Here is a 72,089-nt window from a genome sequence, read left to right on the forward strand (position 1 = left end):
ATAGTAGAGCAATGCTAGAATGTCAGTAGGGCCAATAGTAGAGCAATGCTAGAGTGTCAGCAGGGTCAATAGTAGAGCAATGCTAGAGTGTCAGTAAGGTCAATAGTCCAGCAATGCTAGAGTGTCAGTAGGGCCAATAGTAGAGTAATGCAGGCCCTATAGTAGAGCAATGCTACATTAGCACTAGGCCCAATAGTAGAGCAATGCTAGAGTGTCAGTAGGGCCAAAAGTAGAGCAATGCTAGCACTAGGCCCAATAGTAGAGCAATGCTAGAGTGTCAGTAGGGCCAATAGTAGAGCAATGCTGGAGTGTCAGTAAGGCCAATAGCCAAGCAACGCTAGAGTATCAGTGGGGCCAATAGTAGAGTAATGCAGGGCCAATAGTAAAGCAATGCTAGAGTGTCAGTAGGGCCAATAGTAGAGCAATGCTAGAGTGTCAGCAGGGCCAATAGTAGAGCAATGCTAGAGTATCAGTAGGGCCAATAGTAGAGTAATGCAGGCCCTATAGTAGAGCAATGCTACATTAGCACTAGGCCCAATAGTAGAGCAATGCTAGAGTGTCAGTAGGGCCAAAAGTAGAGCAATGCTAGCACTAGGCCCAATAGTAGAGCAATGCTAGAGTGTCAGTAGGGCCAATAGTAGAGCAATGCTGGAGTGTCAGTAAGGCCAATAGCCAAGCAATGGTAGAGTATCAGTGGGGCCAATAGTAGAGTAATGTTGGGCCAATAGTAAAGCAATGCTAGAGTGTCAGTAGGGCCAATAGTAGAGCAATGCTAGAGTGTCAGCAGGGCCAATAGTAGAGCAATGCTAGAGTGTTAGTAGGGCCAATAGTAGAGTAATGCAGGCCCTATAGTAGAGAAATGCTACATTAGCACTAGGGCCAATTGTACAGTAGAGCAATGCTAGAGTGTCAGTAGGGCCAATAATAGAGCAATGCTAGAGTGTCATTAGGCCAATAGTAGAATAATTAGCACTAATAATTAGAACATTAGCACTAGTACCAATAGTAGAGTAATGCTACATTATCACTAGTACCAGTAGTAGAGCAATGCTACATTAGCACTAGGCCCATCTAGCTATCCAATTGGCTGAATAGTTTGGAATAGTGGACTACAGCTCCCAGCATGCTTTAACACTTGATTATATATTGGAGTGTGCTTTGGCATAGGAGGAACACAGTCTTGTGTTGTAGCTTTTCTTGAAGATAATGTACAACAAAAAACCAATACAATGTAGGGCCCGACAATAAGAACTTTATTATAGAACAGAGGCCACTGTATCCAGATGTTTAGGTTACAGATACAGCAAAGCTGACCAGGAGTCATCGGCTACTGGAATGTCACTGGGTGTCCGAAATCAGACATAATGTTGTTTCATTTGTTTACACTGGATTTATTACACAATTCTGTACAAATTATACCACATTTTATACATGCACAAAACAGTTTCAATATAAAAAAATAGAAAAAAAAAATCAAGGATTTTCTGCGAGTTTCTGAACGTAAAGTGCAACGTTTATAAAAAAGGAGGGCAGCAGCACAAGGGTCAAACAATAAATACATAAGTCAACCAATAAATAAGAGATGGGGGAGGGGTCGTGCCGCCGAAATGCGACTGTGCAGTTTTACAAATGGCGGGAAGGGACAGCGCACGTGGATGATAATAAATACAACTCGTATGGCTCCAGAATATTCTCTGACGCACGTCTTTTTTTTTTTATTATTATTTCAGATTTTCTCCAAAATACAAGTATTCTCCAGTCAAATGTTCACTGTGTCCTGCAGAGAAAGAAGGAAAAGAAAGGCGTTATTTAAAGTCGATGCGCAAAACTTGCAAATTTCACACTTTCAAAATGTTTTTTATGATATTCATTGTGTCTTTTAATGTGACAATAATAATACTGCCAATGCATATATGTATTCTGTGATGTTCCAGCAGGTGGCGCTAAGTTATAAGCATCATTACAGAAGAATATCTCGATTTACTCTCTTTCTCGGTTTTGGAAATATTTGTCTAATGAATTTAAAGAGATATGCGTACAGTGTTTGTGGGCTGAACATTAAAATATTTTCACACTTGGGATAAAATCCTAGGTCAGATCACTAATGGGTCATATACCACTAAGTGTGCAAAGCTAATGACCATAATTATTTGGACGTTACTATACTGCCTGAGTCCCTGAGAACTTTGTGGGGGGCCAAGGTGCATACGCAAATTAGGATTCGGATTTGGTTCGGTATTCGGCCGAATCTTTTACGAAGGATTCGGGGATTCGGACGAATCCCAAATAATGGATTCGGTGCATCCCTACTTGCAAGTGCATTGTGTCTGAAAATGCTTGTTTGGAGCAGCAGCATGACCACGCCCATTTTTCTGGCCACACCTCCTAATTACCATGTTCATTTTACAAAATTTGGCAGGTTATGAACGTTTGAACAAATTTCTGTGCTTTTTATACCTGTATGTTATTACAGTTTTGCTAATGAAAGTGAATTGCCCTTTAAGCTGCAAGTTACAGTTTCCACAAGAGACTTGCTTATCTTAAATTGTTACAAAAGTATCGAAGTGCACCTGGCACATATTCTGGGCTCTCTGCCAAAAGCCAATTAAGTTAGAAACTTTGTATCTTTTTCTGGCTGTTCATTGCAGGGGATCAAAGAGAAAGTAGGGACATTTCAGTAACAAGCCGGGACTACGGGTTGAGCTGTCAAAATCGGGACTGTCCTGCGTAAAACAGGACAGTTGGGAGATATGTATAACATCTCCCGCCCACAGATGTCATGTGCTATAGAGAAAGCCAACCTCGTTCTCTGGGCCCCCCTGGGAGGGTTCTGCTTCCTTTATAGCAGGGGTCCCCAACCTTTTTTTTACCTGTGAGCAACATTCAGATGTAAAAAGATCTGGGGAGCAACACAAGCGTGATGGTGCAAAATAAGAGCTGTGATTGGCTATTTGGTAGCCCCTATGTGAATTAGCAGCCTACAGGAGGTTCTGTTTGGCAGTACACCTGGTTTTTATACAATCAAAACTTGCCTGCAAGCCAGGAATTAAAAAATAATCACCTGCTTTGAGGCCACTGGGAGCACCATCCAAGGGGTTGGGGAGCAACATGTGGGGGATCACTGCTCTATAGATACACAACTGATTTGGAGGGGAAAGGGGGTCCCAGGTGCACATCCTTCAACTGGGCCTGCCCAAGGATAGTTCAATTACTGTAGATATCACCCCACCACAACAGTCCCCAGAACATGGTTGGGGTGTTTTGGACAGATTGGGGCAGGTATAAAGACCAAGCTGATATCGCTACTGACCTGTAATCTAACTCTTCCAACCAAAAAGCTGATCCTGGTGGGTCTTGCAGACTTTCCAATGCGGAACGTTCCTGCCTCTTCCTCTTCTCCTGGTCTTTGCGCTTTCCAGGCTTCCCTTTTTTCTTCTTGCCGTGGATTTTTGGAGAGGGCTCCTTGTAGCTCAGTGATTTTTGTGTCTCTTGAGTCAGGTGTGTTGTGACGCCCTCTTCTTCTCCTCCCACCAAGCGCAGGGTGTTGTAGTTCTTCACACTGGTGGCTGGGAGTAAGGCCTCATCTGCCATATGCAGTCCCGCCGTGTTTACTCTGCCCATCAGGTTCTGGAGAAATATCCTGCGCCGCAGCTCTTGGATTGCCCGGCCTTTATCATGGAGATACTGGTGCTCAGACACTGCTCTCCGTCTGTGGGGAAAGGACATTACGTGATATTAGTAACAGGGCTGTTAGTAGGTTGCGGCAGAAAGGAGGATTTGCCCTGGGTAGTGATGAGCGAATCTGTCCCGTTCCAAAACGAATTGAAATAGTGAATGGGCATTTTTTCTCATGACAACTTTTTTTCTCCTAATGCATTAGGGCAGAGGCACATGGTCAGATTCGGGGAGATTAGTCGCCCGGGAACAAATCTCCTCTTTTCCGTGGCGACTAATTTCCCTGAACTGCCTTCCCCTGCCTCACGAGGAAACTTCGGGCGACTTCAGAAAATAAAGCGCCCCGAGTCCCATCCCACCAGCGATTTACATTCTAGCCGGCGAGAAGGCAGGAAAAGGCAGTTCGGGGAGATTAGTCGCCCCGAAAAAGAGGAGATTTGCAACTAATCTCCCCAAATCTGACCGTGTGTCTCTGCCCTTAAAGACAATGGGCGTTTTTTTCTTATAGCAATTTTTTTGTCCTAATGCATTAAAGTCAATGGGCGTTTTTTCTTATGGGCATATTTTAACGGCTGGCGAATAAAATCGCTCATCACTAGCCTTGGGACTTCATCATCAAAAGGGTTACTTGGTAGAGAACACTTCATTAAAAGTAACAAAGGACATATTATGTTTTGTCTCAGTTGGAAGTTTGCTGGTTAAACATCCCTAATAGGATGGGCCTTTGTCAGGTCCCCTCTATTTTATAATCATGGGAGAAGATGGAGGCAACTAGTAACTAAAAAGTCACAAGTACAGGCAACTTTGACTCTCTGTCGCAAAACTACAAATTCCTCTGCTGATGTTTGGCAGAGGATGCTGGGAGTTGTTCTTAAGGGTTGCAAGTCTGCTACGCTTGGTTGATACAGTTTAATAAATACAGGTCTGGCTGGAGGCCACATAAACCAAAGGACAGGAGGAGCTGCATTCTAGAATAGCAGCACAGCATGGGATGTGGTGTGTCATTTGTAAAACCCACTCATGAGTAAAACGTCTCCCCCGGGGCATGCGCCAGTCCCAAAGAATTAAGCTGCAATGTCTTAATGAGAATGGAGCAGACACAATAAATCTTCCTGACTTCACGGTTACATCTGCCCAGGAATCAGCATTCAATGGCTGTTAAAGGTCTGGGTGCTGAACGTGTTACATGGGATTAATACGGGCATGTAATGCACTTGTTGAGTTGACTTCAAGGGGGCTCCTAATTAGTTGACACATTGGGTTAATTTGCTGTGTGTTTTGAGTCAGCGCTGTCAGCACTCATTAACCGCTTGACTGCCAGAGAATGTAAATTGTGACTACTCTGTTGCCGTTGGGAAGACACCATACACAGCCAATAAGCTGTCCACCTTGGCCTTGAGAGGCAGAGTCAGTATATTATATTTGCCTATGTCTATGGGCTATAATTTTATAGAAATCCCAAAAATCAAAAAGCGATGCTTTGCTTTTCTTGGATGATCATGTCCCTTTAATCCCGCGGTTCAGTTGGCCTCAGGACACAACACACGTTAAAATCAGTGAAACGCTCTCTCCCGTGCAGATATAATTACATGTCTCCCGCATGGGCTGCGTGTGAGCACTTGAATCCTACCTTCAAACTTCCGCCCCCCTGTCTTATTTCCTCCTATATTTAATGTAAGTGTCTCCTAAGAAACAGATTAATCCTCCAATGTGGGTGGAAACTTGACTCTTCAAAGAACTATGTCTAATATTTCGTCTCCAAGAATGAATATTTGAGATGGATCAAGTACAGGATTTGTACTTACATAGCCATCTCCATTCACCCACACATACACACACAACGTTTGGAAAATGCAATTAAAAGATCTGAAAACACATACAAAGTGGGCAGAAATATCCAAGGAACTGCTACTCATGACAGGCACACGTACACATGTATATGTTTATCTTCACACCCATGTAAACACAAAAGTGCACACATATCTATATACACCGTATATACTTATATATTAGTGAGGATAGAGCAACTCTTACACTCTGCCGTTGATCCCCTGTGCTGGTCTCCCATGGACTGGCAGGGAACAGCTAAGGATGAACATAGCCAAACTGCAATGTGGAAATAGCGTCCAAAACATCTTGGGAAGATACCTGCTGATAAATAAAAGAAAGATCCGTTAGTCCCCCCAAGTGCCTAAACTAAAACAATGGGACTAATTTAAAAGTCTAATTGAAGCTGAATATAAGACTTTAAAGGACAAGGTAGAGCTAAGTCACTATTGGGGTGCCAATTTATTCTGCAACCCCTATTAAGTAGACACACTTACTTTCTTTCCTGGGCCTTTGCTACTGCCAAGAAGCCTTCAGGCAGGCTTGGGCTGGATGCATGACCAGTATGGAAACCAGAAGGAAAGTCTTCTTCCACTTGGGGGTGCCAAATTTTAGGCAAACCCAAGTGATTGTATATACTTTCCTGAAACCCCGGGCGGTGCTCCTAAAACTGCACCAGTCCGGGGGTTCTTCTAGCGAGCACCACAAAGCGATTCCTATTCCTGCTTCTTCTTCTTTCTTCTCGTGGTTGTGCAGTAGAGCGAAAAGCCAAAACTTTAACTAAAAAGTCGTCTATTTCTTTCTACTGCACATGCTTCTCACCCAGGAAATTTGAAGAAAGAAGAAGCCGGTAGAGGATCGTCCGTGGTGCTCACTGGAAGAACCCCCAGGCCGGTGCTTCTATCAGGAGAAAACTGCACTGGCCCCGGGGTTCTTCCAGAGAGCACCACAGAGCAGGTAAGCAAATACAATCACTTGGGGTGCCTAACATTTGGCACCCCCAAGTTGAAGACAACTTTCCTTCTCCCTTAAGGTAAGTAACTTATGTAAGGAGAGGGGGCTAAAATGGTCCTTCCAAACAGATTCCACTGGGCAGTGTTTTTAATGGAAGGGGTGCACCATCCCATAGTTTGTGCTTCAGCTCACTGGGGGTGCCTAACAAATCTATACTCCCCAGTAAAGCTAAGCTAACCTTGTCCTTTAATGATCATATGTAGACAATGTACATTTAGGACAGAGACACACGTGGAGATCCAGAGAGATTTAGTCGCCCGGTGACAAATCACCTCTTCGGGTGACTAATATTCTCCGAACTGCCTTCCCGCCGGCTAGTGTCTAAATCGCTGGTGGGATGGCACTCGGAGTGCTTCATTTTCCGAAGTCGCCGAAGTTTCATTGTGAGGCTACTTCAGACGACTTCAGAAAACTAAGCACTCCAAGTGCCAAGTGAAGGCAGTTTGGGGAGATTAGTCGCCCAAAGAAGAGGCGATTTGTCGCTGGGCGATTTATGTCCCCGAATCTCCACATGTGTCTTTGCCCTTAGAACCCAGAGTTAATTCAAGGGCCATCAGCCCTGGCTTTGGAACTGTAATACCAAGGTTTATCAGAAGCAAAACAGAATGAAAGAGAAAGAAAAATTACATCTCTACCAGGACCACTGGCACACCAGATTAACAGAGTGAAAATAGCACTGAATGCGGGGTCACATAAAATTTACAACAACAGATTGTAACCACTTGAAAGAGAAAAAATGGAATTTAGTAATCTCCATCAGAGCCAGAGAAAACACAAGAGGAGGGAGTATATGCAAGAGGAACCCAAGGACCAGATGCAGAAAGAGTGATTGAGAGTCTCTTTGTCTTAAATCGGGGCCAAGCAGCCTACAGCCATTTATATATAGCTGCACTACAAGTTGTAGGGAAACTGTAGAATATAGTTTAGCAATCGTTTAAGTGCTGAAGGTTACTCGTTCATCGTATAAAAGAGAGTCAGAGGTCTTCATTAGCAGATACACATGAACCTAAGTCGAAAGAAACAAAATTGATCTCTTATGCCAACATGGACGAGGACAGTTAAGAAAAGATCTCGATACAAAAAGAAGGGATACCTGCTTCTGAAATCAACCTTTTAGAGGTCCATTACAACAACATTTAGTGGTGCAAGAAAGTTGCCCGGAAACATCAGCAATAAAATACTGTCTAATAGCTACAAGTTCTTTTGAACAAGCTCTAGGTATAACCATTGTATGTCCAAAGAATTATTTAGTTAGGAGAACCTTCAGAGGGTAAGAGTTGGAGAGACCAAAGACCAATAAGGAACTGTTATCCGACAGTCAAGGCTACAGTTACAAGATTGAGGTGCTTATAGAAAATTCAGTTTTAATCAATTGTTTATTAGAAATGTCCCTGAATTTTTTAAGCGTTTTTTTGTGACTTATATAGAAAGTGTAAATCATATCAGCTGATTTATATGGTTGTAACTGTTGTCCAATTGCATGAAATGGATAGAGCATACAATGAATTACAACCCACATCAAAAAATCGAATACCCTACTAATACCCTACTATACCATATATACCAGAGGTCTTCAGACTTTTAGCTTCTGGTTTTTCCGTGAAACATTTGACCATTGATCACTGAAAACCTAATGTTTGGTCAAGACCACCCTTAGCCCTCACCTTCACCCCAAAATCTTATCCTAACTGACCTTCAAGCAAGGAAAATGACCATCTTCCCTACTTCTCACCCTAATGGCCTTCAGGCTGACCCCTTTGTGCCAGGGCTCCACTGCCCTAGGTGTGTAGTGTCAACAGATACCCAAGAACCTAAGCAAATGAATGTTTGTATAATTAGGGGAAAATCAATAATCAAATCAGAGTCTTATCTTAATCCACTGGCATCAAATCAAACCAGAAAATAAAGTTCAAAGTTTGAGGGCCACCAGAAAAAACAAACGGCTGAACCGAATCATATTACAACCAACATTAGAAAACATCATTCTCGCCCCAGACAGAGTTATAACACATTATGGCAAGATCGAGAGAGAATTTAGGAATCTATCAAACACTGAAAAGTATTTTAACCAGAAACAGAATTCCATTAGAACCACCGACACAGAGACCCATCCAATTCAGCCGCTGGAGCCAGAAGAGTAAACGGAGGAGGGAAAGTCTAGGAGCAGGAATTAGATGTCTTTGGGCGTATAAAGGAAAAGATACTTGCCTTCTGTATTTTCCTCAGCAAATCCGATCGGTGCGATTTCTTTCTTCTGTCTTTTTAAGCAATGAATATGGTGACCCTGGAAGAGACAGAGTTAAAGAAAAAAAGAGATTTTTAATGTCGTTGTCCCAGTTGTGCAAGTTATAGTTTTGTGAAATATGACAGTTCTAGAGAAAATAATTGATATCTGCGGTGCTAAAACGTGAGCTTATTTTTAGAAATTAATCAGCACAGGGGATACTGGGAAATGTAGTCCAACAGCACCTAAATGATACTAAACTGTATTATTTTATCTAAATGTGTTTATCCATTTATGCCTAATTCTCTCTTTCTCAAGGCAAATGGAGTCACCACCCTTCAGTATATAGTTAGGTATACGGTCATTATATGGGCACTTAAACTATATGGCATGTTCAAAAATGTACCCACAGGGGGCGCCCTTGCAGCATGGTTGTGCCACCCACAGACAGCACTGGGAACAAAGACAGCTTCATTCCCACAGTCTACTCCGGTGGAATCTCTCTTGATGCCTTCACATGCCATCCATGTCCTATCCTGCCTATATTGGTACAGTTCTTTCTAGGTGTCTGCACCTGCCTGGCAGAATGCTTTGTCGTCTCTCGCTTCCATTAATCCGCTTAGTCTGCTGGCATCTCAAACTGCCCCTGGGATGCCAACGTGTTGCTCTACGGACATTCCTTCCTGTGTAGGGGGTCCCATGATTGCTCTGGACCACCAAGCGATTATTGCAGTTAGAAATACTCAAATTATTTTTTATACGCCTGAGGCAACATTATCCTATTACAGTATAAATAATCTCCAAATAAACCACCTAATTCCCAACCTTTACCCTTAAAGGGGCTGCTGGCCAGATCAGATGACACTGTGCAAAAGAAATGACTTTTCCATTCAGTAGTCAAAGTTTTGGAAGAACGAATAAACAAGCGTGTAAGTGACGCTACAATTAGCAGCGCTGTATAACTGTAGATGCACCCAATGTTCAACGTTATTATATCCCCCCCCACCTTCCAATTAGGATATAAAATTCCTGCTGCTTCCAATGTCTTTCAGAGGTGTAACTTTATACTGAGAAACATTGGGTTCCCCGGGGGGAGAGTAAAGCTGAATATTTCAGTAAGCTCTGCTTGTAAAACAAATGATTATTTTCACTTGGAAAACAGGAATATCTTGGATGAACTTATACATTTGGAATGGAGTCCGGTTGAGGTTTTGCGTATGTGTTTCATGGGAGGTGTGAGACTTCATTGTGTGACCCCAAAACAGATCACACATGGGGCCAAATAGCCCAACACCCATCGTATATGACACCTAAGTTGCCTCCTTGCGAGGCAACTTCGGGCGACTGCGGAAAACAAAGTGCTCCGAGTGCCATCCCGCCGGCGATTTTCATTCTAGCTGGTGGGGAGGCAGTTGGGGGAGATAAGTCGCCCGAAAAAGAGGAGATTTGTCACTGGGCGACTAACCTCCCCTAATTGCAGCGTGTGTCTCTGCCCTAAATGACCACTGTCTGTTTACCTAGCTTATGTATTAATACAGCAATATCTATTATTGTTGGCTATAAATAGGCACAAGTGATTTTATATATACATTAGATAGATAGATAGATAGATAGATAGATAGATAGATAGATAGATAGATAGATAGATAGATATTGGTATGGGATGTATTTAAAGACCTACCAACAAATCAGTTAAAACACTACAGAGAGACTGACAGAAGGACTAAAACACACACAGATAAACATATGACACATTCCCTGAACTGTATTACTGACTGCACACACACACACACACCCAAAATAAAGTTTCTAGTTGCATTACTTATGGGCATTATGCACCCCTTGCATACCCCCTCATCTATGAAAAGACACTTTTTATCTGATTGTGCATTATAAACCCCATATTTATAAATATTTTTTTTTCTTTAATAGAAATAAACGGTGCATTATTATTACACTTATTTATGTATGTGTATATGCATATATATATGTATATTAAAAAAAATAATAAAAAAAAAATATATATATATATATATATATATATATATGTATATATAAGTCTAAAGCCGCTGCACCATCAACTGAGGAAAATGCCTTGGTGCTGGTTGTATCCAAATATATAGGACTCCAAAAAGAAACCGCACTCATAGGGCTTTAGTGAAAAAGTTCTTGAATTTATTGTGACGTTTTGGCTCCTAAATTCGAGCCGTCATCTATATACGTCACATATATATATATATAAATGAAATATACATTTTCTTCTTTTGCGTGAGCATTTTCGTGCATTATTAGAAAAATCATTATAAACCTAAATGATGTACATAATATTCCCTTTCCAAATATATAGCTTAAACTTTCTTAATTCCCAATCAGAGTTCCAAAAAGCACTTTCTAGTTAAATGTACATTATAACCCCCACCTGGCAAAACTGTTGTTATAATAATAATAATAATAATAAAAAAGCTTTCTAGCGAAAAAAAAGTGCATTAAAATTTGCATTATAACCCCCACCTAATATGTTATATATTTATAAAAAACACTTTCTAGCTGAAGGTGCTTATTAAATGAAAGGCGGGTAAAGCGAGCACCTTCCAGTCCCCTCCAATCCAGGTAGGGAGAAGTCCCTGGGGTGAGTGTGTATCTTGCTGAGCACAATGGGCACCACAATAAAAGTTGCTCTTACTTGTAGTCAGGCTCCTGTTGCTGCTTCTGCTGCTCCCGGGGCTGTTGCAGTTCTGTCTGGAGTGTGTGTGTGTCTGTGTAATAATCCCAATGCTCCTGTGATGAAGCAGAGCAGGACTCCAGGAAGGAGATGTGTCCTTTGGCTCAATGTGAGGGGAACTGGATTCCTTCTGCCTGAGCTCTTAATAAAGACAAAACTGTCTGACATCATAAGCTACATTCCCTATTACATGTAGGTTCATTGATGACATGTGACCACCCCCCTACACTGTACATGTACACTGCACAGACACACACACACACACACACATATACTGGGAGTACTCACCTGTCACTTTCACACCCACCTTATTAACAGGGTGATAGGGGTGTTAAATGAGGTGAGGGATCAGCACCAGAGAAACAAGCTCTGCACCTTGTGGCACCGGGGTGGTCACACACAGTCTAAGTGGCTGAGGGTAAGGTTGGACCACAAACTTGTATTTTTAAGACCAATAATCTAACCACTCCACCACACTACTTCAAACAGCCTGAACCCTGTACTGGGAGAAATCCTTCCGACAGGAGCACTGCTGTCCATGGCAGAACATTTAACCTATGGGTCCCGTTACTCTTTAATGTCCTAAATATATTTGGGATTCATTCTCTGCCCACTCCAGGGTGCGCCCTAGATTTAATCCGGCTCCTCTGCCCTAAAGCTTTGCTTATAGGGATAAAGGAAAGTTGGTTAAAGGGTAAAACAAAGGGATTTTTTGCCATATAAGAGCACCAGGCAAATACTTATTTCCCACTCACATAAATCACTTGCCCCTGACGATTTTTTCCATTATATCACCCCCCCCAGGCTGCGTTTACTTGACTCCTCAGACAGGAATTTTCGGTGGCTAAATGAAAATGAAGTCGTTATGACGCAAAGCAGCTGCGTTTAATTGACAGCGTGTTTAAAAAAAAAAATGTCGTGGGGCTTATTAGTCATTTTTTTTTTTTGTCTGGACAAAATTCTTTCCGTGCCTATAGCTCTGCGGTGATGTTACACATTCTTTCCCATATATTGTTCATGGATACTTAAAGGATCATTTACTAATTTTGCACAAAATGCCACTAACTGTCCCCGAGTGCTCGGTAAGGAAAAGCAGACAGTGGGGCTCATTTATCAACATTGGACAAATTTGCCCAAGGGTAGTTACCTATAGCAACCAATCAGTGATTAGCTTTTTATGGCTGAGCCACACGGTACGTCTTCTTGAGATCCGACGCGCTGAGAGGAATCAAATGCGAGGAGACGGATTCAGGCAAATATAAGGTAAATAACTGAAATGTCGGACATTGTCGCTGCATGCATCCGGCGCGGCACAACTGTCGGATGAGGACACAATGTGCAACGTTCGCATCCGACAGCCGCGTCGTGTCGGATGCACGCAGCAATAAGGTCCGACATTTCTATTACTTACTTTACAGTATATTCGGCGCATCTGTCTCCTCGCATGTGCTTCCTCTCAGTGCGTCAGATCTCAAGAAGACGCACCGCGTGATTCAGCCCTTAAAGCCAGCTACAAGTAGAACAATGAATGCAGCAATTTGATTGGTTGCCATGGGTTACTGCACTTGGGCAAATTTGCTCAGTGCAGAGATGCAGGGCAGCCATTAGAAATCACAAACATTTTCGGAGGGCTCTATAGCCCCCAAGCCCCACCCCAGATCCCACCCACTCCACACCACAGTTAAAAGACCCCACAGACATAAGTGCCAAAAATGGTAAACCCCTCCCCACACACACAAGTTATAAGAAGCCATTGATGGGCAGGGCTCCCTTATAAGTTAAAAAAAACATTGGCGCTAGAGCCTCCCATAAAAGTTTTTTTAAAAAAAACATTGGCGCCAGGGCCCCCCTAACAAGTTAGAGAATATTTCAAAAATATTTTAAAAAACAAACAAAAAAAAAAGGGCAAGGGCCTATAGTATAGTATTAAAATAATACATTGGTGGCCAGGGGTTTAAAAAAATTAAAAAAACACTCATAGGTTTTCAGTAGAACTGAACTTGTGGCTTCAGGACTTTAACTTCAGCTCCTTTCGTGACTTTGGGTCTTTTCGCAGCTTCGGGACTTCAATTTCGGCTCTTTTCGTGACTTTGGGTCTTTTCTGGCTGCAAGACTTCAAGTTGGCTCTTTTCGTGACTTTGGGTCTTTTCGAGGCTTCGGGACTTCAAGTTCGGCTCTTTTCATGATTTCGAGTCTTTTCGCGGCTGCGAGGCTTCAAGTTGGCTGTTTTTGTGACTTTGGGTCTTTTTGTGGCTTTGGGACTTCGGCTTTTCAGCTCTTCTGGACTTTGGTGGTTCAGGACTTTGGAAGAGGTGGCACGGCTTTTTTGAAAATTGCAGGACATCCAGGTCCCCCTTTATGCCCAGGCCCAGTACAGGAGTTCTCCGTCTGCCCCCCTGATGTCGACCCTGCCGGTAGGTATGACCCACCACTGTATCCTAATAAAATCATCTGTGGAATGTGATTTGGACCTTAAATTGTAAGATCCTCAATGGCAGGGGTTGATGTATAATCTCTATAAAGCAAGGATTGATGTACAGTATAATCTCTATAAAGCACTTGTGAATATGTTGGTGCTATATAAATAAAGGATAAAAATGAGAGTTTTAGTTCATCATTTCTACACTGCTCTGTTGCCCTGTATCTTTATATGTAAGAAGCCTCTGCAGATGCAAACAATATGGCAGCTCCCACTCCAATGTAGAAGACAAATATGCAGAGTAGAAATGTCCTGTGCATTTGTTGTGCAAGGTCTCCTTGTCTTCCTCTCAAGCCTGTCCAGTAACAGGTTACTGGGCTTAGACAGAGTTGCAGATGGCATAGTCATATATGTTGTATGTATGTAGATTTTTATTTCATAGCATTGTACAGTAAAACAATAAATTAGTATTTAAATTAGCATTAATAAGTAACAATAAGTGTATTATTAAAAATACAATTCACATAAATATAAAATATAATTACACCATATCCACCAATCCCTGTTAATGCACCAGTGGTTCAGACTGGGAGCAGGGGGGCCACGCATGTAATGAGTGCCCCAGTATGATTGGAGGATCCATCGACCAATCGTATGTGTCTCACACATGTGCATAATGAGCAAACTGGGGCACTCATCCACTTGGTGGAAACAAGTTTGTAGGTCAAACGCCTCTATGTACTTTCTTCAAACTTTTTCAAATTGCGCCACAAGCCTATGAAGTACTTACCTTTACAATCAGTCTAAACATGCCCTTTACTTCTCTTCATGGACTGTTTTAAATAATTACATAAATGACTCAAAATTCATCCCTAATTGCTCCAGCTCCTCCTCTACTGATCACTAAAAATACCTCCTCCTGTAAAGGCACTTTGTTTGGCTTCCACATTATCCACCATAAAGGTTATGGAATACAGGGGGTCTGATTTACTAAGTGTCAGAGCAGATGCCGATGGGATCTAATTAGGTTTTTGCTTTCATTTTCTAAATGGTGGTAGACTAATTGCTGAGCTACCAACAGACCTTCCCACTAATGTTAATAGGAAGTGGTCCACTGGGAGTCTTCGCTTGTTGGTTGGTGCTGGAACATGTGCTTCTACACCGTCTACAGGGGCTATAGGTTGAGTCAGCTGAGTGGCAAAAAATTGTTGCTGTATTTTCTATTTATATATGTGGGAGTCCTGTTATGTTTCACTAGAGACAGCACTGCTCTTGGGGTCAAGATCAGAGCCAATAATTGGTTTGGATTAGGAGTACGGGAATTTTCAAAGTTGCTCAATAGATACCTGGTTGATTTTCAGCCAGATATCAGTTGGCCAGGCATTCATAGGAACCCAATATATGGGCCATTAAGTTGCTAATATTGCCAATGATCATATAAAACCAAGAAAAGACTTTAAACAGTACAGGCAGGACATTCAGTGGAGGATCATCTCGCATCAATTGGGCCACTGGCCTTGGAAGTTCAGATGTTCAATGTTGCTTTAGGAATTCACATGCAAAGGTTGCCATGCGACAGATCCTATCATCCTTTTTTATCCAAACTGTGGTGTTACTGTTCCTGTGTGTGGGGGTTTGGGGACTTGGAGCAGCAGCAACCTGAAGTCCATTAAGGGTGACAATTAGGGAGAATGCCCATTTAGATATACCTGAAAGTTCATTTTAAAGGAGAAGTAAACCCTAAAAATTAATATGGCAAAATATGCCATATTTTATATACTGAACTTATTGCAGCAGCCTAAAGTTTGAGCTTGTCAATAGCAGCAATGATCCAGGACTTCAAACTTGTCACAGGGGGCCACCATCTTGGAAAGTGTCTGTGACACTCACATGCTCAGTGGGCTCTGATTGGCTGTTGAGAAGCTAAGCTTAGGGCTCGTCACTAATTATCCAGCAGAAAATGAGCTTCCCCTGTAATATAAGCTGATGCTACAGGGCTGATTACTAAATTCTGATGCTAATTGCACTGGTTTCTGTGGTTCCATGTAGTAATTATCTGTATTAATTACTAATCAGCCTTATATTGTGACATTTCTATTCTATGTGTACTGTATATTGTGAGTGGCTCCCTAAGCTCAGTAAGTGACAGCAGCACAGAGCATGTGCAGTGAATCAGCAGAAAAGAAGATGGGGAGCTACTGGGGCATCTTTGGAGACACAGATCTTTACTGCTAATGGGCTGCGGTTGCCTTGGGCTGATACAGAAGCACAAAACATAATGTACAACATGTCTAGCCTAATTCTTTAGTTAAGATTTAGTTCTCTTTTAAAAGCCATTTAGGGCGATATATTAAGGTTAAATAAGTATAAGTAAATGCTGCCATATATATTCTTGAAACTATGACTGTACTCATTCCAATAGCTAAACGCTGCGATGGCCAAGGACTGGTCCTCCAAGATGAGTCCTGACCAAAGGAATAACTTTTATGTGAGGCTTTAACCACAGATAATGGTCTGAAGAGTACATGGACTACTCTACAGGTGAAGCTATGAAGGAAGTTTTATATCCCATTCTGCCCTTTCTCTATCCCCCGGCTGATATTTTCATCATCTCTCTGTGTGCCTCACTTCTTTGATTGCTAAAAACCGAAACTAATTTATCATTAGTCCTTCTTTCCTAAATGCTGTCCAAACCATAGCACAGGAGTCTTACCTAACTGCTTCTCGTAATTTCAGATGTAAGCACTTCCAGTAACTCCACCCTAACAATATGACACACGCCCTAACCGCACTGGTCTTTATTCCTTTGTCTGAAATTGTTAATTATATCACTAACCCACATTTTACATGCCTAATTTTATCTTAAGCTGATAGCAGGACATTGTTCCTCAGACACTGAATAAACGATGGGTGGGAGGTAAACATACCTTGCTTGTCATCTAGTACAAGCCAGGCAGGAGCACCAGAGGAACCAAGGCACCAGGGATCCCTGTACTTACCATCTAATGAAGGTATAAGGTGCAGAGGGCAGTTTTGGTGCCATTAGTCATCCATCACTTGAACATGTACCATTAGTAAATGAGTCATCTAACTCCCATCCAGGACATGAGCCTTCCATCTAGGGTTGTCACCCATCTGGTTTTGAACTGGACAGGCTGGTTTTTCAAGGGGGTGTCTGGTCCAAAACTTTCAACATTCTGAAAACTAGGCAGAAATCTACCCACTTGTGTCTGAGTGATGCAATAACTCCACCCAGTGTCATAATGACCACCCCAACATCACCATATCCACCCCCGACATCATCATGCCGACCCCCAACATCATTGCTAGTGATAGGCAAATAAATTCACGTGGAACATTATTACAATAATAAAAAATAAAAAATATGGACACGCGTCGGAATAGTTGCTCGCGTCTAAACTGCCACGCATCAACATTATTCGGGTGCCCATTGACTTTAATGCAGGGGTCAAAATTGATGCGGGCGTCAAAATAAATTTTTCGCTAATTTTGCAGGAAATTCTATAATTTTTCAGCAAAACATCCCAAATTCGTCCATCACTGATCATTGCTCTACCTTTTCTAGGGATGCACCGAATCCACTATTTTGGATTTGGCCGAACCCCTGAATCCTTTGCGAAAGATTCGGCCGAATACCGAACTGAATCCGAATACTAATTTGCATATGCAAATTAGGGGTGGGAAGGGGAAAATATTTTACTTCCTTGTTTAGTGACAAAAAGCAATTTCTCTCCCGCCTCTAATTTGCATATGCAAATTAGGATTCGGATTCAGTTCGGCCAGGCAGAAGGATTTGGCCGAATCCGATTCCTGCTGAAAAAGGCCAAATCCTGGCCGAATCCTAAACCGAATACTGGATTCGGTGCATCCCTAACCTTTTCCAATGTTTATCATGAGTAAATGGTGGCAGCCCCACTTCCATCAATCTATTCTATTGCAGCCCCACCAGATGTGTAATATGCATTGAAGCCAATGTTTACCTTACTTTGCTGCTGTATTCCTGGGCTTTCCATGCTTACACTTCTGTTAATCTGGGATCATTTGCATTCATTATTCAAGGACGTCCCCGATCCTGTGTGTTGTAAGACTTCTTTATTTTCTGACCTGTGTCTTGAACTTAGATGCCTAGATTTAGTGCAACCTGCCTTGTGTGTTTATGTCCTAATAAAGAGCCTGTTTGACCAGTGCTTTTACCAGTGGCTTTTACGTTAAATCGGCTGCAGAATCCCAACAAGAAAGGTACAATGTCCCCTTTCCTACTTGTGCAACACAGATGGCAGCAGTAACCCACTACTGGCTGCACTTGGCAGCAGCGCAGGACTGTAAGTGCATATGAAGCATGCATACAGCCTTAGAACCGGTTACCCTGCATGCATGCCCAATATAAAACAGTGACTACATGCAGAAACCTGTGGGCGGTGAGAGGCACTTTGTATTCTTACAACACCGACTAAAATAGGTCAAGTTTAATAACATAAATCAAATTGAACGTTGCCTTTAGTCATGCTGATTCCCAAGGAAAACAGTTGCTCTCTGCACACTTGGGATCATGCTGTACACGTGGGGCTGCAGGAAGATGGAACAATGTGATTTGCATAAAGAACTGCAAATGACTGCATCGAAGGTTGGGTGAAAATAAGGGATGATCAGGCAGAGATGGTAGAGGTGAAACTGGGTCAGTGGGGTTAGCATAGCTTCTTTGGACCCAAGCCAGGAAAAACAATACTCTTGCCCTGCAAATATAATAACTACACCTAAACTTGCAGACTCCGGGGCAAATTGTGAATGTTATGTACCTAGTAACAGGGGGTAGAGAGCAGTTTACATCAAATCTGGCAAGGGCTTCTTGTTTATTTACTTATTGCCCAAAGGCAAAAAGTATTTCTGCCCATGGCAACACTTGACATGCCACCCTATTTGCTCACCTCAACCCATCTTACTTGGGTCAGGGGCAGAACTAGGGGTGAGCAGCAAATACACATATCTGTGTTGCCTACTTCTAGGTCCGGCCCTGCCCCAAGGAGGTTTGCATGTAGCATCTATGGCTAGCGTCTTTGGTTTCCAAGAATAGAGACACATCTCACTATTGCTGTATTCTGCAGCATAGCATACAGAAGGGGCATAAGGTAGCTGGCAAATCGGTGACTCCTGGAACACCATGAATCTTAGGAAGCTTGGCAGACCCCGGGGGTGTCAGGTGCCGGAGAGCCTGTACTTGTGCCTTAGGTAGAGGATAAGTATAGGGCTCGCTTGTGGCCTGACCCCTAGTTAGACCATATAAATCAGGGGTGCCCAAAAAGTAGATTGGGATCTACCAGTAGACCTTTATCTGGAGATCAGTAGACCTCAAGACACTGTCAACAAACAGCTTGTCTATATCACCCTCCTATTTAAATCTTTTCATTCAGATATTTATTAAGGTTTATTTATTAAAGTGGACCTGTCACCTACACATAAAAAGCTGCATAATGAAAGTCCTTTGCAAATTAAATATGGAACACCAACTTTTTTTTCATTAAAACATCCATACCTGTTATAAAGTTGGTTAAATATCTGAACTGTCAATCAAATATTACCTGCACCGCCTCTATGCCCGTGGCATAGAAAAGGGGCAGTCAATTACTTTCACTTTCCATTCAGCACTTCCTACATTTCACTGCTCTCCTCACATCCCCCCTTCCCTCCTCAGGCTCTATATTTGTGTAGGGAACTGCACATGGACATTAGGTCCCCCATTCTGGTGCATACACAAGATTTTGGGTTCCCCTTAAAAACCGTGTAAACAAAATGGCAGCTGCCTGCTTGTTGTGATTGTATAATTCCAAGATATAAGGAAACAAAATTTAAATAATAAATATAGTGTCCCCTTTAAGGTTACATAATAAACTGTTTGTTAAAATACAACAATATACATTTGGTCAAAAATAATAATAATAATATAATATTTAAGTAATATTTCCATGGAACAGAAGGCTTACAATGCTTTTATGGGTGTAGATCATAATGGGACAACATCACTAATAGTAGACCTCACATTAGTAAAGTATGGGCACTCCTGATTTAAATGATCTAGAACAGGGATCCCCAACCTTTTGAACCCCTGAGCAACATTCAGAATTACAAGGAGTTGGGGAGCAACACAAGCACGAAAAATATTCTTGGGGTGCCAAAATAAGGGCTCTGATTGGTCATTTGGTAGCCCATATGTGGATTGTCAAGCTACACTGAGGCTCTGTTTGGCAGTACACCTGGTTTTTATACAACCAAAACTTGCCTCCAAGCCTCGAATTTAAAAAATAAGGTCCTGATTTGAGGCCACTGGGAGCAACATCCAAGGGGTTGGAGAGCAACATGTTGCTCACGAGCTATTGGTTGGGGATCACTGATCTAGAAAGAAGGACAGAGGCATACATAGAAGTTACAGGACTCTGCAGTAAATAGGGATGGCCGAATCCGCTATTTTGGATTCGGCCAAACCCCCGAAACCTTTTCGAAAGATTTGGCCGAATACTGAACCGAATCCTAATTTGCATATGCAAATTAGGGGTGGGAAGGGGGAAAACATTATGCTTCCTTGTTTTGTGACAAAAAGTCACGCGCTATCCCTCCCGCCTCTAATTAGGTATGCAAATTAGGATTTGGTTTCGGTTTAGCCGGGCAAAAGGATTCGGGCTGATCCAAATCCTGCTGAAACAGACAGAATCCTGGCCTGAATCCTGAACTGAATCCTGGATTCGGTGCATCCCTAAAAGCAAAATCATTTTAGGAACCCCCCCCAACATAGGGAAACAGACATTTGCTGAAATTCAATGTCCCATTGAGTCTGCAGTTGCAGGGTTGTTTCCTCTATAGAAGGGTTTCCAAGTAAATATATTTGAATCTCCTCATGTAAATATACTTGAATGTTGAACCAAATAAATCAAGCGACTTTTCATCAAACAAGGAAGTAGGTTTCGGAAATCAATATAGGGAATTTGGTGCATTCGTAAACTATTTAGAGCTTCTAAAGAGTTTCTATTTGTATGTATATATTTAAAGGGCATGTAAAGGCAAAAAATAAATAAATCCCATTTTTACTTTCTTTAATGAAAAAGAAACCTATCTCCAATATACTTTAATTAAAAAATGTGTAGCGTTTGTATAAAAAACCTGACTGTATGCAGTGAAATTCTCCCTTCATTTACTGCTGTGGATAGGAATTGTCAGACGGTCCCTAACTGCTCTGCAAGGAAACAATCATACATATGAACAGCAGGGGGAGCCCCCGCCTTACTTCCCAGCCATGCAGAACTCAAGCAGCTTTGTTTGTTTCCCTGTAGAGCAGTCGGCGACTGTGTAGAGATTTGTATTGGATTTTATTTTTGTCTTTACGATCCCTTTACTGTTTCCAACTCCAGTTGCAGGGACAAAGATCATGGAGCCAGATTTAAACAGATAAACTGGGATTCTCATTGAAGGATTACATTGCTTCAGCCACTGGTTCTGCAGAGTAGGGGAAAGTTTGTATTAAACAATACAAAAACTATAAAATCCACATTAGATTACATGACAACACAGGACCCAGTGCAGTCTGTATATTCTGATTATTAATCAGTCTTGCTGTATCCGCTTCTGACAGATATTATTTGACTTGTGCCGTTTTGATAATCTATCCCTAAGCAGCCCAGACCACACTGAGCATGTGCACAGTCTTGGTCTTGCAAAGATGTATAACAAAGTTACAAGATGGTGACCCCCTGTGGCCAACTTTGAAAACATAAATCATTTGTTTGATTAGGCTTGTGGTGCAGTAAGTTCATGTTTATGTTTAGTATACAAAATACAGCCTTTCTCGCCTTATTCTATTTTAGACTTTACTTCCCCTTTAAACAAACAATAGCTTAACAGTATTGAAACATATTAACAGATTCTGCCACTAGGTGACCATTGGAAAAGGACTGCCAGGCATCATGCAAATCCAGTCCCCTCAGCATTTTTGCCATGTATATAAACTAACAACAATACATTGAAGTAGATTGCCTCCAAAGATGTTCTAGGCACATGGCACAGCTCCCGACAATTAATCATGTCTCCCCAAATCTTTCCATTTTTAGACTTTCACCTCCCCCCCAACCACTGCTCTAGATTTCCCATGGAGGCTTACAATTTTGCAATCACTATTCGAGAGGATTAGCCTAAACCCCACCTTATTCAGTTTTTTGCACAACTGTCAGATAAAGCGTAAGTTATTCTTTTAGGGTGATGATAAAACGAGCTACTAGAAGCAGCTACTCGTCACGGCTACACAATAGGCATTAGTGATCATTGGCTTTGGCTTTTAGCAGAGGCAATTCTTAGTACTGTCTATGGCATTTTGTAGCAACATGTAGCTGCTTACTAGTAGCTCTTTGTGTCTTCACCCTTAGGGTAGCACCAGTGAGACTATGCTTTTGACGTCCTACCTCCTGTCAGTGGTGAGGATATCAGTAGCAATGGGCAATATTTCCCCTTTAATTTTTTTCTGACAGACGTCTGTGTTCATTTTGGGCTGCAGAGAACCTTGCTGACTCAACAGAACACACCCTGCCAGGGTGTCAATCAAAAATCTCCTTACAACGTACACGATGGGGCCCTTATAAAACTGCAGAGTAATAACTGTCCCAGATATTCTGCACCCCTGGTAATGTTGCTCTTCTCCCAGCCTGTGGTGTTGGATTCTCTGGGATGCTGCTTCCATACAGACTGGTGAGATATTCATTCCTGTTCAGGAACAGAGAAGCAATCCAGCCAGATTTGACCCCAACAATGCAGACGGTACCTCTTGTGCGCTTGTGTTTGTGTGTCCGAAAAGCCCCATCCACAATGAACAACAAATCCTTTTAATGCTTGAATCTAGTAATGACTCTTTGTGTTCTGGTAGCACCCAGTATGTACTTTACTCCTCAAATGTATGCAAGTAATTTATAGGGGATATACATTGTTTTGAAAACATTGTTGCTTCCCTCAGATATTCCTGACTGTCATGCCAGGGCAGTATTGCTCTGGCATCATAAGGGTAAGGGCACGCGCTAAGATCCGGCAGGATGGCACTCAGAGTGCTTCCTTTTCCGAAGTCGCCCAAAGTTTCCTCATGAGGCAACTTCGGGCGACTTCGGAAAACAAAGAGCTCCGAGTGCCATCCCGTCGGCGATTTAGATTTTAGCCGGCGGGAAGGCTTTTTGGGGGGATTAGTCGCCTGAAGAAGAGACGATTTGTCACCAGGCGACTAAATCTCCCCGAATTTTCACGTGTGCCCTAAGAGATATCACTGGAAATATTGGGTCTCAGGCTCACAGTGACCCTTGATTAGATATCCCACCTGGGGGCTGTGGAAAGGTGACATCCATTATCTGCCTTCTGAGACAATTTGGAGTCACACCATTTGGCCAGGGAAGCTGGGCCAGTCAGTTCTTTGGATAAGTTGATCAAAGAACAGACCTAGAGCAGCAGGAGGGGATAGTTACTAGAAAAATATGGATTATAGGAAAGGATCCATATCTCCTGTGTCATAGGATTCACATCCTCATAACTTATATATTGGTTATGAGGAGGTCACATGCTTCCTAAGGGTAAGGGCACACACTGCTATATCGGAAGATTAGTCGCCCAGCGACAAATCACTTCTTCTTCGGGTGTGAACTGCCTTCCCGCCTGCTAGATTCTAAATCACCAGCGGGATGGCACTCGGAGCACTTCGTTTTCCGAAGTCGCCCTAATAAGGAAACTTTGGGCGACTTTACAAGGCTGAAACTGCCATCCCGCTGGCGATTTACATTGTAGCCGGCCGGAAGGCAGTTCGGGGAGATTCGTCGCCCAAAGAAGAAGTGGTTTGTAGCTGGGCGACTAATGTCCCAAAATAGGAGTGTGTGCTCTGGCCCTAATGATACCAAACAGGATCAGCCTATACCCAACAGTTAGGAGGGATGCCTCCTCGGTGACTGTCATTCTGATCACCCACATATGGATTACAGCATGCCCATATTTTCATTATACTATTGGAAATTGGCAGGTACCAATATTATATTGGGGAATCTGGCCTGAAAATAGAAAGCCCCCTGCAGGGGGTCGTAAATGACCAGTTCCTGGGCACTCCTACCTCATGTATATGGTAATGAGGAGAATGTCCCAGCATGTAATAAAAAGGTAACAGATGCAATACCCCATGTCATACAAGGAGGCTCCATATCCGGGAATTATATGCCCAGTGTTTCCCAACTCTTGCCTCAGAGGACACAACAGGAAATGCCTAAACTTGGCTAAGATCCTAGGGTTTTCTTAGTGTTTTTATTTCCTTTTATATTATGTACTGTTTTGCAATTCTATGTTTAATGTTACTGCTGTAATATTAAATATAAGTTAATACGAATTGTCCTTGTGCTCTAACGAACTCATTGCCCACATGAAAGCTTGCGCCTAAGCGTATTAACTCTTTGTATGCGTGGAAAGGAAAAGTCGCCTATTTATTTTTTGAGTAACCAGTAGGGCCAGCAGGAAAGTGTGTTTGAATGTAAATAATAACATTTGAACTATTTCATTTGTTACTCTTTAGAACTAGGGATGAAGATGGTTGAGAGTTGAATTTAAGTTTTATTTCCCCTTTAACATGTCACTAGGAGGCGTGAATTTTGTTGAAGAGAAATCAATTATACATTTTATAGCAGAAAACCCGCCTAGAAAGTGGTTTATTTGAGAGAAAGACTCGGCTGGGTAAGATTTCAAGAGAAAGAATTAGGGATGCACCGAATCCACTATTTTGGATTTGGCCGGACCCCCGAATCCTTCACGAGAGATTCGGCCGAATACAGAACCGATTCCGAATTTGCATATGCAATTAGGGGTGGGAAGGGTAAACTATTTTTACTTCCTTGTTTTGTGACAAAAAGTCACGGAATTTCCCTCCCCGCCCCTAATTTGCATATGCAAATTAGGATTTGGTTGGGGTGGGGGAGGGGGAAACTATTTTTACTTTTTCCTTGTTTTGTGACAAAAAGTCACGTGATTTCCCTCGCCGCCCCTAATTTGAATATGCAAATTAGGATTCGGGTTCAGTTTGGCCAGGCAGAAGGATTCGGCCGAATCTGAATCCTACTGAAAAAAGGCCGAATCCTAGCCGAATCCCGAACCGAATCCTGGATTCTGTGAATCCCTAGAAAGAATTGAACATAAAGGAAACGCATTCATGGAGCCCATTAAATCAGTGATAAATGCGTGCAAACACTCGAGTGGCCAAATGTTAACTCGCTCACTATCTCCATATAAATATATATATACTCTATAAGGCCATGGTAAGTGAACCACACGCACGCGTCTCATTAACTTGACATGGTAGATATTATAACTGTGAAATACATTGGCGCGCAGGAGGGTCTAGCTGCCAGTCTACACACTGTTAATAGGAAATATTGCCTGTTAACATGTTGGGATAGATTTACATCAATTTCACATTAAAGGGGCAATAGAGGCCATGTGGGGTCTGAAGGTCTACTCCAAATATTTGGCTGAGAACGTGTGGGCACAGTTGAAAGATGTAAAACTCTTTTATACCTTTTCTGGCCTTGTGACTGTGTAAAATAAACGAGTATAGTTTATAGTTTAAAGGAGAACTAAACCCTAAAAATGAATAGGGCTAAAAATGGCATATTTTATATAGTGAACATATTGCACGAGGCTAAAGTTTCAGCTTGTCAATAGCAGCAATGATCCAGGACTTCACACTTGTCACAGGGGGTCACCATCTTGGAAAGTGTCTGTGACACTCACATGCTCAGTGGGCTCTGATTGGCTGTTGAGAAGCTAAGCTTAGGGCTCGTCACTAATTATCCAGAAGAAAATGAGGTTCCCCTGTAATATAAGCTGATGCTTCAGGTTTGCTGATTATTAAATTCTGATGCTAATTGCACTGGTTTCTGTGCTGCCATGTAGTAATTATCTGTATTAATTACTAATCAGCCTTATATTGTGACATTTCTATTCTATGTGTACTGTATATTGTGAGTGGGTCCCTAAGCTCAGTAAGTGACAGCAGCACAGAGCATGTGCAGTGAATCAGCAGAAAAGAAGATGGGGAGCTACTGGGGCATCTTTGGAGACACAGATCTTTACTGCTAAACGGCTGTGGTTGCCTTGGGCTGGTACAGAAGCTCAAAACATAATTTACAACATTTCTAGCTACTAACTTTTCTTATCCTTTAAAGGGGTGGTTTACCTTTAAGTTAACTTTTAGGGGGCCGATTTATCAAAAATCGAATGTGATTCAAATCTTTTTTGCACCCATACTCACACATTTGAGTTATATATTCGAACAGGGTCAGACTGGATGATTGGGAGCCCACCGGGTTCCAAACCTCTGGGGCTCCGCAGCATGCGTGACGCACATGCGCAAATTGCGACACACATCATGAATGTGCAAACGCCAGTGTGCATGGGTGAACAGCAGCGCTTATGCACACATGCGCGGGTGCCGCTGTGCTGGCCCGCTATCTGGTTTTTTTTTTGGGCCAGCTGAACAGGGAGCAGGCCCAGGCTGTGAGTTGAAAAAAAATCCAAATGTAAAAAATTCGATCAATTTCAAGGTTTCAGGACATAAATTCGATCGATTCAAGTTTTTTCGGGACATGAACTTGATCATTCGTCTTTTTTCCCGTCTTTTTTCATGCAAGTTTTTGACATTCAGATATTTCCGTAAACACGCAAACATTTGAAACTTGAGTTTATCCGAGGTAGAAAAACCCTCACACAACTCACAATTTCGATTCTTGATAAATATGTCCCTTAGTATGTTATAGAATGGCTAAATCTAAGCAGCTTTTCAACCAGCCTTCATTTTATCTTTTTTTTTTTTTTTTACAGCTTTTTAATTATTTGCCTTCTTCTTATGACTGTTTAGGGTCAGGGCACACAGTCAGATTCAGGGAGATTAGGAAACCCCGCCGTCAATTCACATTCTAGCCGGTGGGAGGCAGTTCAGGGAGATTCATCGGCCTGTAGAAAAGGAGATTTGTCATCGGGCGACTAATCTCCCCGAATTGAGCGTGTGCTCATCTCCGGATGGAGATGCAAGTATACATTTTTAACTTTGTAAAATAAAGATATATTTTTTAACTTAAAACTTTTCTGGTCCTGTGGATCCGTTTGAGTGCCGATCAGCCCTGTTCTTTCTTCGATTTTTCTGGGGCGCCGCTCCCTAAAGCTGAGGGTCTGTGGCTGGTGCACCCGGACCACATCGACTACTACTCATACTACTAATTATGCCATGTGTTCCTGGAGGTATTATATATAGAACTGACATGTCATGTATCTTATAATGTGTTCTGGGTTTCATATGTATTAAGTTACTGTATTTATACTATCATGTGTACTGGGGGCATTATACATGGAACTGACACAGCATTTATCCTGCCATGTGTTCTAATTGAAATATATGCTGTCAGGGCCGCCATTATAAATCATGGGGCCTGTACAACAAAATTTTCAGGGACCCCAGGGCCCTGCCACCCTAGCCTATTCCAGATCACCTCCACCCCACACTTAAAAGACCACACATAATCGCTAAAAATGGTAAACATTGGTGGCAGGGGCCTATAAAGTATTAAAATATTACATTGGTGGCCAGAGGCTTCATAAAATAAAAAAACACACATTGGTGTTCAGTAGAACTAAATATGTGGATTCAGGACTCTTTTCGTGACTTCGGATCTTTTTGTGGCTTCAGGACTTCGGCTGTTCCGGACTTCTTCAGTTCTTCGGGAGTTTGGTGGTTCATGACTTCGGAAAAGACGGCACTGCTTCGGCACTGTCAAGGGGGGCCCGGCTATTTCGAAAAATGCAGCACAGCCGGGCCCCCCTTGATAGTGCTGAAGCAGTGCTGTCTTTTCCGAAGTCCTGAAGAGCCGAACTCCCGAACAGGAGTACCCCCTGTTTCCCCCTGATAGAAGCCCTGGATGCTGTATCTGTCTTGTCATACGGTCTGGGGTATTTTACATTGAATTGGCCATAGAATAGGATATCTTTAAGTAGCAGCCCCCCAAAAACAAAAGTCTCCATCTGTCTATGGGTGTGCAATTACCCATTACCCATTATAGTCGCTACAGATATTCTGTGTTTGTGTAAGGTGAAACTGTTCATATTTAAAGAGAAAAACACAATCTCATTCTAGCCTTGTAACTGGTTACTAAGCCACCTGTCTAGTGAAACGAAATTCTTGGAAAGACTCTAAATCCAAGCTCTTTGTTGAAGCTAAGCTCTAACCAGGAATCCGATCTCTGCCTGCTCCGTAACAAAATAAACTCCTTCACAAGCCAAGCCCTAGTGAGACTGGTGTTTGTGTACATAACACGACTGTGCCATGCATTTTCCTAAATTCCACTTTTAAAGCAGGTTCAAAACAAAACAGAAATTGGCATTGCGGTCTATGTTAGCGGTTTCCCTTATTTAGTTTTCTAATGAAGCCCTAGCTGACAAATGCCCTTGTTTTATCCAAAGTAGGTAGGGGCTGTTGAAAGACAAACATGTTTATTGGCTCTTGGGAGTGTTTGTGCTCTCTAGACATGACATCAGTGTTGGATATGGGCAAGATAAAGAAGCCTACAAATTCTTAATGGTTGGCTTTAAGCAAATGCAGCGCCTTGCATTAACATGCTATACATGCATATAATAGGTTGTCTAGGTTGAACAATACAACTTAACTGAATGATGACTGGTACATGTGTGATCGCTCGAAGTTGGTGTTTTGGCCAATCACATTCCATAGCAACAGAACTAGACCTGAATGGCCAAAACATAAAACCAACTTGTCCTGCACTGACAATGCGTGAACTAGAAGGGGTCACAATCCAAGTGATTGTTCTGCATGATGATTTGTCAGATCAAAGCAATTTGGACATCCTTGTAGGTGGGAAAAGGCACAATATGCTATGATGTTACAGAGGAACTGCCTCCAAGCTAATGAATACAGAAAGAAACTGCTTGAGAAGACTGTGACCCAAAAAAACCCACTAACCCCCGTCTGTAATAAAAGGCACTAATTTTGACCAGGAGCAGTAACCCATAGCAATCAATAACATGTTTGTTTTTCAACAGGTGCCTAGAAAATTCTACCTGCTGAATGATGAGGTTGCTATGGATTACTGCTCCTGGGCAAACGTAGTGTGGACATTTGACTGTCCAGTATTGTATTCCAAAACCAAGGTTGTTAATTTGAAGGTTGTCCTCTGTTTGCTGTTGTAACAGCCTGTACTTCTTTAAGAAGGTTTTCCACTAGTCGCCAAGATCAAATTGTCACCAAGTCAAGCCTATTGACTTCCTATTGACTCCTATTGATTTTGAAAATTTTTCACCAATTCGCTTCAACTAAGAATTCTTGAAACTGTGAAAAAATTTGCGAATCACTAATCTTCCATATCCCTGTATTCCCTCACTTGCTTAAAAGCCATCCAACCCCTTCTTATACCTATCGAATGTATCAGCCTGTACCACTGATTCAATAAGAGAATTCCACATCTTCACAGCTCTCACTGTAACAAACCCCTTCCGAATATTTAGGCGGAACCTCTTTTCTTCTAATCGGAATGGGTGACCTTGTGTCAGCTGGAAGGACCTACTGGTAAATAAAGCATTAGAGAGATTATTATATGATCCCCTTATATATTTATACATAGTTGTCATATCCCCCCTTAAGTGCCTCTTCTCCAGCGTGAACATCCCCAATTTGGCCAGTCTTTCCTCATAGCTAAGATTTCCCATACCTTTTACCAGCTTAGTTGCCCTTCTCTGGACCCTCTCTAATACAATAATGTCCTGTTTGAGCCCTGGAAACCAAAACTGTACCACATATTCTAGATGGGGCCTTACCAATGTTCAGTACAGTGGAAGATTGACCCCTTCCTACCATGAATCTGTCCCTTTTAATACAGCTCAAGACCTTATTTGCCCTTGATGCTGCTGACTGGCATTGCTTGCTACAGCCAAGTTTAACATCTACAAGGACTCCAAGCTCCTTTTCCATAATGGATTTGCCTAGTGCAGTCCCATTAAGGGTATAAGTGGATATTTTTACATCCCAGGTGCATGACTTTACATTTATCAACATTGAATCTCATTTGCCACTTAGCTGCCCAGATTGCCAGTTTGTCAAGATCCTGTTGCAAGTGCCACATCCTGGATGGAATTAATTGGGCTGATAGTTTTGTGTCATCTGCAAACACTGATACATTACTTGCAATAAGTTAATGAACAAGTTAAATTAAAGTGGAGCCAATACCCAGCATTTTACTTACCTCATCTTACAAAGCAATTAAATTTGTCTGACATGACCTATGCTTCATATCTTTGCAAATCAATTCTTTAACATTGTGTGTTGGGTTGTTATTCAGAAGGGACACCCCCACCATTGAGTGTTGAGGGTCTGTCTGAGCCATAAGCATTAGAGGTGTGTTGCGTGAAATTATATTTTTGGGTTGCACAAAAAAGCAAAAGAAATTATATTTGGTGCTGTTTGTATGGTTTTTCCTTCTTTTGGAAGTACACTGTGCAGAACAAGTTCAACTCTGTACTGGGCCCCTATAAATCTGGGTTAAAGGGAACCAAAAGAGATTTAATTCTGGGCTCCAGTACAAGTGGTATTTGATGGTATAACAAAAAAGTATGTGGACACCTCTTATTATCATTTTAATTGGCTATTAAAGATACAGCCATCATTACTGACACAGGTGCCACTACATCATACAATTACATTCTTGACAATTCTGTGCTTCCTAATTGTTAGCAAGTTTGGGGAATGTCCTTTTCTCTTTCCATCACCATAATATACCAATGCACAAAGTATTTTGCAGAGATGGGTAGGGAAGAACTTTCCACCAATTCTATTATAACATTTAATGTGAACTTTCCCAGAAGAGTAGATGCTATTATAGCAGCAAGGGAGGACCACCTTCATAATATCCCATCATTATTGTGAAGCTTCCCAAAAGAGTAAAGGCTGTTAAAGCAGCAAGGGGAGGACCACCTTCATAATATTCCAACATTGAGTATAAATCTTCCCAGAAGACTAGAGGATGTTAAAGCAGCAAGGACAGGACCACCTTCATAATATTCCAACATCTAGTGTGAATCTTCCAAAAAGAGTAGAGGCTGTTATAGAAGCAAACGGAGGACCACCTTCATAATATTCCCCATTATTGTGAATCTTCCCAGAAGAGTAGAGGTTTTAATGGTAACAAGAGGCAGACCACTTGCATATTAATAGCCTTGGTTTGGAAATGGGTTTTTGGAAAGACAGGTTTTGTCAGGTATCCACCACAGTCCTCAGCTGAATATGGTTTGGTGGAAGCATTGGCATGGTTTGACATGTTTGTATTTACTGGTGACATAGTTCATGTGTTTTGACACCAGCATGCATACTACCATTAGATACTCAGGCCTCTTCTTCTTTCTGAAGGGGTCATTGCTACTAGTGAACTTTTCCTTCCGCAAGTTTTTGCAAGTTGTGTTTTGGACTATGGCCAGACTTTTTGAATTTTGAACCTCTGCTGCTTGTACTGACTCTCTGCACAAATTGACCATGGTTCTGCCTGCTGATTTGCTTTCAACAACTGGATTATTTTAAGCACTTCTAAAGGATATAGTCCTATTACCAGATCAGTGACTGTTTTCTCCTGTGGGTGGTGCAAGAGAGGCTTTACTATGGACACTTCAGTCAAGGTACTAATCAAGGTACTGAGATCAAGGGAGGAAGGAAAAATATGGGGTTTCTTGCACTTTGTGGCTTGCCTTCCTGGTGGTCAATGCATCTTAGTGAATTTTTATTTTTTGGTGGGGAGTTGTAGCTGTGTGGCATACACAGTGGCATAAATAATATGTGTGTTAGTGGTTAACTCATCTTGAACTTAACAGCGTTCTAGGGGCATGAATGCAAAAATAATCTGATGCAGGTGACAAGTCCCATCCAAGTGCAGCTTAGATCTAAGATTCAAATGATTATTTTCTCGTTCTGGGGCCAGAGAGTTATCTGGCAGAGAAATACCCACTCAGGAAATGTTGTTTCATCCAGCTTGCTTAAAAACAGCACAGATAATATCATGTATCTTAAATTGTGTTGAGTTATGGAAACTTTGCATATATACATGAGGTGTCCACAAAGCAATCCTTTCATATCAGAACAACGTGTTCTTAAGCTCTTTTCATAACCAAATAATTAACTACCATAGGAGGAGATTTCTGAAAGGCAGAACTGGCAAAATCGCCCGCCAGTTTGGTCCTCATTCAGTTTTCTCAGGGAAATCACTTGGAAGAAACCTCACGAATAATTCAGGCCAGCTTGGTTGGAATATATCACCATGATTAGCTCATATACGTGTAGCAAACTACCTTCAATTCTAAAGGGCCGTGTTGATGCCCTTAAGTAAATGAAGAAAACAGAGCTGGGATTTCCTATTAAGGCAATATACAACATTTTGATCTTAGCAGGAGGATCATGTAGGTATCTTCTTGGCAGCCTATAGTACAAGAGAACGGATATAGAATTCTAATAGGTGGTTCTTATAGACATCTTCTAGGCAGCCTATAATACAAGAACTCATAAGGGATCCCAAGAAGAGCTTCATGTAGGCATCTTCTAGGCAGCCTGTAATACAAGAGAACTCAAGCAGGATCCTTATTGGAGGATCATGTAGGCATCTTCTAGGCAGCCTGTAATACAAGAGAACTCAAGCAGGATCCTTATTGGAGGATCATGTAGGCATCTTCTTGACAGTCCATAGTACAAGAGGGCTGATACAAATACCCTGTGGAAGGTTTGTGTAGGCATCTTCTAGGTTGCCAGTAGTTCAAGAGAACACATGCAGAATCCCAATAGGAGGTTCATGTAGGCATCTTCTAGGCAGCTTGTAGTACAAGAGAACTAATGCAGGATAGAAGGATGATATAGGCATCTTGTAGGCAATCTGTAGCACAGGAGAATGGTGATACACTGGCTGGCCTTAATCCCCCAGTTTAAAAGGGTTCAGATTGACCAATAATTCACCCAGTGGGTTATGGGCAAGTGGTGGGCCTAATTGTATCCAATGCCCCCCATCGGTGACACCAGCCCCTCCACTGTCATACCCCCAGCTCAGTTATAGGAAATATTCCCCCAGCTCAGTTATGTCAGACTCTGGCCTGCTTCTTTCTTTTATGAACTGGCACCTGCTTTATCTGTTGACATCAGACATAGGCAATGTGAGTGCAGATTTATAATGTTGGGTTGGGTCTGGAAGGGGTTGAGCAAATTGTTGACCTGGAGCAGAGCATCACTATGGGATGGATATTCTGTATAGATTTCAATAAACATTACTGTAAGCAGGGACAAAGTTAAAGGGATTCTGTCATGATTTTTATGTATTTTTTATTTCTAAATTACACTGTTTACACAGTAAATAATTCACTCTACAATATAAAATTTCATTCCTGAACCAGCAACTGTATTTTTTGTTTTAATATTGGTGTGTAGGTGCATCTCAGGTTATTTTGCCTGGTCATGTGCTTTCAGAAAGAGCCAGCACTTTAGGGTGGAACTGCTTTCTGGCAGGCTGTTGTTTCTCCTGCGTAATGTAGCTGAATGTGTCTCAGTGGGACCTGGATTTTACTATTGAGTGATTAGATCTATCAGGGAGCTGTTACCTTTTGTGACGGAGCTGCTTTCTCGTTACCTTCCCATTGTACTGTTGTTAGGCTGCTAGGGGGGAAGGGAGGGGTCCCCTTTTTTCTCAGTCGGTGTATGTACAGTATATCCCCTTTAATAAGCTCTCTTGGATGATTATTTAGAGAAACTTGCTTTAATGGCTATTGCCAGACATCATTTAAAACACTTTCATTACTTGCTGTATTCAAGTATTTTATTGTAGGGTTTTATAGCTGCCAGTTGTGTCTAGATAACTAGGCACAATGTAATCCTAAACAACTTTCCAGAAGGGTTTGTAATTAAAAGCAGTGTATGCTTGCCTCTTTCTGCACTGCTGGTTCTGACTCTTCAAATTATAGCAATGCATTGTATTTCATAAGGGAGAAAAATTAAAAAAATAGGCAGAGTTGCCCTTTAAGTCCTGCAATAAGTCAGCTGTGTTTATCTGTGCGTCTCTGGAGTCTTACCCACTCCTGTGACAGAGACATTTCAAACTGCTAAACTGTCAGACACCACAAATATGCCTGTGTGCCGGAAACTGGATTTCTAGGCTTGAAATGATTCATCTCCATAGAACAGTTACAGTTCACCAACATATAAACGCCATGCCTAGGGCCATGCTTGACACATTCTCCTCCAGCAATAAAAGCAGAAGTCTTAGTGTCATGTCCTGCTAGAGGCCCGTGACAGAGGAAATGCAAACACAACTAATTAAAGACCTGCAGCCTGTAATAACACAACATGACACATTCAAAAACAACATTCCCCCAAAACCTCCCATCCTTGCATTTCCAACCACCAGCAAACCTCAGACAGGAGGCTTCCTTAGCATCCCAGACACAGGGAATGGCAAAAAATCAAAGTCAAATGAAACTTAGAAAAAAAACATGCCAATGTCAAGAGCTGCTTATAATAGCAATAGAGGGATGTTGACGTCTCTTTAAAAATAAAGCTGAAGCTGAACCCTGCAGATGTACAAAGGATAAAGGTCACAGCAAATTTGTTATTGCCTCTTGACTGCTGTAAAATGCCCACGTTTTTATAACTGACCAACTTTACACACATAGATAATTTGCTTTTAATAAAGGTTCAAGGTGGCTTTGGGGCAAATTCACTAAGGCGCGAAGCGCCGAACGCTAGCGTTAATTCGCTAGCGTTTGGCATTTTCGCTACTGCGCAAATTCACTAACGAACGCTGGCGTAGTTTCGCTAGTGTTACTTCGCACCCTTACGCCAGGCGAATCTTCGCTAGCGACGAAACTACGCAAATTCACTAACTTGCGCAGTGTAATGAACGCTACCTTTTACGCTAGACTTCCTTCGCCACCTCAGACCTGGCGAAGCGCAATAGAGTAGATAGGGATTGTTTCAAAAAAAGTCAAAATTTTTTCTAAGTCTTTTTCTGCATGATGGCTGACAGGCTGAAAAAGATCGAAAAATTTTTGGGGCTCCCCTTCCTCCCCCCTACATTTCCTGACTCATGGCAACTTACCTAGACAGTGGGCACATGTGTAGGGCAAAATAAAATTTTTATTTGCAGATTTGAAGGTTTTCTAGGCATTTGTAGTGCAGATACGTGTTCCTCCATTGAAATTTGAATTTCGCGCCATATGCAAATTAGCCTTCGCTAGCGCAACTTCGCTTTATATAGTGAAACAACGCTAGCGCAACTCCGCAACCTTACGCTACCCCTGTGCGCAACTTCGGATTTTAGTGAATTTGCGAAGCGCTGGCGAAACTACGCCTGGCGAAGTGCGGCGAAGTTGCGCCTGGCGCAACTTCGCATCTTAGTGAATTTGCCCCTAAGTCTCTCCAAACCAACACCAGTGAATTTTCTACAGAACACATGTTTTTATCCCAACGTGTTCTGGGTTTAATACATGGAACTGGCACTGTATTTATCCTGCTGTGTGTTCTGGGGTATTATACATGGAATTGGCACTGTATTTATTCTGCTGTGTGTTCTGGGGTATTATACAAGGAATTGGTACTGTATTTATCCTGCCATGTGTTCTGGGGTATTATACATGGAATTGGCACTGTATTTATCTGCTGTGTGTTCCGGGTATTATACATGGAATTGGCACTGTATTTATCCTGCCGTGTGTTCCGGGTATTATACATGGAATTGGCACTTTTTTTATCCTGCTGTGTGTTCCGGGTATTATACATGGAATTGGTACTTTATTTATCCTGCTGTGTGTTCTGGGTATTATACATGGAATTGGTACTTTATTTATCTTGCTGTGTGTCCCGGGTATTGTACATGGAATTGGCACTGTATTTATCCTGCTGTGTGTTCCGGGTATTACACATGGAATTGGCGCTGTATTTATCCTGCCGTGTGTTCCGGGTATTATACATGGAATTGGTACTGTATTTATCCTACTGTGTATTCTGGGTATTATACATGGAATTGGTACTGTATTTATCCTACTGTGTATTCTGGGTATTATACATGGAATTGGTACTTTATTTATCCTGCTGTGTGTTCCAGGTATTATACATGGAATTGGCACTTTATTTATCCTGCTGTGTGTTCCGGGTATTAAACATGGAATTGGTTCTGTGTTTATCCTGCTGTGTGTTCTGGGTATAATACATGGAATTGTCACTGTATTTTTCTTGCCGTGTGTTCCAGGTATTATACATGGAATTGGCACCATAGTTACCCTGTCATGTGTTTTGGGTATTATACACGGAATTGGCATTGTATTTTATTTCTGCTGTGTGTTCGCGGGTGTTATACATGGAATTGGCCCTGTATTTATCCTGCCGTGTGTTCCGGGGTCTGATATATGCAATGCTAAACTAATGCATGATGTATATTGCACGCCCTTTAATTCATGACATGTGTGATGTCCTGTGAAGCAAACATTTATAATGTAGGTTGCACCCCATTTTAGACTAGCCACATATTTATTCTGAATGAAGCACTAATTCATGAGGTTGATTGCATCCTATTTATCATGACTATGCTCGATGCAACACAAATTAATGATGTAGACCACATGTTGCCATGGACTCCATAACTGAGAACTCAAATCTCAGTTGCGAGTGCACAGAGGTCTGGGGCATGCAAAATTGCAATAAAGCTTGTTGGATCATGTCCCAACTTCACCAAGCTTATCTTAGTATTCGTCCAAGAGGAGTGGGTTACTGGTGACTGTTTCTTTCTAATTCTAGGTCAAAGTTAAGACTTCTATTAGCAAAAATGAGATACTAAAATGCAGTCCAATATGACACCTCTAATGTGCCCAGGCAACCCTGTTTTATATTGACACTGCAGTAATTGCTCTTTGCCATCTCAGCCTACACTGATCATGTAGCACAAAGTCATTTTAGTGAAACTACAACCAATGTACCAGCAAGGAATTAAAAGTATTTACAGGGCTGGACTTGGTTCATTTGGGCTGCAGTCGGGTCAAATGCTCCACGGGTAATGGCTAACACTTCATATTGTACCAAGTGACATATTTCTCTGTTTGTGCCAAAAGCTCATTTCCAGTCATAGTACGTCTGCGTTTGGCTAACTTTTATTGCGGTTTGAGGTCAGTCACTGAACGGGCACAAACTGTTAATCTTCTTTTTCTATTTAAAATGGATTTTTAATTAATGCAATTTGCGTGATGGTATTAGGTCTTTGGGTACAAATGAACCGAAAAAAATCCCCCAAAACACACAAACAAAAAATTAATGTGAAAGCATTAAATGTGTTTTCCGATGCATTGCCAATTACTCACTTGGCCTTTAACGAGGCTAAGTTGGAAATCTAGGAAAAGAGGCTTTGGCGGTGCCAACAGTACAAGCCAATTCTTTTATGCGTTAAATCCAAGGGCCAGCTTTATCAAATGGTGAAAAACCAGCGGATGGAAAACGCTCACGGTTTCTGGGGTTATTTAAAGAATACTAATTATCAGCAAATATTTTTTAACCTCTTATTCCTGCTCTACATAGTTATATTACATTGGAGATTACATCAGAGAAATGTTCCATTCATAGTCCAAACACTCATGTCTATGAATATTCTCATATATCCAAGTCATGATATACAGTATCTAGTAGAATTAAGTCAAAGAATAACTGAATATTTAGAGTTTTTCTTGAAAACATTTCACCACTCATCCGAGTGGCTTCTTCAGTTCAACTGAAGTGTCAACTGAAGTGGTAGGGAATTCCCCCGCATTTAAACCCTCGAGGGTAGTAAAGTCACAGACATCCAATCACAATGCTTCCATTGAACTTTAGTAAGGTGTTGGCTAAAACTCACAGATGTGTGAAAGTGTGATCCAGTCACAATGGTACCATGATTTTCATTGAGGCAGGTGTTAATCTTTCAATGTACATGACTAGAAGTGTGAATTGTTGTGAAGTTGCCGGGGTAAGGATGTCAAAGCGGTATTGTATGTTGATAACAAACGGAATCGCAAGCCCCCTCTTCTGTTCAGGGATGGTTTTTCCACTTTGGCATAATTGGCCTCGTTCACACCTCTTTCAAACCATCTCTATACAAATGTGCACATTGTCGTCCTCAAGGAATGGCCCTTTCCTTCAGATTTAAATAGTCCTGAGGAGTTAGCCCTTTTATGTTGGGCCATTCTCTTACAGATTGGTTGCTTTGTGTCCCCAATGTATAGATCGGAGCACTCCTCACTACACTGGACAACAAAGACCACATTGCTCTTCATGTACTTTGGTGTTGGGTCTTTAGGGTGCACCAACTTTTGTCTTAGGAGAATCTTCAAGAAACATCACATTCCTGAGTATTTCAAAGTCAGCAACACCCTAATTTTTTTCCGATTTTCCTGCCACTTAAGGGATGATTATGTTGCTTTGCCTGCTAAGCTCTCCCCTCTGTTACTTGGTTTGGTCTTTTTCCTTGGCTTAGATTTTATTTTGATAAAGGCCCAATCTGGGTAACCACAATTTTCAGAGCTCCTTTCAGATGTTGGTATTCTTTCTTTTTCACTTCTGCACTGGTTGTGACAGTTTCAGACGATGGTAAAGTTCTTATAACCCCCAGTTTGTGTTCCAGAGGTTGATGGGAATCAAACAACAAATACTGATCAGTGTGAGTGGGTTTCCTGTATACTTCAATATCCAGGTTTCCTCCCTCCTTAATAACTATTGCACAGTCGAAAAATGCCAATTTGCCATCTTTCACATCTTCCCTAGTGAACTTGATGTTTTTGTCCACTGAGTTTATATGTTGAGTGAAAGCTGGAACCTCATGTGCTTTAATTTTGACCCAGGTGTCATCCACATATCTGAGCCAATGACTTGGTGCTGTTCCCTTGGAGGTATTCAAGGCTTTCTTTGCCACTTCTTCAATTTAAAGGTTCACTGCTATTGGAGATACAGGTAAACCCATGGCACAGCCATGTTTTTATCTACAGTGTAAAAGACTTCCTTGTCCTTTAAACAAGTCTTATTAAACTAAACGCTAAAAGTAAAAAAACCCTACTCCCCTATCCTACATAGACCCCCTGCCTCCTCCCCCCCAGCCTAGCTGCTACCCCGGGCAAATGCCCCTATGTCTTTACTTACCCCTCCGTGCAGATTCTGTCCAGCGGAGTTCAGGGGAACCATCTTCTTCTCTTCTGTAATCTTGGGAATGAGACCGGTGTAGCGGCACATGTGCAGTTGGAGCAATTTTTTGTTTTGCGACAACTGCGCATGTGCTGAAACTCATGAAAATTGCCGGTCTCATTCCGAAGATAGTCATAGCAAACTTAGGTTGGAAGGTGGAGTTTTAGCATTAGCTAGGGTTGCCAATACTTTCAACTGGATGTTTTCAGCCTAATCAGAAGGTATCTTATTATTGTGGATAAAAGTTTCTGTGGCTGTAATAAAATCTACCACTGGGACATTCCATGGTGCCATAGCAAAGTTTAGTCCATTGGCTAAGATTTTGTGAGTTCCCTGTCTTTACACACAGACCCTTGATGTTCTCATGCCCGGATTTGTGGCTAGGCCACAAAGGCCCGGGCCTAGGGTAGAAGAATTTAAGGGGCGCCATGCCGCCCAGCCACCCATCTCTATTAGCACTGGAGACGCATGTCAGTCTCCAGTGCTCCGCCCAACTAGGAAGACTTGTCTGTGCGCATCTAAGCTTGCATGCACAGGAAGAGGAAGTCATCTGGAAGGGGGAAGGGACAGGATGGCACCTGGAAGAGGGGAGAGGATGACGCCTGGAAGGAAAGGGAACAGCGGGGGTGAAACCAGAAGGGGAAGGGAATACCAGAGGGGGGGGGGAAGAAACCGGATGGGGAGGGGTGAAGAGCAGAGCTGGCCTAGGGGTGGCAGGTATGTAAATCCAGGTTTGGATGTTCTAGGATATTCATATCTTCTTCCCTCCCTGATGATATTTCTGTTCTCTGGGTGTTGTTGGTACGTGACAATAAACTGGTAAATTTATCTGCCTTTCCTTTCCCTTGTTGTGCTAGCTGTACCCGCTCTGTGAATTCAACTACTCTTTGTAAAGTCATAGCCGGTAGTTGTGCTGCCAGCCTCTGCTTCACATACTCAAGCTTATGATTCAGGACCTCAATAGAGAAGTTGGTCTTTCTCACTTTTTCATTTAACATATGTTTCTGGGCTTTTTGTAGAATCAATTTGGCCCTGTGGCCTGTTACCAAAGAACCAAGGCATAGGCTGCATGGTGTAATTCCCTGATGTCGGCATCGAAGGTTAAAACATAGGTGGTTTTTATAAACTGGCCATCTTCTCGTATTCCCATACCACTTTCAGGGTAGTCTCCCCAAAATGAGAAGCAATATGTCTATGAAGATTCAGCTATCCAGGTCATGATCTATCTAGTAGAATTAAGTCAAAGGCAACTGAACATTTAGAGTTTTTCTTGAAAACATTTCACCACTCATCCGAGTGGTTTCTTCAGTTCAACTGAAGAAAATGTACAATTTTATAAAAAAAAATCATAATGGATCAACTACCTTTCGCCTTCATGCCCCAGGCCCCTCTAGAAAATAGGTGGGTGTTTTTAAGGTAAAAAGGAACATCAAACTCAAACTTAACTGTTCGTTGAACAAACAAATTTAGCCTGGACCTCCTGTGACCCATCATAGAACCCAATCAGATATAAATAGATGACATGGATGTTCATAAGTAGTTGAAGGACCTGCGGCAAGTTAGCCTAATGGAACCCCTTAATATAACCCACACCCTCAATTCTGAGATTCCATTATTGCAGGGTCTCCTCTTTTTTAAGTGTGGGTTTCAAGGCTGTGGATTTACATAGGAAGGTCTGCCAAATGTATTTTAAATTTATGTATTAACGCGGTAGAAGTAATGACAGGTTGGTGGGAGTTCTCCTAGGCTGGGGCCCAGCAACGAACAGTATCCTCTGAAATTTTGATAGGCCAGTCCAACCCTGGCTGTAAACCATAAATGTGTTACCCCCAGTGTACCCTACACATTGCACTAAACTCGGTTTTGCTTGGTTGTGTTGGTAACTTAGCAACATTTCGCCAAGTTACCCATAATAGTTTCAATAACATAATTATTCTCCCATACATAAATAATCAAAATGAAATGACTCACACAAGATGGCCTCCCCATGCCTTAATTGTTCCACTAACAAAATATGATCCAATATAGAATATAATTAGAGTTGATGATTCACACAAGATGGCCGCCCATGCCATAACAGTTCCACTAACAAATTGTGATCCGTATAAAGGCTTTCTTTGTCTTGCTTTAAGCCCTAACCCATTGAGATATAGGAAAAAGAGTGAAAGATGAATTATTAAACCATATTACTACTCAAGCCCCAGAATTATGCTCCTGTATTGGTTACAAGGAGTTTCCAAGAAGTGACCTCGCCTTGAATGTCAGCTTTGTGAACATCACAATACAGTTATAGGTGAAACAGCGGAAACACCCAAACTATGCAGAAAGAGCTCATTTTTAATGTATGAGTTATTCTTTCTTCAAAGATTCTCAAAATATAACACAATTATTGCCGCAACATATTATAATACTCAGTACTGACTGAATCACTTTGTTTTATACAATTAGTCATTTACGTATCCAAACCTTTGGGTTAAGGGAATAAGTGTATAAATGTCTAGTTTCAGGTGGTCTAAAAGACAAAAAACCTCTTTTAAACAAAAGAGAGGTTAGTTACTATAACACCGGCTGCTGAAACACTAATGGTCTGACTACTCTTTGTAACTAGAACATGATTGGAGTTCTGGATCTAGGGGTACAATTCAGCTCCAGTGGGCACAAGGCAACCCTGTTTTTCCTGCCTGCCATAGGACTCCATTGAAGCCTGCACCCATCTGAATGACACAAGGTAGGGGACAGAAGGGGGCGTATTTGCCTCTGCCTGACTGCCCCTCATAAATACAGAGCTGCTTATCACAGGCACAAACACATCTCTGCAATCAGTTCTGCCATGAATCAAAGGCTGAATGTTGCTTCAGGGGCAGTAAAAAGTTGCCCACAAGTACCTTTAGGGTAGAGGCACACAATGCTATTGGGGAGATTAGTCTCTCAGTGACAAATCACCTCTTCTTCGGGTGACTAATCTCCCCCCAATGCCTTGCCGATGACTAGAATCTAATTTGCCGGCGGAATGGCACTCTGAGCGATTCGTTTTCCGAAGTCGCCCGAAGTTTCTTCGTGAGGCAACTTCGGAAAACAAAACACTCCGAGTGCCACCCCACCGGCGATTTAGATTCTATCCATCGGGAAGGCATTGCGGGGAGATTAGTTGCCCAAAGAAGAGGCGATTTGTTGCTGGGCGATTAATCTCCCCCAAATAGCATTGTGTGCCTCTACCATAAAAAGACATATAACAGTGTTTGCTTAATCAGACTGTACACAAATATTGAAGTACTGCAATGAAGAACAGTTTATCAATTAAGTATTTGTGTTTATCAATTTCTCCATTTCTCCAGGGCCAGTGGCAAAGGAGTCCTCTAATGAGAATTCCACTTGATCTGCCCAACAACACCCACATTGGTAAAAAAAACACTGGGGATGCACAGGAGAGACAATAATTTTTAAAATTTTCTGTGCACCAATCCCCATTACTCCAGTCCCGATGATGAAAATTTACACAAATAATGGGAAGGAAACAGGGGCAACAAACGGTAGTGGGCCTAGTGGCGCCCACTATGTAAATTCGGCCCTGGCTGAAATATTTAAACACAATTTATGAATCACAGAACAACTAAGCAGCAGTATGGCCTCCCTCCTGATGTTTCACTGTAGTGTAATACCGTAATTACACAAACATCTCATGTTGAATAACGCAAAGAGACACTATGATAGTAAGCAGCATTTTAATTGGTGTATTCTCTTGAATCTATAATTTACTTTTTGGTCATCTACTTAGAATAACTAGTGGTCATAGTTGGACTTTTTTTTATAATGCCTTTAAAGGGGAAGTAAAGTCTAAAATAGAATAAGGCTAGAAATGCTGTATTTTGTATACTAAACATAAACATGAACTTAATGCACCACAAGCCTAATCAAAAAAATTATTTATGCTTTCAAAGTTGGTCACAGGGGGTCACCATCTTGTTTGTTAAACATCTTTGCAAGACTAAGACTGTGCACATGCTCAGTGTGGTCTGGGCTGCTTAGGGATCGTCATAAATTATCAAAACAGCACAAGTCAAATAATATCTGCCAGAATATACAGACTGCACTGGGTCCTGTGTTGTCATGTAATCTAATGTGGATTTTATAGTTTTTGTATTGTTTAATACAAACTTTCTCAGACTCTGCAGAACCAATGACTGTTGCAAAAAATCCTCCAAATAGAATCCCAGTTTATCTGTTTAAATCTGGCTCCATGATCTTTGTCCCTACAGCTGGAGTTGGAAACAGTAAAGGGGATGTAAAGGCAAAAATAAAATCCAATACAAATCTTTACAGTCGCCGACTGCACTACAGGGAAACAAACAAAGCGGCTTGAGTTCTGCATGGCTGGGAAGAAAGGTCAGAGGCTCCCCCTGCTGTTCATAAATATGATTGTTTCCCTGCAGAGCAGTTAGGGACCGTCTGACAATTCCTATCCACAGCAGTAAATGAAGGGAGAATTTCACTGCATACAGTCAGGTTTCTTATAAAAATTGTATACATTTCTAATTAAAGTATATTCGAGATAGGTTTCTTTTTCATTAAAGAAAGAAAAATGGGATTTAATTTTTTTGCCTTTCAAGCCCTTCAAAGTAGTTGAGGTTGATCATTTGTTATGCAGAAGACGTCTCCAATCAAAGATCATCAACAGAGTTCCCACTTTCCCAGCTGCACTAAACGGATAGTATTGTGACTCCCAAGGCCAATGCTTTTCACAATGTGCTGGTAGGTCTCTTGTAATTTAAGCTTTTAGTGCCTTTAAGAAAGATGTCGAGACTTGTGTAACATTTGAATAAGCCATTAGTAGGGGTTTGTGTCACTCTATATTACCATGCTTGGTTGGTCAGCAAGGGTGCGTGATGTTATGACCATCTTCTAATCAGTCTCAGAGATGTTTTTTAACACCACAAGCCCACGCTTATCTCACAAATACTGAGACATGGAGAATGATGTCAAATGATGAGTGATGTAACGAGTGGGGGGTGTAGTGAGGAAAGGATATATTTCAATTTCAATCACTTGGGTGTAAAATAATTAGTATTGCACTTTACACAGATCTGGAGATAGGGGCAATTCCTTACATTTTTCCGCTCTAGTGGTAAATCCCTATGAAAACACAACAAAGCCTTAACAAATCCCACCTGGTTTATGGGGACTGTATATGTCAGTCAATGGGCCTGGCTGGAAATGAGAGACACTAAATACATAAATGAAAAAAACACAGGTTTCCACTGTAAAGTAAGCCAGTAGGAGACAATGGAGTACCCGTTTCACACTAACTTTGTCTATAAGGGTGTATCTTTTATAAATTTATAATAAAAATATTGCACAGAAAAAGTTTGGATCAAAACGCAGGGCAGGTGGCAAAATGACACTTGGCTGGGCTGCTTTCTTAAAGGAGTTGTTCAGATTTGAGTTAACTTATGGTATGATATAGACAGGCCCGGATTTGCGGCAAGGCTGCATAGGCCCGGGCCTAGGGCGGCAAAAAAATAGGGGCGGCATGTCGCCCAGCCGCATTATGGGGACGTGTGCATCCCCATTCAATTACAGCAGCTGCGCCGGCGTTTTTTCGCCGGCGCGCTGGGAAGGGGAGGTGAGGTGGGCGCTAGGACCGCGCGGCCACCTGGTCGGACCGCGCGGCCTAGGGGCGCCCGTCATCGAAATCCGGCGCTGGATATAGAGCAGGGGTCCCCAACCTTTTTTACCCGTGAGCCACATTCAAATGTAAAAAAGAGTTGGGGAACAACACAAGCATGAAAAAGTCCCTTGGGGTGCCAAATAAGGGCTGTGATTGGCTATTTGGTAGCCCCTATGTGGACTGGCAGCCTACAGGAGGCTCTGTTCGACTCTACACTTCGTTTTTATGCAATTAAAACTTGCTCCCAAGCCTTGAATTCAAAAAATAAGCACCTGCTTCGAGCACACTGGGCGCAACATCCAAGGGGTTGGAGAGCAACATGTTACTCACGAGCTACTGGTTGAGGATCACTGATATAGAGAGTGAAATTCTGCGACAATTTGCAATGGATTTTTATTTTTTTCAGCAATCTGGTTTAAGTTATCCTAGCAACTATGCATTGATTTAAATAAGAGATATGAATAGGAGAGGCCTGAATAGAAAGATGAGTAATAAAAAGTGTCAATGACAGTAAATTTGTAGCCTTACAGAGCACTTATTAGATGGGGCCACAGACCCCCATGTGAAAACTGGAAAGTGTCAGAAGAAGAAGGCAAATAGTTAGTGATGGCTGAATATGTCCCATTTGCTTCATCGAAAAATTCGAGAATTTCCTGTGAAATTCGTGAAACAGCGAACAATTAACAAAACGCATTGAAGTCAATGGGCGTCAAAATTATTAGTATTATATTAAAATATTATTATTATTATAATAATAATTTTTATTATTATTTTGGCACCCGCCACAATTTTTATATGCTCGCCAATTTTGTCCAAATGCATTAAAGTCAGAGGGTGTCCGAATACTTTTGATGAGCGCAACTATTCTGACACGCGCCCGAATTTTTTGGATGAGGCAGATTTTTCTCCTCAGTTTCGCGGATTAAGGAGAAAATTCGCCGGGGGAAAAATCCACCGCGTCGAAAGAATTCGACAGACAATTTGAAAAGATTTTCTCCCTATGTAAGATAATAACAAGATGGCTGACATAATGCTGGCAGACATAATTCTTCCTTTCTTGGGGGGGGTGATCAGAGAAATGTATGGAAAGTCTTACATAGAGTTCTGTTTAAGAAAATGTTTCCTTCCACCCGATTACATACAATGCTTAAACTGTAAGAAACTGTTCTCCCAACCATGGAGATTTTATCCAGAATTCTTCCGACCAGTTGCTCCTCTTGTTTTTTTGTCGCGGCCGGATGAAGAACTTTGATCACACAGACTGCAGGTCTTTCTTTAGTTAATCCAGAGGGAAGATCTGCATCATAGGAATCTTTTGATGAGGGAATTTCCATCCCGTAGAGATGCTGAAGCAATACGGATTTTCAATGGGGTGGAGGGTAAATGTATTGGAATGGAAATGACTGGTGAAAAGTCTTGAAAGAGAATGGTATTAAAAGGGAGGTACTTACATGTGTATGTGTGTGTTGGGGGGTACAGAACCCCCTGCCCATATTTGCCACCCCCTAAGGCAGTGGTGCTTCTCTGTATTTTAAGGTAAAAGACCAAACGTCAAACCCAACCCAATCACCAAACCTCATGACAAAAGCACTTCTGTGCCAAACCAGCCATTTTTGGCATGACATGCACCATCAGCGTATACTGTATACTTCCATATATGTATATATAGTATTCATGTATACTATATAGATTCCAGGGGCATCTAATAACAGGGTACAAGGTGCAATATTCTTGTAGTTTAGTAGATAGGGCACCCATCCATCTAGCACCTCATTCACGTTCACGTTAGCTGCAAGAAAACTTTGGAATGTACATTTATGTCCACAAACACGGTGAGCCATATATTCCCATGAGCTTGCACTTTGCCTAAATTAGAGGTAATTTCGCTGATCGTTTTCCTAAGTCCGGTTGGTTTTAACCCCACGTGGCATGTGTGTTCTTAATATATGGTGATGAAAACCCCAAAATATCTCAACTTGCACACTTTAGATTTTTAATATGTAACAAATATATGCTTGGTAGTAAGACATTGTTTAACGTTGCAATATGCTAAAAAAAAAAAACAAAACAACAATTTTTTACCTGGTTGGAAAGAGCAAAATAAGTAAACAAATGTAACAGATTTTTGTGATAAATCTTCTATTATTTAGTCTGCAGTGCTTTGTATTAACAACTTGTATTTGGAAGTTCTCTCATTCGCAGAGACCTCAGCTGCCCCTTGTCGTCAGGGAGATAATGACCCTATTGCACAGTCCACCAAATGTTTAACACAAAATAAGTCTGTAAAACATCAGGACCGGATCGTTATCCCATCCTGCCCTTTATTCTATTCCCAAAGTCGTGTGTTGGATCCCAGCATCACTGTAATGCATTCAGGGAGCATTTTTTTTTGCCGAATTCTGGCCAAATCCGTGTCTGCTTCTCAGAATCTGGGAGACATTCTAAAGTAACTAATTTCTGTTGCAGGGTAAAGAAATCAGTTATTAATTCATAAACCTTCAGCTTCTATATATAGAAACTTGGTTTGTGCCACTGGCATCATTTACAGTGAGAGACTGAGGAATATGGCACTAATCCAAAGGGAGAGGAAGAGCGGTGGTAATAGAGGGAGGAAAGAGAAGGAGGAGGAGAGAGAAAATGGAACAAGAGCGAGGGAAAAGTGAACACTTAGAGTGGGTGGCAACAGACGGCAATGGGAAATATAAAGGACGGGGATAGAAAAAGGGAAACCGATAATTTTCTGAGATGAGAAAAATGAATACAGAACATTTGGAAATAAAATATTGGAGGAATAAATGTGGGGAGACAGGAGCAAGATCACTGCCAAGATAAAGGCTTTACAAACTCATTTATCTTAAAAGGAGCAGGTCTGACCACTTTTGGAGGCTTTATGTAATTTAGTCTTGTTCTTGCGGGCTGGAAAATGATTCCTGGTGAATTACAAGTAACTGGCTGACACTTATGGTTAGTCGCTATGGGTGCTAAAATGGGTGCTGGATGTAACGGGAGCAGGATGGATGAAGAGGGTTCAGCACAATGGAAAGTGAAAGGTTATAGGAGTTTGTAAGGTGATCTATGGATGAAACGTGATACAGCATAAAAAACAGAAGTGGAATTAAACAGTTTAAAGACAAAATAAATTCTCCATGGTGTTGTGCCACCCAGATGCTTCAGGACCAGTGACGGGCGTATTTGTCCCGTTTCGCAGAAACATTCGCGAATTTCCATTGAAATCAGCAAAAAGGCGAAAATTCACGAAGCAAGAATTTGGTCGCTGGTTAATTCCCTCCGGCAAGTTTCTGAAGCAGTTTCACAAATTTATTTGTGGCGTCAAAAAGCAGAAATTCGCTGCAAATTTGCACCTGCAGAATTAGCGCCTGCAGAATTAACCCGCCCATCACTATTCAAGACTATGGGTCTTAGCATAATCGCCCGATCGGCAACCGACAGAAATCTTTTAACTTGCCCGGTCGACCAAACTACCGATCTCCGTGGGACGAAAAAAGGCGGGACTCTCTACACGTGGTCCGGAAATCGTACGAATCAAGAATTCGTACGATCGGATCTTTGCGTCTATGGCCAGCTTAAGTCTGTAAATTACACAATGGGCAGATTTGAAACATTCCAAAGAGACTCATTTACTGTGTAAAAAAAAAAGTGTAATAATATAATAAACAGAAAAATATTAAAACAGTAGAAACAATAACTAAACATATGATTGATCAGTGGACCTCAGTTTACCATTAAAATAAGATAAGATAAGATAGACAGCAAAAAAGCAAAAAAGCACATTGGTCATAGGTTCAACCATTTCAAAAATATCTGTAGCAACTCAAATATTTGAGATTTATGGCTCAAATCAATTAAATCTAGTAAGAGGGACGATTATGGATAAAAGAGTGCTTTAAGTGGGGTTCAACTATTTTTATCCTTTAAGAGGTTGTTCATCTTTGGTTAACTTGTAATATGATGTGTAATGTGATTCTGAGAAAATTTGCAATTGGTTTTAATTTTTTTATTATTAGTTTTTTTATTAGTAATTTAGCTTTTTATTCAGCAGCTCTCCAGTTTACAATTTCAGTAATACAGTTGCTAGGGTCCAAATGACCCTAGAAACAATGTATTGCTTTGAATAAGAGACTGGAATAGGAGAGGCCTGAATAGAAATAAGAGTAATAGAAAGTAGCAATAAAAACAAATGTGTAGCCTTTTGTAGCATTTGTTTTTAGACGGGGCTGAAAGCTGGAAAGAGTCAGAAGAAAAAGGCAGTTAATTCAAAAACTATTATAAAAAATAATATAGACCAATTAAAAATGTGTTTAAAATTGGCCATTTTATAACATACTAAAAGTTAAATTAAAGGAATTGTTCAGTATAAAAATAAAAACTGGTTAAATAGGCTGTGCAAAATAAAAATGTATCTAATATAGTTAGTTAGCCTATAATGTAATGTATAAAGGCTGGAGTGACTGGATGTGTAACATAATAGCCAGAAAACTACTTCCTACTTTTCAGCTCTTTAACTCTGAGTCAGTGACTATAAGGGGGGCCACATGGGACATAACTGTTGCTTTTGAATCTGAGCTGAATGCTGAGGATCAATTGCAAACTCACTGAACAGTTATGTCCCATGTGGCCTGGGCCATTCCTGCCATGAGGCAAATGAACGGCCAGACGGCAGTGAACGGCCAGTTACAAGGGGCGGCAAAAAGCCGCCTCCTGTAACTTTAAGAGCCAAATTTCCAGTTTTTAAGCATGTGGCTCCCCTTATAGTCACTGACTAACACAGAGTTAGAGAGCTGAAAAGCAGGAAGTAGAGTTCTGGCTATTATGTTACACATCCAGTCACTCCAGCCTTTATACATAACTAACTGGCTAACTAACTATATTAGATACATTTTGCATAGCCTATCCATTTTACCCAGTTTGTATTTTTACACTGAACTGTTCCTTTAAATGTGAACCACCCCTTTAATGTTTCTTGCCAACAAAGGGGCGAATTCACTAACCGACGAAAATTTGCCAGCGCTGGCTTCGCGCACATCACAACACTTCGACAGGTGTAAATTCGCTTAGACACCGCTAATTCAAGAAGATCCGAAGTCACGCACATGGTTCCGAACGCTGCCGAAATTACACTCAGCAGTTCGAAGTTACGCTTGCGTTGGCTAAGTAGCATATGGCACAATGGACGTATATGCTGCAGCAAATACATTACACTACACAAGGCCAGGGAACCTTAATAAAAATACAGTATATAAAGTTGTTATAATGCCCTACACATGTGCCCATATGTTAGCAAATGTAGGGGGGAAGGAGGGTACCCAAAAAAAATAATTTACGATCTTTTTCAGTCTATCACCCTTTAAATAGAAAAAAATGTTTTTGGGACTTTTGAAAAATGTTCAACTTTTTTTCGAGGAACTCCTATCTACTCTATTGCACTTCGCCTGGTCTGCGGTGGCGAAGGCAAGTCTGGCGATAGAGGTAACGGTCAGCAAATTAAAAACTTAGTGAATTTGTGTAGTAACGCTCTTTCGCCAGACCGAAAATTCACCTGGCGTTAGAGTGCGAAGTTGCACCAGAGTCTGTCTCCTTGGCGGAATTACGCCAGCTACCATTGGTAAATCGGCGAAGTGCTTAAATGATGTCACGCTGGCGAATTTTAGCCAGTGTTAGTCACTTCGCCCTTTAGTAAATTTCCCACAAAGATGTTATTTGTGATAAAATATCTTTTTTAGAAGGGGTAACCTCCAATAATCAAAACCGGAACAACAATTTTTTTTGGTGTCAGCGGTAAACAGAGAAATTACATTGGAAATCTATAAAGACTAGAACTGTGTTGCCTCATTAAAATCCATGAATGAATTAAGAATGTTTGTGTAGATTCTTTTTGAACATCATTTGCATGAATTTGCATAGACACGTGTATGTGATTGTCAAATAGTCATTCCTGAACCAGCAAGTGTATTTAGTTGTAATATTGGTGTGTAGGTGCAGCTCAGGTCATTTTGCCTGGTCATGTGCTTTCAGAAAGAGCCAGCACTTTAGGATGGAACTGCTTTCTGGCAGGCTGTTGTTTCTCCTACTCAATGTAACTAAATGTGTTGCAGTGGGACTTGGATTTTACTATTGAGTGCTGTTCTTAGATCTACTAGGCCAGGGCCAGAACTAGGGGTAGGCAGAGTAGGCACGTGCCTAGGGCACAAAACTGGGGGGGCGCCAGGCATGTACCTGCTCTGTCGCCTACCCCATTGTCCGGTCCCTTCTCTCTTGTTTCTCCGCAATTTCGCTTGCAGGTGGTTCGCGCATGCGCGCTCAAGCACAGCTTTGCGCATTCGCACCTGAGCGTAATTTTGCGCAAGCGCACTCCAGCACGCACTCAGCCGGCACCGTGGCCAGCCAGGTTGCCTAGTGCGTCTGGCCAGGTTGGCCGGGCTCTGTACCAGGCAGCAGTTATCTTGGGTTAGGGAGCTGCTGAACTAAAGAAGGGGTCACCAAAACAACGTATAAGTATCACTCACCGCATTTGGCCCAAATGCATCGAACTGAGCCCTCAGCACGGGGAGCGGACAGACCAAAATTTTCAATGGAGCAGGCAATCAAAATAAAGGCAATCTTCCACCAAGTTGTTCAAACAAAGTAGAAAGTAGAAAAGGCAGTGGACACAATAAACTTTTTCTATTTTGTTTGAACAACCTGGTGGAAGATTTCCTTTATTCTGAGTGCCTGCTTCATTGAAAATTAGGGAGCTGCAATCTGGTTACCTTCCCCTTGTTCTATTGTTAGGATGCTGGGGGGGGAGGGGTGATATCCCTCCAACTTGCAGTACAGCAGTAAAGAGTGACTGAGCACAAGTCACATGCCTGGGGGCTCTTGGGAAACTGACAATATGTCTAGCCCCATGTCAGATTTCAAAATTGAATATAAAAAAATCTGTTTGCTCTTTTGAGAAATGGATTTCAGTGCAGAATTCTGCTAGAGCAGCACTATTAACTAATTAACATTTTGAAAAAACTTTTTCCCACAACAAAATCCCTTTAAATTAACTTGACATTTAGGGGTTTATTTATCAAGCTCCGAATATCCAAACCTCGAATAATTGGTAGTTTTCGGAAGAAATAAAAAAAACTACAAATTTTTCGAAGATTTATTAAAGCCCGATGGTGTAAAAACTCAGAATCCGAAACCCCGGCATCTAAAATATCTCGAGGTCCTGTATAAGTAATGGAGAAGGTCCCAGTGTCTGCGCTGATGTCTGTACCGATATCCCATGAGTTTGTGGTTTCTGTGCAAAAAACTCCAAAAACGACAAAAATCGTTTTTTCTGAGTTTTTGCACAAAACTCAATTCAGAGTTTTCAGGGAAAGCTCGGAAGTTTGCCCGAACCTATTTTTTCTGGCTTTTTTCTTCATAAATAAGGTCCATTTGCGCAATCGGACTTAGAAATACTGAGATAAATTCGGACCTTGATAAATAACCCCCCAGAGAGTGATATTCTGAGACCATTTGCTATTGGTTTTCATTTTTATTATTATATGTGTTTTTTGAGTTATTTCGCTTTTTATTCGGCAGCTCTCCAAGCCCTTATTTAAATGAGAAACTGTAATATGAACAGGAGAGGGACTGGATAGAAATATGAGTTCTAAAAAGTAGTCATAACAATGAAACTGGAGCACTACAGAGCTAATGTTTTTGAGTCAGAAGAAGAAGGCAAATAATTTAAAAACTATAAAAAAACAAAAAAAACGAAGGCCAATGGAAAAGATGCTTAGAATGAGCTATTCTATAACATACTACAAAGGTGAACCACGCCCATTAAATCTTACTTACCCAGCCAATCATGGATGGAGCTACAGGAAAATTCCACTAATATAATTAGCATCAGTAAATGCATCTTCATCATTTGAACTTCCAGAGTAACAGCTGCATTCAGCCATGTGTTGTTAATGTTGTGTAATAAAGGTACATGTCCCTCCCTGGCTCGGCCTCCTTAGGTGCTTTCCCCAGAGGTGTACATGCAACCATGGCACGGCCAGGGAAGAGGGAAATTGAATACACTTATCATAATTTAGTTTTCCTGGCCTCCTTCCATGGTATCATCCCCTCGGCACTTCCCGTTCTAAGCTCCATATATTTGCAAGTCAGAAGGCAGCAGTGGGGAGATTAGTTTTAATTCCGATTTTTTTTGGGAGGAATGCCGATTGTGAAAATAAACCCCCGAGGGGTATGTGCTGAGATAAACGGTGCCCAGGAAATGTAAAAATTCTGACAATGACGAAACCCCTCTTCCTGTGAATTTATTAAAATATATTACAAATTTATTTATTGCTACATCACAAATTATCGTGTAAGGACGGATTTTATTTTACCACTGAAATGATTATTTCCATGATTTCCAAAGCGCTCTGGTTGTAGTCTGATGGGTTCATCTACTCCTTGGCACCTGATTGGCCAGCGCTATTGCTGACTGGATTTACCAGGTTTACTAAACACATATGATGCTTGGCAAGGGACACCTGTGTTTATCCTTACACCCTCCTGAACCCTTAATTTAAATATATAGGTAATTAAGTTTTGTTGCAACCTTGTGGATGTCTGTCATGTAAGCAAATAAAGGGCAATATGGCGCCCTGCTGGTTATCAGAGGCTGGCTTAGCCTGTTGTGATTTCATGAATTGGTTCAATTAATCCTTTTGGTATGGGTCACTGATTCTATTTCTTAGAATACATTTCCATTACTTTAAGTTAAACATGCAAATGTTTATTTGGGTATTTTTACAAGTTTAGTGTATGCCAATAGATGGCCGCAGCCTTCCTTGGGGATCCAATCCTGGTGACTATACATGCACATGCGTTATCCAATTACTCAAAACATATTGAGTAAATTAGGGCCCTTGATATGTGCATGCATGTGCCTCAGCATTGCCACCATGAGTTGGTTCCCAGTGCAGGGGTACAGCCAGGGAGGGAACTAGGGGTAGGTGCAAGAGGGTTGGGTGCAGGGCCCCCCTCCAGCCTATCTTGCTGAGCCGGCAGGCGGCGTGGGCATGCACACCTGCACAATATTTTTGGCACAAAGAAGTTTCTGGGTGTGGATCTGGGCCAGCAGAGCCCACAAGAGCCGGGGCCCACCGAGTTTTTTCCCAGTGTCCCGCTTGCCCTATCTGACCCTGGTTTGTTGCCTCTAGGCACATACAGTGAAACCTCAATTTTACATCCCCTGATTTTAAGCTTTCCCTTATTTTACACCATTCTTATGCACATACATTTCCCTGATTTTACATTTTCCTGTATTTTGCACCATTTTTCTCTGGTGATTTTCCCCTGAAAAATGTAAAATGGGGGTTCTACTGTATTTCTTCTGCCGGCCTTTACCCTAGTTCTGGCCTTTCTGTAACTCTGGTCTGGCCAACAGCGAATCAGTGAGCAGAAGTGTGGGGACAGGGGCTTGTTACATGAGTTGTCGAGTGCATGCAAATGGGGGGGTGTCAGTTGCCTTTAGCTTTTTGTGTCCTTAACTATTGGCCTGGCACTGGGCACAGCCCAAATACCATTGTTTCTTCCATCAGGAGTGTTGGCTCTATTTGTGTGCACCTCTAGTGCGAAAAACAATATTTTGATGATAGAAGCTAGTGATGTGTGGGTCAGAAAAAGCCTAAACCTGTACCCAACCCAAAGGTCTCGGCTGGCCCAGACCTCCTCTCCAGATCTGCCTGCCCCATACAGCCCCAAAGGTTTGTAACCTGATGGGCCCCCCAATGTCCACTCCGACCCTGCCCAAACAACAAAATGCCACACCAAACCTGTACCCACAGCTTTCAGTTCAATATGCTAGGAAGAAGGAACAGAGGAAGCAGACCCTGTAGTTGCAGGGGAACCCAGAAGGTATAGGGTCCCCATAAGTCCCTCATTCATATACAATTTCAATAAATATTGATAAAACAGGTCAACCTTTAGACATTTTTGGGGGCCTGAAAAAATAATTTACTCTGGGGCCCAGTAATATCTAGTTACGCCACTGTTTCTGCACTTGCTTCTGGTTCCAACAAAGGAAATCTTGGGAAGACAAGAGGAGATGTGTACTTTCCCAGTCAAGCAATATCTAAAATTGTCCCCCAAATTAGAGTCCTGCTTAGAACCACTTTTTTTAAACCTGGACCCAACCTGAGGTTTAACAAACCATGTTTTCTGTTTGGTGGACTAGAGTTCCTATCATGCTTAAAACCTTGATGATTTGCTTTCAGCAGGACCATCTTTAGTCCTTGTATGGGACAATATTTGTAAATAATCTTTCATTTTGGTGTATCCATTGTTCAGAAAATATTGTGCTTTAAAAATATTATTAAAAATAATGATGGTAAGCATACAATTTGAGTGGAAGAAATGGAAACAACCCAGTCTGTGTATGTTGTTAGATTTGCAGTATTTGCCTCGTGCCATGGCAAACAGAGATCTCGAACTGGAGAAAGACAAATATATGAAGCCGTGCTCTGATGCAACATAACCTCTAACCGAGTAGCAGTGACTGGAGAAGGACACACTTCTGTGATATTAAAAAGAGAAACTGCAAAACAAAAAAAAAAAAGAAAAACCAACTTGAAAATGTATCTTAAAAATCACTTTTCTACAGTTGGTCTAGTGATCCCTCAGCAGGCAGATAGATATTTGCTCTACTTGTTCTTACTGTACTAGATAATGCTGTTACATACAGTAACCCCGATCGCATCACTAAATACATTAATCTTGGGGCACAGGGCTGATGTGCTGCTTTCCACAGCCCTGCACCACTTAACTGCTCATGTATATTCAGAGACTCAGTTCCCCATTAAAAACATGTAATTATGTCTTTTGTTTTTAGATTAATGGCAACACCCTGATGAAGCCCTTGTTTACAATAATAAAATTGCAACCAGGCACACTGGCCACATAGAAACCGGGCAAGTGAAAGCTGTTTTGGTTACACTAATTTTGTTAGCAAAGTGGATGATGCAACAGTCAGGTCAACAAATGAGCTGTGCGTAATAACCGTATAATCCATGAGAGCCATGAATATCCTGTAAAATTGAACCTTTTAAACTGTGCTTGGTGATGTAATTTGCGTCACCTGTGCACTATAAAAAATAAGATTTCTAATATCCTGAATATTCACAGTAGGGGGTACATTATCCCTTATAATACATGAGTGATAACCAGAGCTCCCTGTATAACTCAGCCTGCAGCCTTGTGCCTTTATATGGTCACAGAACAACCCCTCAGTGACTTCTAATATCCTTATCATTTACAGTAGGGGGTACATAATCCCTTATAATACACAAGTGATACTCAGAGTTCCCTGTATAACTCAGCCTGCAGCCTTGTGCCTTTATATGGTCACAGAACAACCACTCAGTGACTTCTAATATCCTTATCATTTACAGTAGGGGGTACATTATCCCTTATAATATATAAGTGATACTCAGAGTTCCCTGTATAACTCAGCCTGCAGCCTTGTGCCTTTATATGGTCACAGAACAAGCCCTCAGTGACTTCTAATATCCTTATCATTTACAGTAGGGGTTACATTAGCCCTTATAATACATGAGTGATATTAAAAGTTCCATGTAATAACTCAGTGCAGTTGTGCAATATTGCTTTAAACAAACAAACAACCCTGATGTTTCTGGACTACAGCTCCCAGCATGCCTAAACGGTACCACCGTCTGAGTGTTGCTAATCAAACAGGGTTTTTCAAATAAGAGAAGCCGGACGGATTAAAGAAATAAGTATGCTGCTCCCGCAGGGTTTAAATAAGGACTCATTTATTTTATGACATGCAATGGAACATGGAACTTCCAAGGATATAATTTCACTAGGGATCATTATTATACCACACCTTGGAGTTTATGGGGCAGATTGACATATTAATCTTCTTAGGGGACCAATCATGTGCTGTCATTACAATACAGGTTGTTAAGCGAGAAGCTACATTTAGTGTGTGCCTCCTTTTGAGATCACGCCATCTTTGTTGCCCATATTGTGTAATTTCCATGGCAACAACGGATTATGCAATTTGTCTCTTTAAATGTTGACTGCGGTTTATAGTCTATAACATATGTTGCTGCATTTTTCTTAAAAAATGGCTGCCTATATGAAATATATATTTATGAATAAATGGTCATATTTCCCAAAATGTATGTATCAGGACTGGCACCCTTTTACACATGGGTTAGGGCTCAAATATGGGATCTGTGTCTCCGGCAGAGATATTGCAATATATCTCTACCCAGATGTTCTTTGACTGCAACTCACATAACAACTCAGCTTAGATATAATTAATCCTTATTGGAAGCAAAACCAGCTGATTGGGCTTCTTTAATGTAGTAGACTAGTAGACTTAAGGTATGAAAATCCAAATTATGGAAAGATCCGTTATCCGGAAAACCCCAGGTCCAGAGCATTCTGGATTACAGGTCCCATACCTGTACAAGATCACTGCAAGAGTTGATCCAACTGCCTTTTTGAAGTCAGAAAGTTATTTTTTATCCCTGCCTTTTATTTTTAATTTTTTTTTTTTATAAACGCCTTTAAGACGGAAAAAAATCATACATAATAATGGCAATTTTCAACCCAAAAATGAACAGTAGAGCATATTTAGGTAAATATCCTGTATTAGGGATTCCCATTGAAGGTGACTGGACAGAGCACCATAACCACCATTCAGATGTCTCATTACTGTGTAATGTCAGCATACCATAAATGCTCAGTAATTTCCCTGTGTTAGATAATGGTAGGGATGTATCCTTTGTTTGCATTTGTAATTAAACCTTTTATAACAGTCTTGCTCCACCCAAAATTTTCCTGGATTACGACTCCCAGCATTGTTCAGGCTACTATCAGGTTAAAGGGGGATCAAAACCCTCCATAAAATGTTGCGGAAATATCTACTAAATCCTGTGGCCAGAGATGTCTCCAGACCCTCCTTTGCTAGAGCTAAGGAGGACCTCTTTAAGGCCCCCATACACGGGCTGATAAAAGTTGCAGACAGACCGAGTCGGCATCTTATTGGCCCATATGTGGGGCCATCCGACGGGCTACCCTTATTGATATCTGCCCGAAAGTCGGCCAGATCTCGATCGGGCAGGTTAAGAAAATCCTGTCGGAACGTGGCCGCATCTATGCATTTATATAAAGGTGGCCATAGATATAGAGATCTGCTCGTTTGGCGCCAAAACAAGTAGATCTCTACGTCTATGGCCACCTTTATCCATGGTCAAAAGAGCCAAGGATCTACTGACCCTCATTTGCTATGCTCTAGCTTTCTAATTATGTCCCACTCTTTTATCTGTGGCTGCCTCAGGGCAAGTGTTATTATCTTGCCAGATTTGCACCTGAAATGTTCAGACGCAAGGGTTAAGGGGAAACAAAACCCTTGATTAAAATATGCTTTCTTACTCATTGTTAAAACATCTTATAAATTCTGTGGCCAGAAGGCTCCCCATGGCTCTCCAGGCCCTCCATTGCCAGTGAAAGGGAGGACCTCTTTATTTTTGGTTTGTCTGTAGACCCTTGTTCACCTTGCTCTAGTTTTATAACTTTCTAGCTTTCAATGTAAGTGGGAGCTTTCCATCTTTTTTATCTGGGACTGCCTCAGTGCAAGTGTCATTGTTTTGCCAGACATGCACTCGAAATGTTCAGGCTTTTATCAAGGGTAAAGGGGATCAAAATCCTCCACGAAGACGCCGCAGACACACATAGGGGCAGATTTACTAATGGGCGAAGTGGCCGTCGCTAGCGACAATTCGCCTGAAGTCCAATCCGCAGGGACATCACCAATTTATTAACAGGCATAGAGGACAATTCGCTAGCTCACATTCGCACCCTATTGCCATACGACTTTTCGCTCAGGCGAATCATCGTAACTCTGCAAATTCACTTACTTTGCCAGATTTTCATTCGTCAGCGTAGACCTGATGAACTGATAGGAGGAAGTTACATCCTCCTCAATCTTATGTCAGTGACATCATATCCTGTATGCCGGAAAGTCATAAAAGTTCTAAAAAACGCTGGCGACTTTTACTTTTTTAAAGCGAGATTGCCTTCAAAAGTCCAATAAAAAATGTTTGTGTTACCATTTTTTTTCCAGACATTTGAGGGGCATGCCACATTTGTTTTAGGGTGGGCTCGTGTCTAGGGCATTAGAGGATCTCTTTAGTCTTTATTTTGCTTCCTTGGACATTTGTAATAATAAGTGGCCACTTCAAACATTTGCACCAACAGGTCATATATACGACCTTTATGCACCAGCCCTATTCAAAACTGACCTAAGCGTAAGAGTACTAACGAAGTTTCGCTAGGCAGACATTCAACGCTAGCGAAACTTCAATATGAAATGCTTGCTGCCAAAGTAACGCTAGTGAAAAGTCGCCAGCGTTCGGTTACCGAGACGCAACTTAGTGTAGCGGTAACGAATTTGTGCCTGGCAAAGTGGTGTGAAGTGTGGTGAAGAGTTCGCTGACAACAATTCGCCCTTTAGTGAATCTGCCCCATAGTCTCTGGGCTTGCCTTTGCCAGACCTAGGGAGGGGTACCATATACAGTACCTTTTTTATGATTTTGTGCTGCATTTGAAAGTTTGTACCTATTCAGTAGACTTTAGAAACCTTGTTAGGACAGTGGTTAGCTGTCTCTTAGAGACAGCTATCAACAGGTTGCTCATTGTAGGGCAGTGGTTTCCAGACTATGCTGCTGGTCATGCGGGGGGCCTGAAGTGGTGGCAGAGGGGTTCAGCCCAAAGATCTAAGCTAACCACTGAGCCCCATGCCACCCTGCTAAGCATTTTGGTACTTGTAGTCTAGCCACATCAGGGATGGATTATCAAAGATGAGATACAGCTTCTATTGCAGTGTTGCTCAACCCTAATGTTGTTGGACTACAAAGACTAAAGATGAAGGTATATCTGACTCTTGCTCTTCCTAGCTTTCCATAGTAGGCATCTGTACAAAAAGATTGCATAAAAAATGTGAGGAACTAAAGCCTTTTTTTTAACACAATCACTTAATTTCAGGGGCTTAAAAGCAATTGGACAAATTAAAAAAACTGAAAATAAAATGTTAATTTCTAAAACATGGTTGAAAACCCTTTGCTGGCAATGACAGCCTGAAGTCTTGAACTCATGGACATCACCAGATTCTGGGTTTCCTCCTTTTTTCTGCCAGGCCTTTAATACAGCGGCTTTCACTTGCTGTTTGTTTGTGGCCTTTCTGTCCGAAGTTTAGTCTTCAACAAGTGAAATTCTGCTCAATTGGGTTCAGATCAGGTGACTGACTTGGCCATTCAAGAATATTCCACTTTTCTGCTTTAATAAACTCCTGGGTTGCTTTGAACGGATGTTTTGGGTCTTTGTCCATCTGTATTATGAAACGCCTCCCAATCAATGTGACTGCATTTAGCTGAATTTGAGCAGACAGTGTCTCTGAACAGCTCAGAATTCATTCTTGTGCTTCTGTCCTGTGTCACATGATGGATAAACACTAGTGTCCCAGTGCCACTGGCAGCCATGCACGCCCAAGCCATCACACTGCCTCCCTAATGTTTTTTTTTAGCAAAGTGCAATCTAGCCTTTCTATTCTTGATGCTTATGAGTGGCTTGCACCTTGCAGTGCACCCTCTGTATTTACTTTCATGCAGTCTTCTCTTTATGGTAGACTTGGATATGGATTCTCTACCTCCTGGAGAGTGTTGTTCACTTGTTTGGCTGTTGTGAAGGGGTTTCTCTTTACCATGGAAAGGATTCTGCAATCATCCAAGATGGAAGGACCTCTTTATCTCTGGGCAGAAGATCCTCTTCCACTTTGCTCCAGTTTTCTAACTTTCTAGCTTTCGAAGTTCTGTTAGTTGTAGCTTCCCATCATTTTTATCTAGGGCTGCCTCAGGGCAAGTGTCATTGTTTCACCAGATTTGCAACCGACATAATCAGCAGCCGCCTGCAGCATAATCCACCACATGGTGCACCCTGTGATTTTAGCCTATATAGTTAGACGCTATTATAAAAGCACAGGTAAAACAGGTAATTCTTTGGAAAAAAGGAATTTCCAAGCCTATGTTGAATATATCAGGGGACGCAATATGTTATCACTGCTAAGCAGTAACTGAGGTTTATAGAAATACAAAGAGAGAAATGGATTAGGGAACAAAGTTCCAGAGAGATCAGAGTCTCCACCAATTGATGCCACAGTACTTATAGGAGAAGAACACTTAATGATGATCCAGGCATGAAAATTAGTATTTAAACTTGCCCTGCCAGGTCTGTGCCGCACCCAGACCTTCATCTTATGGCACAGGAGAGGGTAAATCCTGAGCAAGGGAGGTCTGCTTCAAGTGAGAGACAATCCTCTAATTTCAGGATCAAAGATAGAAGCTTTTGAGTCACCAAGTCTGCTCCAGACATATAATGTATACCTTTGTCAGGCAGGATGGGTGATAATGGTTCCAACTTGATTACAGGAAAAAAAGAGAGCTGAGCCAGAATACCAATAAAGGCTTTTTAATACTAATCCATGGATGGTGCTGTGAATCTACTTTTCAAGTATCCAAGTGGGTTGTAGTGGACAACTCTACATGAGTACCTATTTCCTTGAAAGATATAAGGGTTTCGGGTGAGTTCTGATCAATTGTATCACAAAAATAAGATGGAGTCAGATTTCCACACATCAGCTGGGATTCTCATTGGAGGATTACTTTGCATCTTATTGCAAGTTTTATAGAGCATTATTGAGTTTAGAATAGAACCCTGATGGCATCCTAGTTTCACAGAGAGTATTGCATCTCCAACCTAGTACTTCTTATACCCCAGTCAATCACAATTGAAATTGCGAAACTGTCTGGATTCCATTGGGCCCTCTGTACTTTTGCATTTTCCACCAGCCAAAGGTCTACTGCCTTGGGAAGCCCTTCAAATGTCAGCTTGGTCTTTGGGGTGGTTCAGATAGTGGACACTATCCTGGACCTTGTACTTTCCCCACAGCAGCAGTTACAGTTAGGTCCATAAATCTTTGGACAGAGACAACTTTTTTTCTATTTCTGGTTCTGTACATTACAACAATGAATTTTAAAGGAAACAACTCAGATGCAGTTGAACTGCTGACTTTCAGCTTTAATTCAATGGGTTGAACAAAAAGGTTGCATGAAAATGTAAGGAACTAAAACCTTTTTTTTAACACTGCAATAGAAGCTTTCTATCATCTTTGATAGTCCATCCCTGATGTGGCTAGACTACAAGTACCAAAATGCTTAGCCGGGGTGGCATGGGGCTCAGTATTTCGCTTAGATCTTTGGGCTGAACCCCTCTGGCCCCCCGCATGACCAGCAGCATAGTCTGAAAACCATTGCCCTACAATGAGCAACTTGTTGATAGCTGTCTCTAAGAGACCACTGTCCTAACAAAGTGTCTACTGAATAGGTACAAAGTTTCAAATGCAGCACAAAATGATAAAAAGTTATATAGTACAGTTGTAGAGTTCAGATCTGGGGTACGAGTCCTAAGATATATCTTGTTCTTGGAGATGGATGTGTGTTATTATCCACTTAGTTGAAATACCACAATGACTGGGCTAATTTACCTGCCTGTACAACACAATCCAACTAGATTTGGCCTTAATTATTCTTGACAACTGAATTCCCCCAAGGGCCCTCGATCACATAGTTATGCACAGAAAATAATCTTCTGCTTCAGTCTCAAGGGAGCATTTCAATAGAACATGAACATATTATAATACAGTACAAGTGCTTCCTTTCTGGGAGTGCGGCTAAAAGCTTATACAGACACTGTATGTGTTACAGGTCATGGAGCCTCATGGAACACACTGTATTCTTTGGAAATAGTAAAGCTATCTAATTTCTTTTTTTTTTTTTAAGTTTCTGCACCAGCGACGCACTCCTCCATTAGTCTTGGCTTTAACTAGAATCTTGTTTGGCTTCCAGAAAGAAAAAGAAATGGTGGAGGAAGCAGATGCAGAGCCACGCATTCTGAGTATAATCTGTTTAGTTGGAGTCATGCAGCTGCCCACTTACTAACTAGGGAAGTTGCGGAACACTATGCCAAGCATTGCCTCGGCCTGCCAACAAATATTACTCCGACCCCCCACTGCCACTCACAATGCAACACATTCCAAGGCCACCACCTCCAGGAGTGCCATAGAGTGACATAGAGACAGGCTTCAGGATTATCCTCGGAGGTGGGAGGTCAGAGCCTAACAGGACTGGGTTATTTTCCTGCTATCCTGGGGCCAGTATGAGCCTAGAATACTGTGTTAACACCACAGTGTTGTACATTTGGTTCTCTTACGGTCTGAATATGACACCAGAGGGCTCATGCAAAATGCAATTTGAAGCTCAAGTTTTTTCCCCATAATGCATCATATTCTTCCACAATTACTAATACTAATAACAAATAATGTTGAGCTAGTAAATACTGGTGATTTGTGTACAAAATTGCACTTGAGTTCATAATTGACCCCTTATAGTTATAGGAACTGACATCCAGCTACTTCGTGACTATAAGCCTAAAAAAAGTGCTAAACAAAGTTTCCATAGTCCTCCAGGGCCATTGGCCAACTTAATGCAACATGATCCTCCAATGAGAATCTTGTCTGCATTATGACTTTTTTTTTTAAATTATGCATCAAATGCATTCACCCATATGACTGGTTACATGTAATATTGCCAAGCCTAAAATTGATCTCCCTATGTTAGATAATAACAAGACAGCTGTTAGCAAGTACTCTCATTGGTACATTTTCTTGCATCTTCAATCAAGTTTGAATGGATGAAAGGAGGGAAACGGCAGAGTTTTGTCAAGAACTTACATTCCCAGCAAGTCAGTGCTGTCTCGACAGATACTTATTTAAACATTTTTAATATAACTGAACTTGGAAAATGTTTTTGAAAGAAACGGTGATGTAAACTGAAGGAGAATAATATGAACTCTTTTCATTTGACTCATTTGATTTGATTCATGTGACTCCTCCATTTTTATTTTGTGAGAGAAATCTTAACAAATATGTGTAGTTTTTCTGGTTGAGTTTTGGGGGGCCAGGTCATGAATGTGTATTATCCAATGTTCCACTGAATAAAATAGACCAAGCTGAACTGTGTTTATACAACAGATAAGACATGGAGGAGTATTAACCATCTAACTGTGTATGTCAGAGGACATGGGCTTGAGGAGACTTGGAAGTCCCCAAGAGCAGATTTGGGAATGGCCAGGAGGAGAAAGCACCTTCTATTCTAAACAAGAGTTGGCCCCTTAGAGTGCCTCAGATTGCAAACCTAAGAAACCTTCTTCAGATTGTGTGAAAAGAAGACCTAAGTGGCCCTTATTGACTTTGGGGCATAATGCAAAACAGAATTGTTGGTTGGGTTCCTTCTGTGCAGCAAAATGTCTTCTCATTCTGATTTGGGTGAGTGCCCTAAAGTAGTTACAATTTTTGGCGTTTCATGGCTAGGGATCCATGGAGGACAATTCATAATGTCTAACATCCCACCCACTGAGGATCCTGTCCAGGTTCAAAAGATGAGTCCACCACAGGTGGCAGGTGAGTTACAGCCATTGGTGTATATGCTCAGGACATCACTGAATGAGGACTGGAAACAACTTAGGAAATGAGGTCCATCCACAAAAAAGGCCCCAAAGGTGATAGAAAAATCACAGATCAACAGAGTGTTTGAGTCTGAGGCTAAAGGAGGACACCACCAATTTTCTACAACCTTGACCCAACTTTACTCTTCAACCTTGTCATACAGGATTTTGCTTGGACTCACTTTTTTTCTATAGTGTATTGACTTGATGTGCCTACTAGTCCTCCTTAGTTCGCAGATGCTGTAGTATTAGCACATACCATAGCACTGCATTGTTAAGGAACCCAGTGGAAGGTCTCCTGGTGAGTAACTTTTATTGAAGTTTTGACACATAATATGCAGCAACACAGTGCTAACCCTGTACCAGGTTTTATCTTTGCCTCTTGGATGCCTTCACTAAAGTTTATGTAAAGTTTTTGCTTGACTTTGGTTTAGAGTTGGCTGTTGGGTATTCTTATATTTTACATTCATTCAACAAAGGATAAGTAGCTGCGACAATAGAGCTGACCAACACACAAGTGCAAACTCCAATACTATTTGTACAGGATCATGGATAAAGTCTACCATGATCCACCATGATGTAAGCAATGTTGAACTTAGCTCTGAGCAGCCACTGTAGATGACTCCCTCTTTATCCAATTATATAGAATCTGTTCAATAAACATGTTATGGTAGTCTACGACCTGTTATAGTGACTGACAGTACTCCATGCAAAGTATATCAAGTTAGATCTTTATAATAATATCGCCATTGTGATTGGAGGGTGAAAAAAAAACCCTGTTGAATCCAGAGCTCTTATTTTCTTGCTTCACAAGTAAAAAATTCTGCTTATTAAGTTAATACAATTTCCACATAACATTTGGAAAAATAAACAGTATAAAGATGTTACTTTTTTAAGAAAAGAAAACAGCCCTTCAAGAATGTTGGAAGCAGAGAGCCTTCTGAGTTTGGTCTCAGTTTCCATGAGAACTTTTGCAGCCTCATCTCGTCTTATTGTTTTCTATGGATTTTATTTCCCTTCCCAGTGTGGGAGTTTAACCCCTCACGTCTCGCAACCATTGCGTTCATGGAAATTAGCGATATGGTTGAGACCAGGCCGAATGAGTCAGGCTTATTAATGTTTCTCCAAGGACGTGCGGCTGATACTGACACACCCAGTATCTTCTTGGGGATAAAATCCTCCTTTACTTTCCTCCCCCCAAGTTCTGACGTATACAGAGACACAGAACGGAAATTTATCTGGCAAAAGAAAGATTGGCAGGAATCTGGTGGCCATTGGAAAAAGAGAGGCCAAAAACAAATGCAATTTGTTTTTCAATGGTGCTTTTTACTGAACTATTTTCAACTAAAAATAAAGCTCCCCAGATTAAGTTCAATGTTCAGAGGGGAAATTTGTCTAGAAATCGACTTTTGTTTTGATGTAGAGTGGTGTTCTACATTAACGTGGTCTTATTTCTCAGTTATTTCTACATGGCAGGCCTCTGTAAGCTGCAGCAGACGTTTTTTCTTGTTAAGGATGATATTGTGCACATGGTGTCAATAATGGCATTAGCATCCAATTTATTTGAAGTCAGTTGCGTGTGTATGTGCAATGCTCTAAAGGTGCCCTGGAGTTCCTACCAACTAAAGGTGGTGTCAATTACAGAACTCCATTGAGTACATTTGACCCTCTACTTTGCACTTGCATGCATTTCAGCAGAGCAGGTTGAATTGGTGAATTGATGCTCACAAGGAACATATAGGTACAAAAAACATTATTTATAGGTAATTGGGCAACCACACTTGTGGTTAAGCAAAAATAGATGGTCTAAGCACTTTCCAGTAGTTATATTGGATTCGCCGGGCTTTAATAGATGCACCTGCACATGATTTGGAACAGGAGGTGGGCCACCTCTTTGTCCAAACTGCATGCAAGTAAGATTATGGATGCTGGAGAACCTTGGAGCAACTGCCACCTTCAAGCTGCCAGTAAAGGTGGCCATACATGCACTGATATTATAATACAAAACAAGGTGTATGGTGGAAGACTAGGCGTCTGATATCAACAAAAGCCTTGGATGTCATTTGTCTCGTCGGATAAGATGGAAAAATTTTATTGTTTGCCTTTGAAGATGCCTGAACATCAGAAAAACGGGGTTGTTCACCTTTACATTAACTTGTAGTATGATGTAGCGGGTGATGTTCTGAGACAATTTGTCTTCAATTGTTATTTAGCTTTTTATTCAGCAGCTCTCCAGTTTGAAATTTCAACAATCTGGTTGCTAGCGTCCAATTTACCCTAGCAACCATGCACTAATTTGAATGATATACTGGAATAGGAATAGGAGATGCCTGAATAGAAAGATGAGTAATAAAAAGTAGCAATGACAATCAGGGGCGTAACTATAGAGGAAGCAGACCCTGCGGCTGCAGGGGGGCCCAGGAGGTATAGGGGCCCTATGTATTGTATTCATATATAATTTCAATAAATATTGGAGAATCAAGTCAACATCTAAACATTTTGGGGGCCTGCAAAATAATTTGCTGTGGGGCCCAGTAATATCTAGTTACGCCACTGATGACAATAAATTTGCAGCCGTACAGAGCATTTGTTTTTATATGGGGTCAGTGACTGCCATTTGAAAGCTGGAAAGAGTCAGAAAAAGAAGGCAAATAATTAAAAACCTATAAATAATGAAGACCAGTTGAAAAGTTGCTTTAAATTGTCTACTCTATAACAGACTGAATGTTAAATTAAACGCAAACGACTCCTTTAATGCTGAGCTTTGTTTCAATCTGCATATCTGATGATTCAAATATTAAAGTTTGTAGAGAAAATGAACAATCTTTCCCACGACTAATGGTAGCGGAAAATATTGTAATTGTAACATACATGGCCATTCTAGGGTAGATGCTGTGGCCTTCATTAATAAGCATAGTGGAATTGCACTGAACAATTCAATTATTTTGATGCAAAACGCTAGAATGTACAGTTTTTTCATATTAATTGCACTCAGTTGGTTTATCTGATTTTAGAAGGGACAGGCAACAAAAGAGCGGCCAAATGGCTCCTTCACCCAGCAAGACGAAGGAACACTCAGAAGACAGGGCAAAAGAAAGAAGCAAAGAAAAAGCTCCAGGAAAAGAAGCCAAAGATAAACATTGTGGGCGTGATAAACCAAGGAAGAGGCGCAGTGCCTCTAGTGGCAGTAGCAGTAACAGTCGTTCCCGCTCCAGTTCGTCCTCTAGCTCCTTTTTGGGTTCCAGTTCTGGCTCTAGCTCCGGTTCCAGTTTTCATTTGCTTCGAGTCATTCAGGAAGTTCCAGTTCCTCTCGTAGCTCTAGTTCCAACAGCTCCTCTGGTTCTCCAAGTCCATCTCACTGTCACCATGATAACAGGAGGCGATCTCGTCCAAAATCCAAACAGCCAAAGCATGATGAAAAAGAGAGAAAACGGCAAAGCCCAAGTCCCAGACCCATAACGTTTCACATTGGGAGGTTGACAAGGAATGTACCTAAGGACCATATTCTAGAGATAGTCTCCCCATATGGAAAAATAAAGATGATAGATATGCCAAGGGGTATGCATCTATGTTGAAATTGAAGCTCCTGAAGAAGCAGAGAAAGCCTTAAAACATATGGATGGAGGACAGATTGATGGGCAGGAGATCAGCTGTTCTGATGACATGGCCTATGCATGCAATGCCCAAAAGTTTCAGTCCCCCTCAACGAATGTTGCCACCTCCCTCAATGTGGTGGTGACCACATATAAGGAGAAGGTCATGTTTACCTCAGAGATGCTCCCCTGTAAGACCCCGGTCACGGTCAAGTATATGGAGTGGTGACAGACCCCAGCTCATAAAATGCTCATCTGAGCATATTTGAACAAAGGTGTCATAGACCACTTGGCAAAGTCTGTCTACCTGTTACAAATCCCATTACCTCTCTTATACATCGTGAATGGGCTGCCTCCTATCATGGAGGGTTTTGCTTCTCTTTCTCTGTCTGGCAGAACATACCATAGCACTATAGCTTGACTATGAAATGTATAAGTGCATTATGAGACTAACAAAGTCTATTGTAAGTGAGTATTTATCTCCCCAGCAGCAGTATTTCCATCTCATTGCTGGAATGCCCCTGGCTAAAGCCATAGTTAACTACAGTAGCTGCTTAGAATAGTAATAGCATTAAAACAACAGTACATGTGCTACAATAATGTGTGGTATACACTAATTACCTTGCTATACACTGGCAGGGAGCATGAATGTGCCATGCTGCAGTTATTATCTGTGCCCAATAGTAGAAGCTCCTGCCCCCATCACTTTCTACACAATGTAAGTGCCAACTGCCCACCCCTCTGATTAGAGAATTGAAGAATGGTATAAATGTGACACTTTGCTTTAGCCACTACAGGTTTTGTGCCATCTATTGCAGGGGACACTTTTTTAGTTCAAGTCCCACTTGAAGGTCCAACCTTTGGTCAGGACCATTCTCAGCTCATGAAGTTTGTATCAATGTGTCAATCATTCAGCCATAGGTCCAAGAATATCTAGGACATAAGATTCATATTCACCCCAACTCTTACCCTCAACGATCTTTATGTTAGACTTTCAAGTGTCTAGCAGAGCAAATGGCCAAACTTCCCGATAAAACAATTAAATGTATTTTGGAAAGGTATTTCCATTATGCAAAAAAACTGCTTTTAGGTGGTGATGCACTAACTCTTTTATTGCCATTATTGTACTTATTGTACTCATTGTACTTAAAAGGCAAAACATCATCAAAGCTTGTTAACCTCACGGCAATAGTATGTTACAGTGCCGAGCAGCTTTTGAGAAAGTCCATGCGTTTGTTTTGGTCCTGAAGTTTTTACAGGAATACTAAGGCTAAAATACAGCTTGCCATCATATGAAGCAGCATGTTGGAAAATTCACAGATATATACAGAATATGGGCAGTAAATGTTTCCGTGCCTTCACAGAATGAAGGGTGCATAGTTTTACATGTACTGCTTTTAATCGCTTGGGGAAAAAGCAATTATTCTCATTCCCTTCTGGGCCTACAAACTGTGAAGAATAACAATGTATAAGTGATTTCATACCTGGATCCTTAGACTAATGGCAAACTAGTAGTGTCTCTCCTGGAGCTCATACAGCAAATTCTCATCCAAAAAGGTTCAGAGTATTTTGGCCACAATGCACCTATAGGAGCAATGATAGTTGACTAGTGATGACAATGGCATTCATCAATGGCAGGTGGCATGGGCTGTAACCAGTGCTCCTCTACAAATGAGAAACCAACTAGTGGTGCCATTATCCTTAAACTACGTACAGATGGGAAGATCTGAATTCTGCTGGTAACCAAATTGGCCAACACAGACCCTAGTTTGGCCATTTGAATAGAAAGTCATTTATACATTTGAGCAATGACTGTATTGCCAAAATAACAGTATATCTTTTATATATTTATTTAAGACCAGCCCCATCATTCCCAAACAATAGAGCTGGTCATCCAGAGAAGCCTGAGCCAGTGGTGGTGGTGTTCAACCTAAAGATGCTTTCGGTTAAGATTTAAAGAGAATGCTATTTGCTCATCTAGATACTCAGGTTGAAAATCACTTGGGTTCAGATTTGGGAGGGGTGATCACTTATTCATTGGCCAGATATTTTTGGAGCTAGGGTTGAATTGCTAATACGGCCATGTTTTCCTGTCTCTGTAAGCTTGTTATGAAATAAAGACGACCATGTCTAAACAGTGGACCTTCAACTTTAATAACCACTGGCCAAAATTGCACAATAATGTCTCTCCTGCATCTTTAATTAAATTTGGACGTCTTAATTCACCGATCAAAGAGGTTTTACATCCACTTTGAAAAACCAGCTGACCAACACACGCCTGAATTTGGCCATTTGAAACTTCCCCATTAGATTTATACCTATACCTATTTGCTCTTCTTGATACGTACACCGGAAAACCCAGGTCATTTACCATAAGATTTGGGGATCAGGGCCAAGCATTCATTTGTTACCCATATATTTTCAGAACTAGGGTTGAGTTGCGGGTTCACTAATGTTGTTGAATCCTTCTGTATTTGTAGTTGAATTTAAGCATCCTACTTCATAGAGCAAGAGAGCTCACTTAGTTGGGTGTATGGAGGGTTTACATGCCCAATAATAGAAACCTACTAAACAGTGCACGCATTACAGCCCAACATACGTTCAGTGAAAGAATGTAGCACTGTATCCAATATGTCATATTTTACGTGAGCAAAGGTGGAAATATTAAGAGATTGAATAGAAATATCCAGTTACCAAGAAAAACCTGTCATTTTTCTTAATAGAAAAGAATGCATTTTGGAATTTGAGTTCCTTTTAATATTCCATATTACTTTTCAGGAGTTCATTAGCTCAAACACACAAAGGGCTTTCAGTATTTATAAGAACTGTGTTTGAACCAAATGTCACATGAGCAAAGAAAAAATTTAAATAAAGGGCGATAAAAGTGGCATCGGGGTATGCAGAATGTTCCGGCCGAGACAGTTTTATTATTTTTAATGTATTGGTGGAAAACAAGGTGCTGGTCGGTTATCCTAATGTGGATGAAACCTTTGTTTTAATCGTCTGATTTATCCAAAAGGGAGAACACATTTTATTGCCTTTTAGGGCCTGTCATAGGACCTTGACACATGAGTACGGTGTGCCTGATGAGAAAGGTTCTTCCCTAACCTAGACAGTGAATGTAAGTCATCATGAATCCTCCACCCTTTGATGTAGCTTCTAGGAAAATCCCCACCACTGCAACAAGAACGACTTTTCCATTTTAGTTCATGCATCGGTGAGATATCGACACACCTACCTTCCCATTATACTGCAGCTGACTCAGTAGAGGCGTCATCACTGCAGTTTATGAGTTTTCCAAGCCTAAAGCAAAAAGTACTACAAGGTGTTGCATGCTGAAGTCCTTAATCGTTTTCCCATTAGCCTGGGGAGGATAATCCAATGACACCATATTGAGGTGTCATGCATTTAGTTGTTTGTGGTTGGGGATGGTGCCATAGTTTTAAAGTAGTGGGCCCTCCATATGAGCCTTCTATAGCAGCGTTGCTCTACCTCAGGGGTCCTCAAACTTTTTTAACCCATGAGCCACATTCAAATGTATAAAAAGTTGAAGAGCAACATAAGCATGCAAAGTGCTTTAAGGACAATAATAGTAAGCTTTGGATGCCTCTTTGTTCTTTTGACAACCCTAAAAAAACTTAGCATGCTGGCCAAACAGAGGGATCTGGGATGAACACGTGTTTGCTGTATAGGTACTATATATTGTAGGAAGTATGGCTGCTGGTTTCATACAGGTATATTTGTAAATTTGTTATTAGAAAAGGAGCTGAACAAAGGTTCAATCCTCAAGTTAGGAGATAACGGAGTATCCAGGCTTAACTTCTCTCATTTCCTGGTAAAATAACTGTTCTCTGAACATCATCAAACTGTAGGTCTGGAGTAGGCAACAAATACCTATTTAAGGTGTATTAAACACAGGGCTCCCTATGTTGTACACAAATGTATATTCCAAGTGTCTGTATATGTCTTAAAACAGGATTTTGAGAAAGTGTTTTCTGCAATAAAGTTATCAATGTGTCTGACTATATATATCTCATTAGAGAATAGGTAT

General features: G+C 41.4%; 1 protein-coding gene and 1 pseudogene across 2 annotated transcripts; one reads left to right on the forward strand and one right to left on the reverse strand.

Annotated features, from left to right (window-relative positions):
- Positions 1–1,718: 1,718 nt before the first annotated feature.
- On the reverse strand, positions 1,719–16,622 carry pthlh.S (parathyroid hormone-like hormone S homeolog). 2 transcript variants are annotated; one of them, XM_041587987.1, is made up of 6 exons: positions 16,595–16,622; positions 11,424–11,619; positions 8,725–8,800; positions 5,710–5,826; positions 3,311–3,709; positions 1,719–1,777 (listed from the first exon to the last, which is right to left on the reverse strand). In XM_041587987.1, the coding sequence occupies exons 4-6, from the start codon at positions 5,808–5,810 to the stop codon at positions 1,768–1,770; spliced, it is 510 nt and encodes a 169-aa protein (XP_041443921.1). In that variant the 5' UTR covers positions 5,811–5,826; positions 8,725–8,800; positions 11,424–11,619; positions 16,595–16,622; the 3' UTR covers positions 1,719–1,767. The 2 variants fall into 2 exon arrangements, with proteins under 2 accessions (XP_041443921.1, XP_018110368.1); XM_018254879.2 differs by lacking the exon at positions 16,595–16,622 and having other exon boundaries at positions 5,710–5,823; positions 11,424–11,699.
- Positions 16,623–67,487: 50,865 nt separating this feature from the next.
- LOC108712446 overlaps positions 67,488–72,089 on the forward strand; it is a 6,446-nt pseudogene continuing 1,844 nt past the window's right edge.

The sequence above is a fragment of the Xenopus laevis genome, chromosome 3S (assembly GCF_017654675.1).
Source record: "Xenopus laevis strain J_2021 chromosome 3S, Xenopus_laevis_v10.1, whole genome shotgun sequence".
Lineage (NCBI taxonomy): Eukaryota > Metazoa > Chordata > Amphibia > Anura > Pipidae > Xenopus > Xenopus laevis.

What these genes read in the sequence shown, in the direction of transcription:
- pthlh.S (XM_041587987.1), bottom strand. Translation starts at nt 5,810, where the DNA reads ATGTTTTGGACGCTATTTCCACATTGCAGTTTGGCTATGTTCATCCTT. An exon ending in CAGGGGATCAACGGCAGAGT is followed by an intron (nt 3,710 to 5,709) that starts GTAAGAGTTGCT and finishes CTTTCCCCACAG; the next exon opens with ACGGAGAGCAGTGTCTGAGC.